Consider the following 55,091-nt stretch of genomic DNA (forward strand, 5'->3'; position numbering starts at 1 on the left):
CCGACAAAGGGAGCGGCTCAGTGCATCCCCACAGGCAGATAATGCTGGCAAAGGCGGAACACCCCACTGAGCAGAGCCTCCTGAGGTTTCCAGCACGGGACAACGGTATTCCGGAGCTCCCCTGTTCCGGCACAGGCGACCACGGACCCCTGCTGCCTACTCAGAAAAGGGGCTTTGGGATCCCCTTCCACCCGCTCCAGGGGACTCTGGGAAGCCTCTTCACGCCCCGCGGATCCCCCACGCGAGCGGGGGCCACCCCCTGTGCGCTCCTCCCGGGCCCCGGGCTTCCCTTCCCCCGCCGGGGCAGCGGGGAGGCCGGGCGAGCTGCCTCTCGGCGGCGCCGCTCCCCGGCTCTTGCTGGCAGGGCTGGGGAAACGCAGCGAACGCGAAGCGGGGGCGTTAACTCGCTTCCCTCCGGAAGGGGAAAGGCGGCAGCTGAAAACGGACCCGAGCGGGCCGCCGAGCGCCGGGGAGGGCGGCGCTGAGGGAACCCCAGGCCGCTGCGCTCCGGCTCCGGCCCCGCGCAGCTGGCACGAGGCTGGACGGAGCCCAGGCCCCGCGCGCGGCACGGCTCAGCTCCCGCCCCAGCGCGAGCCACGCTCCCGCCCCGCTGCCCGCCGCCGTGACGTCAGAGCGCAGGGGCTCAAGTCCAGGTTCGGTGCTTCCGGTCCCGCCCGTCAGCCCCAGGGCTTCCGCTAACAATTAAGAGGCCGGAAGTCCCCCGCTCCCAAGCCAGGAGGGTAACGGAGCCTCAGGAGACGCTCTCTCCAGCGGCCGAACTCTATCATTTCTATTGTCGGTCGCGCGCCCCTCACGCTCTCCTCCGGCCAATCAGCGCGGCGGGGCCTGCTCGGAAGTGAGGCCCTGGGCTCCGTCCTCTTAAAACCGGAAGTGACGGCAACGGCCCGGAAGTGCGGGGCGCGCGCGGAGGCGGCTGGGCGGGTCTGGGTAGCGTTGTCACAGCAGCGCGAGGAGGCGAACGGGCCGGGTAGGGAGGGGCTGGGATGCGCGGGGCGGGCCCGAGCTGCGGCCCTTCTCGGTCTCCGGGGCGGCGGGGGCGTGGCGGCGGCGGCGGGGGCCCTTCGTCGGGCCCGGGCCGGAGTCCCCTGGGGCCTGGCGCACGGTCCCCTCCGCCGCGCTGGTACCGCGCCTCGCGCCCTCAGGGGCCGGCGGTGGCACGTGCTCGGCCTGCCGCGCGCGGGGTGCGAGGCGCGCGGGGTGCGAGGCCCGCGGGGCCGCCTGTGCGTGCGCGCGCGGCGGGGGCCCGGCAGCGTGTCGGGCCCGCTGGCAGCAGGCCCCGGAGCCGCTCCCGTCACCGGCTCCTTCGGGATCGCGGCCACAGCCAGGCGCGGGCGGGGCGGCGAGCAGCCGCGGAAACGGCGCCTGTGCGCTGGAGGTCGGGAACAGAGGGCACTTCCTGGTCTCTGGATCTCTTCTCGCTGGCGTCCTGGCTAGCGTTCAAGGGAGCGGGAGGGGAGGGGCGCCTGGGCTTGCGCTGTCTCAAAAACACCTTCTTGGCTGTCCTGAAAAAACAGGAATCTAAAGTCGACTTGGCTGTTTTGCTGGAAATCTCTTTGACAGCCCGGAGTCATGAAGTGGGTGCATCCAAAAGCCTTCCTTGAAGGAGTTGGCTTGTTGATTAATCTCTTCTTCCAGCTGTTTCTTAGCTGTGGATTAAATACCGTTTAAGAATAAAGGGAAAACCATTTCCCTTCTTGCTTAATCAGGTTTGTTTTTAGGGCATATGTAGTTTTGCAGTCATCCAGACTATTCAGTGAGAATATCAAACAGAATTCTTAATATAAGAACTGCAGAACTTTTTTCAGGGTTTTTATGTACTGTAAACTTTGTAAAGGACACTAACTAGGTGTTCTTCCGTTATAGCTTATCTTTAGTACCTGGAGTGGAGAGAGGCTGCACAACATGAGTGTGAATTTCACCCACTTCACAGCACAGTCCTTAGAGTCCTGATGGTGGAGTCTTTTAAAAACTGGTGCAATGATGTGGGAGGAGCAAATTAAAAGTTGTTGCTAGACTTCAGTGGGAGGAAGTCTCTGGACTGCTGAGGTGTTAGACTCAGAGCATTTGTATATGGGAAACAGCTTTATGATGGCTCATTACTGCTGTGTGCTGCTGCTCTTAAGTTCAGAGTTGAATCTGAGTGGCAACCTGCTTTTCTGAGTATCGTTTAATAAGTGCAATGAATGTTCATATCCTTGTACTTCCCAACCAGCAAAGTGCTCTCCTAGCCTCTCTCAAATGGGGTATTTTCACTGCTTGCTTTTGGATTGCTCTGGTGATGGGGAATCCGGAAGTGGTTTCCCTGTGTTGCCTTCCTGCCTTGTTAGAATGGTTAAAGTAAGTCCCGCTGTTTCTTCTGCAGTTCTAGACACAGTGCATTTCAAAGTTGGTATGCATGAAGAGTATGCGGTTTGATTGTTAAGGTACCTGATGTACCTGCTTCCACTGTGTGAAAGCCCCATCAGAAGTTGGAGGTGGGGGGAAGGAGAGGGTGATCGGGGGAAGTCCCGGACGACTGGAAAAAGGCTAATGTAGTGCCCATCTTTTAAAAAAGGGAAGAAGGAGAATCCTGGGAACTACAGGCCAGTCAGCCTCACCTCAGTCCCTAGAAAAATCATGGAGCAAGTCCTCAAGGAATCAATTCTAAAGCACTTAGAGGAGAGGAAAGTGATCAGGAACAGTCAGCATGGATTCACAAAGGGCAAGGCATGCCTGACTAAACTAATTGCCTTCTATGATGAGATAACTGGCTCTGTGGATGAGGGGAAAGCAGTGGATGTGTTGTTCCCTGACTTCAGCAAGGCTTTTGACACGGTTTCCCACAGTATTCTTGCCAGCAAGTTAAAGAATTATGGGCTGGATGAATGGACTATAAGTTGGATAGAAAGTTGGCTAGATTGTCGGGCTCAACGGGTAGTGGTCAATGGCTCCATGTCTAGTTGGCAGCCAGTATCAAGTGGAGTGCCCCAAGGGTCGGTCCTGGGCCCGGTTTTGTTCAATATCTTCATACATGATCTGGAGGATGGTGTGGATTGCACCCTCTGCAAGTTTGCAGATGACACTAAACTAGGAGGAGAGGTAGATATGCTGGAGGGTAGGGATAGGATAGAGAGGGCCCTAGACAGATTTCTTTTGGCCCAATCCTCTAATCTGATGAGGTTCAATAAGGACAAGTGCAGAGTCCTGCACTTAGGACGGAAGAATTCCATGCACCACTACAGACTGGGGACGGAATGGCTAGGCAGCAGTTCTGCAGAAAAGGACCTAGGGGTGACAGTGGACGAGAAACTGGATATGAGTCAACAGTGTGCCGTTGTTGCCAAGAAGGCCAATGGCATTTTGGGATGTATAAGTAGGGGCATTGCCAGCAGATCGAGGGACGTGATCATTCCCCTCTATTCGACATTGGTGAGGCTTCATCTGGAGTACTGTGTCCAGTTTTGGGCCCCACGCTACAAGAAGGATGTGGAGAAATTGGAAAGAGTCCAGCGAAGGGCAACAATAATGATCAGGGGACTGGAACACGTGACTTATGAGGAGAGGCTGAGGGAACTGGGATTGTTTAGTCTGCGGAAAAGAAGAATGAGGGGGGATTTGATAGCTGCTTTTAACTACCTGAAAGGAGGTTCCAAAGAGGATGGCTCTAGACTGTTCTCAGTGGTAGCAGATGACAGAACGAGGAGTAATGGTCTCAAGTTGCAGTGGGGGAGGTTTAGGTTGGATATTAGGAAAAACTTTTTCACTAGGAGGGTGGTGAAACACTGGAATGTGTTACCGAGGGAGGTGGTGGAATCTCCATCCTTAGAAGTTTTTAAGGTCAGGCTTGACAAAGCCTGGCTTTGACAAAGTCAGGCTTGACAAAGCCTGGCTGGGATGATTTAATTGGGGATTGGTCCTGCTTTGAGCAGGGGGTTGGACTAGATGACCTCCTGAGGTCCCTTCCAACCCTGATATTCTATGATCTCTTCCATAGTTTCCCAGCCTCTTTCCTAACAGCTCTGAAAATGGCAGCTTCCCTTTTTTTAAACTAAGTATATGAAACTGCAGTAGTGCTGAGCTCAGCTTAGCATAGTATAGGAAGTGCAGTGTAAGCATTCCCTACACAGTTCTGTTGCTGTTTCTCAAGCTTCACCTGCAGCACACCCTACTAATACAGCCTTGTGGCTCCCACACAACCCAGCAACCTGAAGCACGTATATTCTGGCCTAAACTACAATTATAGTCCAGAATGCTCTGCTGTGTCAGTCCTATGTTTCCCAGAGTTCTTGCAGTGCACCTCAGTCCTAATATTTAGCACCCCAGTTATTCTAGCCCTGTACTAGTTGTACCACCTATGGAACAATAGGGGCATCAAAATAAGCAGTAAGCTGCCTATTGGGCAGTCGCACTTGCGACAGGTTTACATGGTTGTGAGATATTGGCAACATGTTGCTACTACCTTAGGAAACTTGATTAGTCCCATGTGTGCCGCATTTGTTCCATTTGCAGGGCCGACTGGTGTGACAAAATTCCCATTATCAAAATCCTTCATCATTTTTTGAATGTCAGGCATTCAAAGCATGCTCATTGAAACTTAGCTGCTTTGGTTTGGGAATCTCACTTGTATGGCCAACTCATGAGTATCCAAGACCATGTTTTATGGTCAAATAATGCAAGGCATCTGTTCTCATGGTGGCCAGTACAAACAGTGTAAAGACCCAATAAAGTCGGACTTGAAAGCGTATCAGGTTGACCCCATCAGTTGGGAGGCAACAGCCCATGACAGAGCAAGGCGGTAGCAGATTTGTCATGTTGCTGTTAACCATTTGATGCAAGGTGTGTTAACATTTTATGTGAAAAATGTGAACAGCGCACAGCAAATATAAAAGCGGCTGCAATGGTCATGGACAGTCTTGTCTGTTCCACGTGTAACCAGCTTTGTGGGTTTTTCATTGGTTTGACCTTGCGTAGATCATTCACTTATAGGGTTTGTAGAATCCCCTTATGTCGACATGAGACTCCATCATCATCAGTTGTACCACACTGTGGGGTGGCATTGTAATGTTTCCAGTAGGGAAATAAGCAAAGACTCTCCAAACTTTTTGCTTTTATTCTTGTCAATATGTGCAGCTGTGGCTCATGATGAAAAGCTTGTGCATTAACTGGTGTCACTAACCAGACTGCAGCATGCTCAGAATTCAGACTGTTACCTCTGCTCAGTACAGGACTACAAGAGCTCTTAACGGGGAGCACAGCTAATTGGAGTCCTCTGCCATTGAGTGCTAACGGTTTTGACGTGACTGACTGACCGCTCCCCACTTGCTGAGCATTATCGATTGTACTTACTGCAGACCCAAACTGGGTCATCTGCAAAGAGATCATAAGAATGGTCATATTGGGTCAGACCAGTGGTCCGTCTAGCTTAGTATCCTGTCTTCCAACAGTGGCTACTCCCTCTGAAGCATCTGGGACTAAAGAGAAAAAGGCAATTTGAGTGATCCAAACCCTGTCGTCCAGTCCAACTTCTGGCAGTCAGAAGCTTCTTGGACACTTGGATCCAAACTGCAGCGTGCATGAGAGGATGGAGGGCACTTGTGGAGTCCTTTCATTATTCCTGATGACTGGGCAGTGGGTGGATTCAAAGCCCCCCAGATAAGGCGGGAATCCTGACAGTTGGAATTCTGCAGTAACTTTGTGCCAGGGCATAAGAGGGGCTTTCCCTATGGGATGATCAGGCTCTAACTTTCTCTTTCTTCTGAATACTTGTGGGTATGGTCTTGGGAGCAATTCATGTGAAATGTCCTGTCAATCTACCTGCTGGTGTGATTAGTGAGTCCTTAGTTACTCTTTGCCAGGTGACGCACCCATCCATGTTGCTGCCACCATGGGTTACCATGGTGATGAGCCCAAACTCATTTCTGACCCGCAGTCTTCCTCACTGGGCATAACACATTTACCAATAACACAGGCCAACCAGAATTGTATCTCGCTTGAAGGAACCTTCTGTAAAACTCTGTTATTACTTATTTGTATTCCAGTAGTGTCTAAGGGCTTTGAGCAGGGATGGGGCCACAGAACTTCTAATGTAGAGCGTGTAGAGGTCTGCTCTGTAGAGGTCTCTGTTCTGGGAATTGTTCATGTAAAAGGCAGAAATTGTGGCATGTCTTCTCACCAGCAAAGTTCTTGGGTAGCAGGGACTGATGTCCTCCCTTGCAATACTGCTAGCTCCTTGGTTGCCACATCATTAATCAGGCTGTAACTGTAGCCAGGTTGCAGTTTCTTAGGAGCCTGGGTCTCTTTCTAGTGCTCATGTCCTGCCTGCTTAACCCTGGAGGAACTAACAGTTTGTAAGTTTTGAAACAGCAGGGCTCTTGGATAGAGGGATAAAGACAGTAAGAGTTCCCTCTGCTAGGAAGAAAAAACTAGCTGGCACCTTAGAGACTAGCACATTTATTTGGGCATAAGCTTTTGTGGACTAGAACCCCCTTCATCAGGAAAGCTTATGCCCAAATAAATGTGTTAGTCTCTGAGGTGCCACAAGGACTCCTCATTGGTTTTGCTGATACAGACTAACACGGCTACCCTCTGACATCTGCTAGAAGAGTGATTCGGCCTGCTCCAGTTTCTCACAAGCATTGGTTCATCTTTTGTGATCTCCAAAGTTCTGGTTAGCATGAGGTGCATCTGAAGTCTTCTGCAGCTGCATCATTTCTTGGAGCAAGACAGTCTAGAGCCTGACTCTTCCAGAAGTAGTAGAGTCTAGGAGTTCTCTTCCCACTCAGAAGTGGCTTTAGCCAGCAACAGGCACGTGCTACCCTGTTCTAGATAATCGGAATCTCTCAGGAGCTTGGAGGCTCTTTAGCTCTGTTACAGATCAAGTTTGGTGAGAGACCCTGGAAGGTCCTGCCAGAACTGGCTTGAGGTTCTTCAGTACTGTAGACTCTTGTTAGGTGACATCATGGTAAATGGTGATCTGTCTGTAGTTAAATATGTGCCTGGTTTGAACTTGCAGTTGAAAATTGCAACTTGGGAGAGTCCGAAGGAAGGTGATCAGAGATGAGATGCTAGGCTGGCGGGAGGGAATCCGGTGTTCAGGACAATGGCAGTGACCAGGAGTATGGAAAGGATTCTCAGACCAGGAAGAAAATGACAGTCCATGTAAGGCAACGGTCACGTTGTAGGTGCATTACAGCAGCTGTAGGACAGAAGGTTCTAATAGTGAGCATTTCCTAAGCAGCTAGGATCTGAAGGTGCCTGAGAAGGGAGTTTCCCTGCAGTAATGCCTGAGGTTTGACCTTTGATCTGTCGCACACTATCAGTTATCACATCAGGACATTAGTCATTTTATTGGTTAAATGGAGCTCTAGTCCTTAGAAGAAGGAATTGGAGGGATGGGGGAAGGGACCCGCTGCCTCTTCTGCAGGAGGTCCTATGCCTGCTGAAGATGTTAGGCCTGTGCGCCTGATGGTATGGGACTTGTGAGCACAGGCCATAGGGTGTCTCTGGGAAGTTCAGTTACAATTGATGCCTTGATTTTGGTTTGCCTAGCAATTTCACCCAGAAATGAACAGCAAAGTGCCAGTTACCCTAAGGCCCCCTCTATCCTACTAACCCTGAACTGTGGTAAATGGCTTCTCCCTGCAACCCAAAGGAAGAGGTCAAGGGCCTTGGGAAAAGCTTTGTGTGCCCGGAAGTCTCCTTCCTTTCTGGCTTGGTGCCTTTCCTGAAGAAGCAGCTGAGGAATTGTGACCTCAGGCTTGTGCTTTTTAGCATAGTCCATTTCTTCTGAGGAGAGATGAGCCCTATCCTGAGCTGCTGGGTGTAACAGCCCTGACCTCCCAGGTGACTGACGGGCGGGGGTTTGCTTTTCCCACCTGTTGTCTGTAGCAGCTTTTCATGGCCTTCAAAATTCTCTAGTTTATCAGTGTGAGAGGAAGGGAAAGGGCTGGTTCCTGTGTGGCTAATGGAGGACTGCAATGGTCCTTAAAGTATCCAGGTTCGTCCAGGCGCTCTGGTGTCCCCGTCCATCCATGCCAATGGGCCTAATGCTTGGGAAGATGGTGCTGATGGAGACTAGGTGCTGCTAGGGGAGGGGAAAACACAAGACACCCCAGCTGCTTTGTTGGGGGGTGAGCAAATGGGACACAGCCCCATGCTTGGGTGCAGACAGAGGCCTGTTGAACTGATTTCCTGCTCTGACCAATGCAAGATTGCAGCTGGTCGTGGTGATGGCAGCAGCAGCTCTTCAGTAGTGTCCGAAGCCTGTGGACACACCCGTGCAGAGCCAAGCCAGCTTCCGGAGCTGAGTGGAGGACTGGGTGGAGCTGCATTCTAGCACTGTGCTGGCCTGCTGTGTTTTGTGTTGAACTTATGACAACTTTCCAGCGTCCAGCACTGGCCTGAGTGCAGGTAGTGAATGGCCTTAGAAAGGCACTCTAACTGGCCCTCTTTAACAAGTGTCCGCAGGGGAGTTCACTTCTGGATTCAAGTTCTGCCTTTGGATAGCTTGGCTCCTTTTACTCTGACTTGAGGTTTAATTAGTGATTAATTATGACAACTCAAAGTGGAGGCTTCCCTTCCTCTGGTATGAGGGGAATATTTGGAGTTTGGGAGCAAATGGCTGCATCATCCACCAAGGAAAAACAGGAGACTCTCCCTCTGCAGTAAGAAGAAAAGGAGGACTTGTGGCACCTTAGAGACTAACCAATTTATTTGAGCATAAGCTTTCGTGAGCTACAGCTCACTTCATCGGATGCTGATAAAAACTTGTGATGGAGTGGTAAATGGGGAAAGGGTAGTCCTACAGAGTGATTTAGATCTGTGGTTCTCAACCGGGGGTACGCACAGGTCTTCCAGGGGGTACTAAACTCATCTAGACAGTTGTCTTGTTTTACAACAGGCTACATAAAAAGCCCTAGTGAAGTCAGCGCACGCTACAATTTCATACAATGAGTTGTTTATACTGCTCTATATATTATACGCTGAAATGTAAGTACAATATTTATGTTCCAACTGATTTATAATTCTATGGTAAAAATGAAGGAAGCAATTTTTCAGTAGTAGTGGGCTACGACACTTTTGTATTTTTGACTGATTTTGTAAGCAAGTAGTTTTTAAGTGAGGTGAAACTTGGGGGTACGTAAGACAAATCGGACTCGTGAAAGGGGTACAGTAGTCTGAAAGATTGAGAGCCACTGATCTGGATCACTTGATAAGCTGGGCCCCTTCAAAGAAAGCTCATTGATGCACCAAATAAAAGGTGCGACATCTAGAACAAAAAATGTAGGTCATACCTGTAAAATTCGGTACTATATCTTGGAAAGCACTGACTCTGAAAAGAATTTAGGGGTCAGAGTGGACAAGTTCCCAGGGTCATGCTGCAGCAAAGAGCTAATGTAACCCTGGGTTGTCTAAATCAGGAGTAGTGAGTCGGAATGAGGAGGTGGTTTTTACCTCAAACTGATTGTAGTGTGTACGATTCTGGAGTCAACATTTTTTGAAAACCTGGAGAGGGTGCAGAAAGAAGCCACAAAAAATATAAGGGGTGGAGAAAATGCCTTGGAGTGAGACCAGTCTGCTTAGTTTATCCAGAAAGGTGTGGTGTGTAAATATCTTGATGGAGAGAAAATACCAGCTACTAAAGGTCTCTTTAGTCTAGCAGAGAAAGGCAGAACAAGAATCGATTGCTGGAAACTGAAGCCAGACAAACTAGAAATAAGGCAGTTTTTTAACAATGAGGTTGATTAACTATTGGAAGGTTAACCAGTGGAAATGGTGGATTTCATCTCTGGTCTTCAAATCCAGATTTAGATGGATGCCTTTCTAAAAGTTGCATCAGCCAAACATATTATTGGGCTCAGTACTGGGGTAACAGGTGAAATGTGATATACCAGAGATAAGATATCTTCCCACTGAATTCATAGATTAAGGCCAGAAGGGACAGTAGGTCATCTAGTCTGAAGAGGCCCTCTACAATGGTGCAGTGGCAGCAGAAGCATCTGCCCAGCAGCTGGGTCAGTGCTGCCAGTTGTGGAATATCAAGTGCAGACTGGCCATGGAAAGTTTTCTTGTTCACCCCCAAGAGCCGCCTGCTTCCCATCCATCCCTGGGTTAGAAAACCTGTGTAAGAATAATCCTGAATGCTTTTGCTGTTCTCTCCTTGCCTTGTGATGTGATCCTGAAGCTTTTCTCAATACCAAATGCATCACAGCCACCCTGTCAAGATGCTAGAAAAGCAACTCCATCCTCAATAGAGGAAGCTGCTCCATGCTTGATTCATGCTTTCCTGTGGCTAGCCAGAGTAGGCAGAAAATCTTTACCTCAAGTCTGTATGTGTTGCGTGAGCACCCTAATGTGCTGACTGAGAGCACACTGAAACTGCCAGCCCAAAAAGCTAGTTCCTGGGAGCTTTGGCCAGCTCATCAGAAATGCACAGCTCTCTTCCCAGGTGGAGATTCTGTGCTTGTGCCATGCTTGGGTTTGTAGTCTCTTTGGTTGATTTGCAGGCTACGTGAACAGCCATACTTGGACCCAAGAGCCCTGGCAGCTAGAACTTTCTCTTGTCTATTTTGATGGTCCTGCTAGGGCTGTTTCTCTCATATATCAGAGAGTTTGTGGAGAACATCACAAAATGGAGCAGAACTGGTCCCTCAGTCTTATTCCCAAACAAGACTTGCATAAAAGTCCTGGTTGAATGTTTCACTGGAGTCCATCTAGCACCCCCACACGCTTCCATTGGTCCTGCTTTTGAGCAGGGGGTTGAACTAGATGACTTCCTGAGGTCCCTTCCAACCCTGATATTCTATGATTCCTTTACTAAAACCTCCTCCCAAAGGAGTCTGGAAATGAACGGGTCCAGCCAGGTCCCCACTCTCCATCTGACTCACTCTATACCTGACCTTGACGTATCTCTTTCTAGAATGCAATATATGCTGTTGTCACTCGCATGTATAAGATGTGTAGTAGAAGAAACTAATTGATATATAATCCCAGGGTGTGTGTCATGTCTGAGTTCTGGGAGCTTTTTCCTTAGGCTGATCTATTGGGGGAGTAGAAATGAAATAATTGATCTTTGGTTATGAAACGTGCTGATTAGAAGGTTCATAGATTTTTAAGATCTGAAGGGACCGTTATGATCTAGCCTGACATAGGCCAGAAAATCTCACCCAGTAACGTCTGCATAAAGCCCAGAATTTGTTTGAGCTATAGCATATCTTTCAAAAAATAAAATAAAATACTGATTTTAAGACTTCGAATGAGTAAGAATCCTCTTCATCTCTAGCTGAGTTTTCCCAGTGGCTAATTCCTTCACTGTTAAATTGTGCTTTGTTTCTCACCTGAATTTGTCTAGCTTCAAGCACCAACCATTGGGTATCTGTGTAGAGGTGTGGTAGGTGTATATGGTCCTTACAAGTTTGTATTTAACTGTATTGAGTATGGAGTATTTTTGTATTTTTGTAGTATACGTGATGCAGTATATTGGAATGGCTCCCTTGAATAATGAACAGGATTTTATAATTGTCTTATCTGTTTTGACCTCTGCATCTATATATGCAAAATTTTAGGAGGCAAAATGGTGAATGGGAGTAATGAAGGATTTAGGGTATGTCTACACCACCGCAGTACAGCTATGATGCTGCAGTTGTCCTGTAATATTGACAGAAGGGGTTTTTCCATTGATATATTTAACCAGCCTCTCCAAGAGGTGGTGGCTAGGCTGGCCTGGCTGAGTCTACGCTGAGGGTGAGGTTGATCTTAATCACACTGCACAGGGAACAGCATTTTTCACAGCCTGAATAGCGAGTCCGATCTAAGTGTAGACCCAGCTAAAGGCTGGGGAAATGGCTGGATCCCTTCATTGCTTGTTTGTAAAGGGTGATACTTCTGGAGTGTTTGAAGCTTCCCTGTAGTGGGCTCCCCAACTGCAAACAGTCATGGGTTTTCAAAGTCTTCACCATTGACTTTAAACTCTTCTGATATTTTTCTGAGGGAAAACCTTGCCTTGGATGATGTGGCCTGTGAGGCTTGAGACGGGGCTTGTAGGGTAGGAGTGGAGAATGGCTTTTATAATGGGAATGGAGCTTCACCCTTAACGATGGCTACTCCACACACCACTACCTATTGCCTGTTCAGAAAGTGGCTGGAGACTTGCACCACTGAGCTAAGTTAGTACAAATGCTATTAATCAGATAGCTGCTGCTTTTCATTGGCCTTGCCTTGGCTCAGACCTTTGGAAAGGACTGAGTGTGAGATCAGCCAAGGCAGGTGCCTTTTCCCAGCAATTTGGGGACAGACAGTGCCCCTTTTAAAACAGACTGATCCAGTTGCATTTTGAGCTACAGGCCTGTTGATCATTGCTGAGGCCTCTGGGACTTGGGCCAACAATGGAGCGAACATCTCTTCTTAGATAGACTTGAGTGCTGTAGGGAAGCAGACTGTAACAAAGGCCCCAGATCTACTCTTTGGGTTTCTCCACTCTGCTGTTCTTGTGTGCAAAGGGTTTATCTAATCACACTTCTCGAAAAGTTATCTTTTGTCCTGGCAATTTGACAAACAAAATGCAGAGATTGAAGTCTCCCCACCCCCTGGTGCAGTTGGGAGTCCAAGGGTTAACCAAAGATTCTGCACCTGCTTGCCAGACTCTGACTCGGGCACTTGTAAGAGGGCACACACTGTAGAGAACTAGGTAGTTGTCTCAGGGGGTAGGGTAGGACATTCCCAGAACACCAAGACCTCCCAAAGGCTTTTGGGAACAAGGGTGCATTGAACTGACCCCTCCGAAAGCTGGAGTTACTGGCCAACTATTTGTGGGGAACCCTGCTGTGGCCAAGGAAGGAATGAGGTATCTATTGAGGAGCCCTGCAGGACTTCTCAGCAGTGCGGGAAACAGCTGCATCATGCCACTGATTCCATTTCCCATTCTCCCCTCCTAGGTGTAACTCACGTGTGTAAAGATGGCAGAGCAGGAGCCGACCGCAGAGCAGCTGGCCCAGATTGCAGCAGAGAACGAGGAAGATGAACACTCTGTCAACTACAAACCACCTGCCCAGAAAAGCATCCAAGAGATCCAGGAGCTGGACAAGGATGATGAGAGCCTGCGCAAATACAAGGAGGCTCTGCTGGGTTCTGTGAACGTAGCTACTGGTGAGTCCTGGTGTCATCTCGGAGCATGTGGTTCTATCTGTGCAGACATTAAACAGCTACAATAGCCAAGACCCCTTCTCTACACCTTTAACTGCTTCAGGCAGACACTAAGAACTCTCCTACCCTCCTCCCAGATCTCTTCATACATGCTGCTGAAAGCCCAGCTTTAACTCGAGGATGCAAATGATCAGTTGGGAGTAACCCTCCAATATGAGCGCTGCTAGCTGTCTGGTCTGCCAGTCTTTACCTGGCTAGCTCAAGTCAGTCATTGGTCCTTTGAATAAAGCTTGAGAGTCGATATCTTCTGGGATGTTCCTTCTGAATGGAAGATTCTGAGACTTCTTTCTGCCCTGAGTATAAAACAAGGGGAACCCTGGATCTCTGCTCCAGGCAGGCCCATTCTTTCTAGTTCTTATGTGCTCCTTTGCGTTTCCAGGAACTGAGTGAAGGGAGAGAGCAGGATGTAGATGGGCTGGGCCTTGGGGTGGGGATGTCATTAGCACTTTTAGGACTTGTCTAACAGCCTCTTCTTCGTCTTAGACCCCAGCACTCCTAACGTGGTCGTGACCAAACTGACACTGGTCTGTGCCACTGCCCCTGGGCCTCTGGACCTGGACCTGACAGGTAAGCAGGAGATGGGCACTGCGTTCTGCCTTCTGAGGGGGACAGGCCTTGGCTAGCTCAGTGCAGACAGTCAGGAGCCCTGGTGGGGGCCAGGCTAGGGCCACTGTCCATTCTGGCCTGGAGCCCAGAGGTGGAAGTGACCTGTATTTCCAAACATAACTTGCAGGGGGCCAGGCTCCTGTGAGTTTAGGGCTTCCAGCCTGGTGGTCAGTACTGCAGCCTCTCTGCTTCCTGTACCTGAACTGCAGTGTGAAGGGCCCCAGCACAGTGCCTTTGGACTCCTGTTGGTTGTGCACTTAGATGCCAGCAGCTGGAGGAGCCCAGGAGCCACTTGGCAAGCGCTGGCTCACTGCTTTTCTAAAGATAGGAAACCCACAGACCTAATCCTGCCATAACTCCTCATTCCTCCCACCAAACTCAGCTCAGGCCATGGGGGGGCAGGACTGAGCCCTACGCCAAATGAAGTATTCCAAATGGCTCCACAAACAAGTTACTGTTGCCAGAACTTTTTTAAAAATACTGCCCCAAAATAAGCGGTTGAATGAAAGGCTTCTCTGGGTTCTAATCCATGAGGAATGTTGCACCAGCCTCCTCTAGTGGCTTGAGGCTGGAATCCTGATAATGAGCCCAGAGGTCCCACTAGGATACCTGATTTTTAGTCAAGCAAGGTCTCCAGGTACTCCATTTGAGGATCACGTTTCTTCCTGCTGATTCTGGGAAGAGGAGCTTGGTGTTGAGTCTCCTTAAGAGAGCTAGTCATTCTGAAATTGAGCCATATCCTCTGGTGTGGATAGATGGATTCCTTAGGGCTTGCATGGACTAACTTAGAAATGGTGGTAGCTTCCAGCATGGGTGGGTGCGAGGTGGCGAGGTCTCTAAACAGGGACACCCATGAGTAAATCACATTTCTCTTCCTTGTTGGGACTCTCTTCCCACACTGGGCTTTGTGCACTCTTCTGTGGAAACCAAAGGAGTTAATGCAGGAGCTGGGGCGAGGGAGGACCCGACACATAGGAAAGGACACTTCCCCTGCCTGCAGCCTCGCACTTTATATTCCAATAGCTCCAGTCTCTGGTACAGGGCCCACCCCAAATGCATCCCACAGCACAGTCCCTAGGGAGTCTGAGCAAACTTCTCCCTTCTCTGTAGGGGATCTGGAAAGCTACAAGAAGCAGTCGTTTGTGCTGAAGGAGGCTGTGGAGTATCGGATAAAAATCTCCTTCCGGGTAAGAACTTTTGAGGAGTCACTGGCCCAAGCCTGTCTGTATACTCCAGGCATACAGCAACCAGACATCCCAAAAGAGGGAGGTCACCAATCCCAAGGAATGCATTGGGAGACAGGCCCATGCCCTGCCCTGGATATGAGGAGGGCTGTGGCCGCTCTGCTGTGAGGTCTTGTTTATCTCTGCAGGTGAACAAGGAGATCGTGTCGGGGCTGAAGTACATTCAGCACACGTTCAGGAAAGGAGTGAAAAGTAAGTGCTTCCATTGTTCCAGACGTTGCTTTGCAAGGGGGGTCTCCCAGCCAGCCCAACTACAGTGAGATGCATGTGCCACTCCACTCTCCAGCTGGCTCTGGCATGGTGGGAGGAGACTCTTTACTTCAGAGCAGACGGTCTCAACCTTTTCCTTGCTGAGGCCCCCTTCAACGTGCTACAAAAACACCAGGCCCTGGTGGGGAGTGCAGGGGAGCATGGGGCTCCAGGCTTGGGGGGGGGGGGGCCCTTGGGCATAGGCATAGTTTTTATTTCTATTTGGGAGGTGAGTGCAAGGCCTGGCAGGGCTCGAGCCAGCTCTGCACAGCAGGGTCCAGGGAGGAAGTGCCACCTCCACCCCATGACTCACTCAGGAGGCCACCTAGCCTGTCTGGGCTGTTGGGGAACGCAACCAAAAAATATAACTCAAAGGAGGGGAATCAGTTCAAAAGTCTGAACACCGCTCAGGGTGCAGGGACGGGGTAGCTAGGGGCTGTGTGCAGGGGCTCAGAGCACAGAGTTTCAGCCATGGGGCTCCGCAGCCCCCCTGAAAGGGTTCGTGGGCCCCCCCTGGTTGAGAACCACTGCTCTAGAAGGCCTCCTCATGTGCACCTTTGGCTCAGCACTGGGGGTGGGAAACCTGCTTCAGGCTCTGCAGCAGTACAAGGGCCTGCCTGATGTCAGTGGCTCCGGCTGCATTTGAGCTGATCGGCCTTGAGTGAAGCAAAACTTAGTGCTGAATGAACAGCAGCTTCTTCCCCTCCTGTTGCTTGGCCTGCAGCATGGGGTGGGCAGGTGTCCGTCCCCATGTGGAAGGGGCTCAGAGCTAGCATCGAGTAGCTGAATTTCCTAGCTCTGAGCCCAGCCGTGTGCCTTCTGTGGGGAGATGGCATGGCAGTCGGGAGGGGCTAGAATCTGTTCATGCTCTTCAGCCTCAGCACCAGCTCTGGCGGCTCATTCTTTTCCACCCCACCCCTGTCTCCTTCCAGTTGACAAGACTGACTACATGGTTGGGAGCTATGGGCCCCGAGCAGAGGAGTATGAGTTCCTGACCCCCATGGAGGAAGCCCCCAAGGGTATACTGGCCCGGGGCAGCTACAACATCAAATCCAAATTCACAGATGATGATAAGACTGACCATCTGTCCTGGGAGTGGAACCTGACCATCAAGAAGGAGTGGAAGGAGTAGCCCTTCCACAGGCCAATCCCCAGAGAAAGAGTTAGCCAGGCAGTGGCTACAGTAGAAATCCCACCCTGTACCAAAGTGCTGACATTGGAACCCCACCTTCCCTTCCCATTTTTTAAGTCAACAAGAAGAGCGCTCAGCTCAGTAACCCTTCCCCTTCCCTCCCCCCAGAGAATCACTGAATGGAGCTGACCAAACCATGCTGTCTGCATCTGACCTCCAGCTGCCTGCCTCAGGGGCATCTGTCCCCAGGCCTCTCCACCATGCACAGAAGTGGGAGTGCTTCCTGCCCTCCCCAGGGCCCTGATCAGGGTCTTGTCCCATTGCTGCATCTGACCTTTCTTCATTGGAATAAACCACAGGCAGGTGCTGAAGGAGAGGGACTCTGCAAGCTGCTTCCCACACAAAGGGGGCTTTTCCTAGTGCTCCTGCCCATGGGGTGGTGCCTCATTTTGGGGGCTGAGGAATTGTGATGCCAGGCAGCTGCTGAACCCTTCTGTAGGCTAAAATCATGTCTGTGGCCTGCCCCTCCCCTCCAGCCAGTGTCTTGAACACTGGCTGGCAGCTTCATTTGTGGCTATTTCCTGTAACCATGATGCCTTAATGTGTGTAACATACATTCTCTAGGAAGGGGCCCTGATCTTGTTAGCTCCCACCCCATAGGTTTGTTAGCATGCCGCCCTCTCACCTCAGTCACTCTCATTGAATTGGCTCATTAGAAACGAGTCACAACTAGCTTTGCTGCTGGCCCATTCTCCTGAGCCTGCTGGCCTGAGAGGAGAAGAGCTTGTGGCATCCTGTGCTGCTCCCAGCCCACGCAGAGCCATCCCTGGGGATGTCCAGAGAAAGCTGTCTGGTGGAACTCTCCCACTTTCTGCTATGGAGGTGTTGGCCCTGTTAGTGTAGATCTCAACAGTCCAGTGCCTTCCTGTGTCTGCCCCAGCATCTTTACTGTGGTGGGTCCGGGAGTCATGAGTGCTGCTGTCACCTCCGAATTATTTCATTGGAGCCATTTTTGGCTGTAAAGCACTGAAATACCAGGGCAGCTCCTGCCCCTTCTCTTGGTTTGGTTTTCGACTGGGGGATAAATCTGTTCAGTTCTGCAGCTGCTTTCACAACTTGGTCAGAACAAAGAGCTTGCAATGGACAAATATTCAAGAGCAATTAATGCCTTATGTATCAGTTCTGCCTTTGAAATCTCGTGCCTGGCCTGTCAGTATTTATTGCCTTGACAAGTAGACTCCATGTCCCCAGAGCAGTCCCTCTTTCCCTTGCATCCTCACAGCACTGCAGCCTGGCATCCCTAACACCCACACTGGCCTGGTAGTTGGGGGGCAGGAACTCTCTAGGACCCTCCAGCTACTGGACAAGCATGTTCCAGCTCTGCAGCCATCTTCTCTGGTTGCTTTGATAACACTGATGTTGTACCAGAACTGGGACCAAATGTGTGTGGTTTTCCTGTAGCTACGTCTCCTGCCCCAACTCTTCCTCTCCCTCTCCTCCTCCCCCTCCCCCTGCCCTTTAGAGAGATTTTTGTTAATTTGATTTGGTGCATTTTGTCTGTAAATCTTAGACCCAGATTAACAGATTTGGAATCATCATCTGCTTCCCCTTTTATGACCGTTAAATAAAATCTTCAAACTGACCATGCGCTGTCCCTTTGAATCCTCTTACTCTTCTTCCAGGTCTCCAGAAGGTAAGTGGCCTGTAAGAGGGGGACATCACTAGGACCCCAAATTCACTAATTCCTTGTACACCAGCAGGTGCTGGGAAGGGCTTTTCCCCAGTGATCTTGGGAGGTGGTGGGAACAAAGATTGGGAAGGTGCTTCCCTAGGACTGTTTTCAGAGTAGTAGCCGTGTTAGTCTGTATTCACAAAAAGAAAAGGAGTACTTGTGGCACCTTAGAGACTAACCAATTTATGTGAGCATAAGCTTTCGTGAGCTACAGCTCACTTCATCAGATGCAGCTTCTCCCTTAACACTGTCCCCTTCACTGCTATTGCAAAGGTTTGTATGTAAAGAAAACCTGCCCCTTGCAATCAGCTCCTGCCTTTCCTGTGGCCTCCACTAAGAGGCAGCAGTGGGAGGGGGGAGAATGTGTTAAAATGGGACTATGTTCATACATGGTGCTTTCCAGGCAACCAAGGGGAGGAAGCCTGTGCCCTGAGGAATTAGATATCGAAGAGCCAGATGCAAGTGTCAGAGCAAAGTGCATCGCAGCAAAGGATAGTGAAGAAGGGAGCTAGTGGGAGGCATTAAGGAATCTGGTTGTGGGTGTATCTGGGAGGCTGGAGGAAACGTACCGACTATAGGCAGAGTTAAGTGCACAGCACCTTGAAGGTGAGGACCAGGAGCTTGGAACGATGCGATGGGAGTGGGTTGGGGTTCGTGGAGCAGCACAGCAATCTTAGTCAAAAGATTTTTTGCAGAGAAGCAGATTGTGATGGGGGGAAGCTGCAGGGAAATTAACTTACTTGTGACAGAGCCACCCCGTTTTCTGCCCTTCATCTTAAGTGCTGCCCTAGGACATGTCTACATGAGCTCTTACTGTGTGGCAAGCTGGGGTGCAGGTCCATCTCTATTGCTCTGGCTGTCCTAATTTCCCCTGCTCACCCAGGCTGCTTCCTGGTCTTGCTGGATGAGGTGCCTTCCCTATTGGGTGGTGAGCCCTGACTTAATCTGTCACTAGTGCAGAGGGTTACTGCAGAACTGAAATTGGCCTGGAGAGGCGGATGCCCAGTATCCAGTCAGTTACAGTGGCCGGCACCAGTGCAATAAACTGACCCATAGCTGGTCCTTAAAGAACTAACTACCTGGAGGCAGTTGGTGGTAGGGTGAAATCCTGTCTGATTCAATCTTAGTGTCCTGCTGCTCACTAGACAGCCACCAGGTGGTGCTAGAAAGCAAGGTTCTTCCTCCCCTGGCTCAGGACTGCTGCTGGCCCGAGGAGCGAGTGGCCTAAGTCTTCCCTGACCATTTTGAACCTGAGTAAGTGGGTCCCTCAGTCTGCTGCTGGATCTTGGTCTGAGCCCACGTGGGCATGTGATTTCTATGCAGAGAAGATCCCAGTCTCCCAGGAGCCTGGCTTTTCAAACTGCGGCTGAATGTGTATACCAGTGTAATAGGGTGTCTGCTGATTAGGCTGTTTGCATCACAATGAGCCATGGTGCAGCTGAACAATTGCTCAGTCCCTCTGAAGGAACAGTTGCGGGCCTGAAGAAGAGATCTGTGTAAGCTCAAATGCTTCTCTCTCTAACAGGAATTGGTCCACTAAAAGATACGACCTCACCCCCCTGTGTGCTCAGCCGCCAGAAAGCAAAACTGCAGCCCCTGCCACAAGCTAGGGGTGAGCGGGTATCTGCTGGAGTGGCAGCCTTGGCAGGGCAGTAGCTGGAGGTGTGGGATGGGGGTTAGAACGCTCCGGGGGAGAGAACCAGCTCCTGGGAGCAGGGTAGGTCTGTTGAGGTGCTGGGTTGTAGAAGCCGGTCGGCATTGTGAAGTGCCTGTGCCACTGAGTTGGCATTCAGGAGCCCTGCATTCTAGTCCCAGCTCTGCCACTGACTTCCTCCGTTGATGAAGGTGAGCTGCTAGGTGCCCTTTTCTCTGAACAGAAGATTGGCCACAGTGGGTCAGAACAAAGGTCCATCCAGCCCAGTATCCTGTCTGTTGTCAGTGGCCAATGCCAGGTACTTCAGAGGGAATGAACAGAACAGGCAATCATCAAGTGATCCGTCCCCTATCGTCCACTCCTAGCTTCTGGCAAACGAGGCTAGGGACAGCATCCCTGCCCATCCTGGCTAATAGCCATTGATGGACCTTCCCCCATGAATTTATCTAGTTCTTTTTTGAACCCTGTTATAATCTTGGCCTTCACAACATCCTCTGGCAAAGAGTTCCACAGGTTGACTGCGTTGTGTGAAGAAATACTTCCTTCTGTTTGTTTTAAACCCTGTTGCTTGTTAGTTTAATTTGGTGACCCCTAGTTCTTGTGTTATGAGTAAATAACACTTCCTTCTTTACTTTCTCCATATCCATCATGATTTTATAGACCTCAATCATATCCCCCCTTAGTCTCCTCTTTTCCAAGCTGAAAAGTCCCACTCTTTTTAATCTTTCCTCCTATAGACGCTGTTCCATACCCCATATCATTTTTGTTGCCCTTTTCTGTATCTTTTCCAATTCCAACATACCTTTTTTGAGATGGGGCAACCAGATCTGAATACAGTATTCAGGATGTACCATGGATTTATATAGAGCAATATATTTTCTGTCTTATTTATCCCTTTCTTAATGATTCCCAACATTGTTAGCTTTTTTGACTGCCACTGCACATTGAGTGGATATTTTCAGAGAACTATCCACAGTGACTCCAAGATCTTGAGTGTTAACAGCTAATTTAGACCCCATCATTTTATATGTGCATTACTTTGCATTTATCAACATTGAATTTCATTTGCCAGTTTGTTGCCCAGTCACCCAGTTTTGTGAGATCTCTTTGTAGCTCTTCACAGTCTGCTTTGGACTTAACTGTCTTGAGTAGTTTTGTATGATCTGAAAATTTTGCCACCTCACTGTTTATCCCTTTTTCCAGATCATTTATGAATATATTGAATACTACTGGGCCAAGTACAGATTCCTGGAGGAAACCACTATTTACCTCTCTCCATTCTGAAAACTGACCATTTATTTCTACCCTTTGTTTCCTATCTTTTATCCAGTTACTGATCCATGAGAGGACCTTCCCTCTTATCCCGTGACTGCTTACTTTGCTTAAGAGCCTTTGGTGAGGGACCTTGTCAAAGACTTTCTGAAAATCCTAAGTACACTATAAACACTATCGCCTTGTCCACATGCTTGTTGACCACCCCTCAAAGAATTCTGGTAGATCAGTGAGGCATGATTTCCCTTTACAAAAACCTTGTTGACTCTTCCCCCAACAAATCATGTTCATCTATATTTCTCATAATTCTGTTTCAACCAGTTTGCCTGGTACTGAAGTTAGGCTTACCGGCCTGTAATTGCTAGGATCGCCTCTGGAACCTTTTTAAAAAAATTGGCATCACATTAGCTATCCTCCAGAATCATGTGGTATGATTTAAATGATAGGTTATATACCACAGTTAGAAAAGGAGTACTTGTGGCACCTTAGAGACTAACCAATTTATTAGAGCATAAGCTTTCGTGAGCTACAGCTCACTTCCTCAGATGCATATCGTGGAAACTGCATATCGTGGCAGTTTCCACGATATGCATCTGAGGAAGTGAGCTGTAGCTCACGAAAGCTTATGCTCTAATAAATTGGTTAGTCTCTAAGGTGCCACAAGTACTCCTTTTCTTTTTGCGAATACAGACTAACACGGCTGTTACTCTGATACCACAGTTAGTAGTTCTGCAACTTCACATTTGAGTTCCTTCAGAACTCTTGGGTGAATCCCATCTGGTCCTGGTGACTTATTGCTGTTTAATTTATCAATTTGTTCCAAAACCTCTTAATGCCACCTCAATCTGGGACAGTTCCTCAGATCTGTCACCAAAAAAGAATGGCTCAGGTTTGGGAATCTCCCTCACATCCTCAGCCCATGAAGACCAATACAAAGAATTCATTTCGTTTCTCTGCAATGGCCTTATCCTCCTTGAGTGCTCCTTTAGCATCCCGTTTGTCCAGTGACTCCATTAGTTGTTTAACAGTCTTCCCGCTTCTGATGGACTTAAAATTTGTTTTGCTGTTTGAGTCTTTGGCTATCTGTTTTTCAAACTCTTTTTTTGGCCTTCCTAATTATATTTTTACATTTCACCTGCCAGAGTTTATGCTCCTATTTTCCTCACTAGGATTTAACTTCCACTTTAAAGGATGCCTTTTTGCCTCTCCCTGCTTCTTTTACTTTGTCATTTAGCCACGGTGGCATTTTTTTGGTTCTTTACTATGTTTTGTAATTTGAGGTATACATTTAAGTTGAGCCTCTGTTATGGTGTCTTTAAAAAGTTTCCATGCTGCTTGCAGGGATTTCACTTTTGGCGCTGTATCTTTTAATTTCTGTTTAACTCACTTCCTCATTTTTGTGTAGTTCCCCTTTCTGAAATTAAATCTTACTGTGGTGGGCTGCTGTGGTGTTTTCCCCACCACAGGGATGTTAAATTTAATTATATTGTGCTCACTATTACCAAGTGGTTCAGCTATATTCACCTCTTGGACCAGATCTTTTGTGCCACTTAAGACTAAATTAAGACTTGCCTTTCCTCTTGTGGCTTGTTCTAGTCAGTCACTTGGTTTCACAGCTGGCTGAAAATGGATGGAGAGCTGATACCAGAGGTCTTGAGTGGGAGCACCACAGTTCCCCACAGCACATGCAACATCTTGAGCAGCAGATCTGTTCCCTCTAGCACAGTGGTTCTCAGCCAGGGGTACTCAGAGGTCTTCCAGGGGGTACATCAACTCATCTAGATATTTGCCTAGTTTTACAGCAGGCTACGTAAAAAACACTAGTGAAGTCAGTACAAACTAACATTTCATACAATGACTTGTTTGTGCTGTGCTATATACTATGCACTGAAATGTAAGTACAATATTTATATAGATTTATAATTATATTGTAAAAAGGAAAAAGCAAGCAAATTTTCAGTAATAGTGCGCTGTGGCACTTTTGTCTGATTTTGTAAGCAAATAGTTCTGAAGTGAGGTGAAACTTTGGAGTACACAAGACAAATCAGACTTCTGAAAGGGGTACAGTAGTCTGGAAAGATTGAGAGCCACTACTGTAGTGGACAGTCTGCTTAGGGTGGGATGGTTCCCTTCCAGACTGGAAAGTTCTTGTGGCTTGTTTCTCTCCCCCTCCCCAAGTGAAAATACTCAGATTCAAACTGACCAGTCTGTGTTCAGTGCGGCAGAGCACAGACAGAAGCTAAGTCTCCTTTTTGTGTTTAGGCTGGTGGTGGAAGAACCCTGGTTTGCAACCAGTGCTTGAGATCACTGTCCTTCGTGCTTAGTGGGAAAAGCACCAGGTCCTTTGGAGAGCAACCATGTCTCTCATAAGGAGGGCAGCACGTTCGTGGTCTTTGCTTAGCTATTGACACTGACCTGTCCTCCGTCTTCTATTCTGGATATGGCTGGGGTGAGAGAAATCTGGAGTGTCCTTAAACGGCCGTGATGAATCCTAGAGGGACTAACCTAAGCTAGGTATATGGGCCACATGAAGGGAGATGAAATTCTATGTTGGCAAATGTAAGGTGATGCTCTTTGGACAAATAGTGTGAATTACTCCAACCCATTGCTGAATTCTAAATTAACTCTAGAAACTTCAGCTCACCATGCAGCATAGTCAAAGATAGCAAACAAAGCATGAGGATGGATAAGGCATGGGATGGAAAAATACTGCAAATGCTGCCCAATAAATTTGATGACATACCCTCCCTGAGGATATTGCATTAGAGGGTGGTTGCAACTTTAGCGGTGGAGGCCAGAGATGGCTGACTCTACTGATTAGCAGCCTGGAGCCACTGGAAAGATTGGGACTGACTAGAGCATGTGTGATACTGAATGGCACAGAGGTGGGAAACTTGCCCTTTTTCAGAAGCCTGAGGAGGTGAGTGAGAAGAGGATGCCAACAGGACCAGGGAAAGGCACAATCTATGGATGGTTCAGCAAAGCACCTACAAATCAGCCGGGAAGCATTATGCTCCCTTCGTAATTGGTCTTCCTGTGGCTGGGCTAGTTGTGAAAGGCTGGTGCCTGGCTCCTCAGTCTCTAGCTCAGAGACCTGCCTCTGTTGAACCGGTCCTAGTAAATGCACTCCAGTTTTGGTGTATAAAGCAAGAGGGGTTTCTCTGCTCCTAGTGTTGCTGTTTTGATCTCGTGTGGACTGAGTCAGAGCCAGTGGCTGAGTCAGATGGAGAGGGCAGCTCATAGATGCACGATCTGAATGGACTCTGCTGTCCATGGGTGAAGAGAGGACTTTGTCCTGTGAGAGCTTCCTTGGCTGTGCTTAGCCCCATGTGCACCCTAACTGGTGGTGAGGATGCTCTTCAAGGGCCTAATTTATCCTCAGCTGTTTCTTTATGAGGTGCCTTAGGGTTCTGCTGCCCCCCGTGTAGTGAGAGAGGTGGTTGCTCCTAGCTGGGTCATGGAGCCTCTCAACCTCTCTCTCTCCAGCTGTACCATTCTCACCGGTTTCTGCCACTACCCTTCCTGTGCTGGGCACAGCACAAACCCTCAGCTCTGCTCTATCCTGTTCACATGCTTTTTATTGAAGTCCTAAACCCGTTAGCTGTGGTAAACTAAGCTCCTGGGGTGGGCCACGAGTGTGCCCTTACAGTAGGGCCTTCCCCACCTGCTCTACGCTGTTTCCAGCCTGCAGAACCAGTAATGCTTGCTTGTAGATTTCCTCTTCGCCTGCTCAAAAGAAGCTCATTTGGCTGACTAAGCTAAAGCAGTAGCAGCCGCGCTTGGTTTTCAAGAGTGAGGATGACACATTGCCCCACAACTCAGCAGTCCTTTGGCAGCAGGAAAATCCACATACCTTTTGCTTCTGCCTGAGCCCGCCTGACTTTCACAAGAGGCTTCAACCTATTCTTGTGCCCAGTGAGGATTTTTCCATTGGGCATAATGCTGGTTCAGTCAGTGTCTGTCCCTGTCTGCACTAAGTGCAGCTTCCTGAGGTCTAGCAGGACCCAAGGAAGAGCCACTACTCTCTCTGGGAAAAGCGAGTTTTTCTCAGGGCCTGGCCCATAGCTCCAAACCACTGTTCTGCATCTTGGAGCCCAGACAGGTTTGGATGTACAAAGGTATTAATTAATCTCCTCACAGCTGCTTTAAACATTACCCTGGGCCTGAGCAGACACACACTGTGTTAGCCAGGGAGTGGTGGCAGGGTGCTGGGTGCTTTGCTGATGAGGATAAAGATAAGGGTGGAAATCTGGCAAAACTCCCCTTAAAGTCAGTGGAGGCTGGATTCCACCAAAGCTCCCTACCCCAAGAAGCTTATCACACTGCTCCATTTGCCTGACTCTCTCTCTGCATTTAAAGACTCTACAGGGCCCTTTCCCTGATGCCAGGCAGGTCAGAATGAGGAGTGCTGAGCTCACACCTGATTCCAAGCTTCCTAATGCACAGCAGCTCCCCAAGCTACCTGTGGAAGTAATTTAATTATCCATAGAGTAACAGCCTAATCATCTGTGAAAGTCTTTGAATCAGGGCTGGTGGGACAGGGCCTCAGCAAGGAAGAAGTGGGAGGAAAGTTAGATAGTAAGAAAGTGGTTTAGTCGCTTAGCAGCCACTCAGCAGGGCTTGGCCCTGGAGCTGTTGCAATAGCTGCTCCAGTGACCCTGTGTGGACTGGCCATATTCTCTGGATCTAGCCAGTGCAATGGAAGGGAGATATCACACTCACTCAAGCAGAGGCTCCTCTCATCACACAGTGGGACTTAGGCTTGAATAGAGACTGGAAATGGATGTGTCATTACACAAAGTAAAACTATTTCCCCATGTTTATTCTCCTCTCTTCTCCCCTCCTCTTTATCACTACAAAAGGTTTTCTTCCCCCCTGCTGGTAATAGCTCATCTTAAGTGATCACTCTCCTTACAGTGTGTATGATAACACTAATTTTTTCATGTTCTGTGTGTATATAAATCTCCACACTATAATTTCATAAAATCATAGAATATCAGGGTTGGAAAGGACCTCAGGAGGTCATCTAGTCCAACCCCTTGCTCAAATCAGGACCAATGCATTTTCCACTGAATGCATCTGATGAAGTGAGCTGTAGCTTACAAAAGCTTATGCTCAAATAAATTGGTTAGTCTCTAAGGTGCCACAAGTACTCCTTTTCTTTTTGCGAATACAGACTAACATGGCTGTTACTCTGAAAACTGTGGGACTGGGGTGTTAATATAATCTCAAAACCTCAAACTCTCCACCAGCTGGGCCCCTGAATGCATGACCCGAGTATGAAGCTGCAGTGAGGACACCTGAAGAAACTGAACCAGGAAGGGATGGGGGTGCAGACTAGGAACTGCCCCTCCATTACCTCTCCTGGGGTCCATGTGTGCAGAGTTGGCAGCTCTGCCTTGTAGCTAGTTGTCATAGAGGGGTTTCCAGGTGGGATGTAGGTTCTTCCGCAGATTGGCTCAGTGTATAACACACTACTCTGAACTGTAAGCCATGTGTGCAGACTTCCTGTTGAGTACCTGACATAGCAATAGGCAGGCAGGGAGTGCAGTGGGGCTTGTGTGCATGTTGCTTTGCACTGTGGTTTTGCATGATTGATTCTGGTCTATAATTAAAAGCACCTTCTCTGACTCCTGTGAGATTTGCTGCAAGGGAGTGCCAGGGGGTTTCATAGCTGCACTAACTTCATTTGGGTTCTGTAATGTTTGCTGGGATTAAGGAATTTTGTACAATTTAATTCCTGGCTCTGTCTGTACTCCCCTGATGATTTCCAAAGTGCTGTAATGTACCAGGGCCTTTAAACAAATAAGGCAATGGCCTTGTCAGATGCATCATGCTTTGAGATGCGAGAAGGGTCTGTGGCTGGAGTGAAGGCATGGGCAAGGCACACAGGAGTGCAGAGCTCCTAGGCCTAAGAACATGCAGTTGCTGAAGAGGTTGATGCTTGGCACCATAAGTGTTGATTTGTTTTTGTGACTTGACTTCCCTTCCCCTTTAAGTGTGCTGGGCCTGGGGGGTGGCAGGGAGTCGTCTCGCCCTCAGGCCCAAGACTGCCAATTGACCCAGGTCGTGCCTGTCTCCAGCTGAAGAACAGGGACGGTAGCAAGTCTGCAACTACGTGCACTAAAGCAATTGGAAGCTCGAAACAATCAAGGCTAGCTGTTAGGGCTCACTCTGGTATGAAACCAAGGGGCTGTTTGTAAATCAGCTGTGCCTTAATTAAATAAAAGAGAACACAAAGCAAACCAAGGAAGATCAATTCCTGCTCTTGCTGAACAATGGTGGCAGTGTTCGCTGGCAGCATCTTCTGCATAGGTTGCACAGATAAGTGGTGCTTATCTGTGCTCCCGTTCTCCTGCTGCTCCTGTGAGCAAGGTGGGAATAAAACCCCTCTTGTTCTGTTCCATTACAGCAGTGGCAAAGCAGAGGCCTGGCTAGTTCCACCAATTGCAGCCAGCCAGCTCATGAGCTCTGGCTGGTATCACGGACTCTGAGCTTTGAGGCTGCTAACCGCTAGGGCCACGTCCACCCAGAACAAAGGAAGCAGTCCCATGTTGAAATGGTTCAGGTTTGCACAATCAGGAAACAAACTGCTGATGCTTCCACCCTCCCAGAAACTGGTTTTTCCCAAAGTGAATGTGGTAATTGCAGGGGCTGGGTGCTGGGCTTGCTAGGCTCTGCAGGGACCTGTGCCCACCCTAGTCTCCATTGCTAGAGGGTGATAGCCGTGTCATGGGGCTTCCTAGAGGGGGTGTGAAGGAGGTGTTGGGCTCTGCCTGGTTTGTTTGAGTTACACAGGATTGTATCAGTAAAGATGTTGTTGTAGCAGGGCTGCTCCTCAGTGACTGCCGGGGCCGGCCCACCTATCAAGGCTGCCAGTACAGGCATTGACCCCTCCAGGAAGCAGCTACTACTCCTGCCAAGTGCAAGGGGCTTGGCTTCTGAATAGAGTGAAACTATTAAGGGGCTGTGGTCCTGCTGTGGTGGTTAGTTCAGTCCCCCACCTCTCCCTCCATGTTGTATTTTTTTGGCTGAGGAACAAGAGGTCCGATCTTCAACTTGTTGGCATTTGTCTGTAACTTGATAGCTTTTGGATGCTGCAGCAGATCCCTTCAGAAACTCCACAAAATGTTCTAGGCATCAGTACATAAAACTCTGGCCTTTGGTGACAGCTGGAAGGGGAAATGGGAGACGCAAACTTGGCACCTTCAACCACCTCTCTGAGGGCAGTAGATTAAAGAACAGGTTGATGATAGCCCCTGACACCTTCCAGCATCACAACCCCCCCAGACTCAGTTTAAAATGTTGATTCCTTGAATGACTTACCTCACCCCCTAGTCTGGGAGATAATAGCTTTTATTGGACCAACTTCTCCCAGACAGAAAAAAGAAATAATCATAGAACTGGAAGAGACCTCGAGGGGTCATTTAGTTTAGTCCCCTGCACTCAAGGCAGGACTAAGTATTATCTAGACTATCCCTGACAGGTGTTTGTCCAACCTGCTCTTAAAAATCCCCAATGATGGAGATTCCACAACCTTCCTTGGCAATTTATTTCAGTGCTTAACCACCCTGCCAGGAAGTTTTTCCTAATGTCCAAGCTAAACTGCCCTGGCTGCAATTTAAGCCCATTGCTTCTTGTCCTGTCCTCCGAGGTTAAGGTGGAGGAGGCATGAAGGGAGAATGGAGAACCCTGACCTGGAGCATGCCCACAACCCCTGGCAAGGACAAAGAATGGAGTACCTGGTGTCAGAGGAAGAGGGAGTGCATGGTGCCCCTGGCAGCAGGGTGAAGTTGCAGGAAGTCCTTGAAATAGAGGGGGCTGGGAAGACACACAGGAGCTTGTGGGGAAAATGGAGGGCTAGAAGGAGCCTGTGTTTGAAAGAGCTCGGCCAACAGAAGCTACACTGAGTGTTCTTCTGACAGGATGCATTAATCACTATCAAAATATTTTGTTCCCCTCCACATCTTCTTGGAGCTTTCCTCTCCCTGCTGATTTACTTCTTGCCAACTGGGGGAGGGGCCCTTTCGATGGGCGCCTGAGGAGTGTCTGTTTCTGTGGCGTTGCGGGCTGGGACAGCCTGACCATTCTGTTCCACTGGGGAATTAATTACTGTCACAACTCTTCCCCCTCAGCTCCCAAACAATGAGTCTGCCCTCTAGAACCCTCCTCATGTGTCCTTAAACCTGACAACCCCTGTACACTTAGGCCAAAGGGTGCATGTTAGTCAACCTTATGTGAGAATCCTGGGTGCCACCACAGGTTTAAAAGAAAACAACAATGAAAAAGCTAAATTTTAAAATGCCCAAGCTCATAGATGGGCCTAGGTCCCCTTGCTCCCCAAGGCTGGACCTGTCTCCTCTTAGAATGGTGGTGGTAGGTCTGGCAGTGCTGGCTCACTGCCCCTCAACAGCTGGGCAGGACTTTGACCTGAACTTTTCTTCAGCCGGTGTTTAGAATGAGGTGGCACTGGGTGAGTGTCTGGGATGTGTCCCAATGGTACCAAGTCTAACCCACGCCTCCTCCCCCACAAACACACCCTGCATCTAAAGAGAAACCTGTTCGCGCAGCTAGATGGGCCAGCTTTGTGAATGCCACAGGCACAACCAACACCCTAAATAAGCATTCAGAAGGAAGGTGTAGCTGAGCCTTGGAGAAATACTGAGCTTTGTGCCCAAACCAGGCTATGTTGCCCCCTCTCCTCCTCCACTCTTCCCTTGCCCCATCCTGCCTTCTTGGGGATAGAACAGACCTGTTCTATTCATTCCTGTCCTTCCTCCTTGAATGTTCATTCCATTAAGTACACCACTTAAAAGGATAGTGTCTTGTCTATATGGCAACCCCCTTGTATGAAAGTTCTGAGCATAGGCTGGTTACTAGCAACTCCTTGGGACACTTGACCTGAGAGATGCTGGGCAAAAAAGAATCCCTTTGCTCTGTTTGTTTTTTTTGTGTGTCTCATGGCTCCTCAGGGAGAGTCAGCTCAGTCACGTCCCCTGAACCACTGGACTCAATCCTAGAGATCATCAACCCCACCAGCAGGGAGCAAAGACAAATGATTCCCAGCTACACGAGTAAAGGAGTAGGGGCTCTGTGGCTCTCAGAAACTGGAATTTTTGAAAACTGGTCAATTTAAAATTTACAGGTTGCCTTTAAGAGGCCTGGGGCTGTCACAGAAGAACTTGTTGTGGCCTGCAGAGGTCCACTGCAGTTCTTCTGAGGTAAAGCTCCTGCTTATGCCATTCCCTCAGCATTGCCAAGCCATTGGGAGTCTGCATTTGATCCATCAGCCCAGGGCACAGTTCAGCTCCACTTAGCAGCACTACAGGGGGTAACTCACCATTTCACTGCATGGCATTAAGCATCTCAGTTAGCAGTAAGCATGACACAGCGCAAGGCAGCGTGGGGACGAGGAGCAGCATTGCTGTGCACGCAAACGCCTTCCCTCCTCACCCTTATGGGACTCGTATTTACACCTCACCAATGTTGCATGAACATGGTCCCATCAAGGTAGCCTGTATTGCTACAGAAAACCCTTCCTGTTCTGGCCCAGAGGTTCAACTGAATTTCTGTTATTGCACTCAACGGTGTCATATGGAGAAATTCACTTCTTAGAAGTGGTCTAGCTGCTACTTAAGAAAACAATAATCTCAGAGAGCAGCATGCTGCTGAACAAAAAGGGAAGCAGGAAGGCAAGAAGTCAGACAGCCTGGTGAAGGGCAAGGTTCAAAAGGTTACTTGAGCCAAACAGAGATCCTTACACATTTGGAAATCTGACCCCAGTGAAACCAAAAACAGGAGGATAAATTACAGCATGGGCTGTATGAGAGGGAAATTTGGAGGGTGACAATGGAATTCCAAGAGCAAACAGCTGAAAGTATCAAAACTAACCACAATATATTCTTGATGTATCTCAGAAGTAGGAAGGCTGTAAAAGAATTGGCGGGTCCGCTGGATCCACAGGGATTAAAGGAGTAAGAACTTTGCTGAGAAGCTACATTATTTCTTTGCAGCAATCTTCCTTGCGGCAGCTGGTAGGGAAATACCATGCTGTTTTCTGTTACTGAAAATGAGGGGGTTTCAGTCTGATGTGCTCAAAGAGATGCTGGAACAAAGTGATAATTTAAAAAAATAAATCCCCAGGACCAGATGTACATCCCAGAGTTCTCAGAGAGCTGCAGTATGCAGTAGATGAACTGCCAGCAAAAATATGCAATATCTCATTAAAAACATCTACTGTACCAGAGAATTGGAGGGTAGCAAATGTTGTACCTCTATTTAAACAAAGTCTCTAGAGGTGATCTAGGGAATGACAGGCCAGGAAAGCCTTACATTCATATCTAGTAAATGGGTTGAAATGATTAAAAATAGAACACACCTGGAATATGGGTGCAATTATACAGAAAGTCAGGATAGATGACCTAATGGTCCCTTTCAGTCTTAATATCTATGAATCATATGATGGGGTCTAGCCAGCATGGTTTCTGCAGCAGAAAACCAGGTCTGGCTAATTAGAATTCTTTGAATGTGTCCAGAGTAGCAAGTAAAGGTTGACAACATTTATTTAGACTTTCAAAAGCCTTTGACAAGGTCCATCACAAGTGGCTATTAAAGAAACTAAGTCATCAAGGTGAGAGAGGCAAAGTAGCATCATAGATCAAAAACTAAGAGGAAACAAAGAGCATTAAATGGTCAATTTTAATCTTAGCAAAAAGTTAATAGCAGGATCTCAAGAATCTTTACTAGGTCCAGTGTTGTTGACTGTATTTATGTATGATCTGGAATGGGGGTGAGCCGTGAGGTAGGAAAAATTTCAACCCAGGTAAATGGGCAACATTCTGTTCAATTATGGTAAATGCGAAGTAATGCACACTGGAGGGAAAAACATTCACTACTCCAACACATTGCAGGGGTGTAAACTCAGAGCATCAGTTTACAAAAGGGACCTGGGCAGCACTGTAGGCTAAGTTAAGGCCTCTGTTCAATGTGCAGTTGCAGTCAAAATAGAAAAGGTGTTAGGCTGCAGAAGGAATGGAATAGAGATTAATATGGAAAATATTATAGTGTCATTATGTAAATCAGTGCTATGTTCTCATCTGGAATGTGTGCAGCACTGGCCATCCCATCTTAAAAAGGCTATTACAGAATTAGCTGGTTCAGAGAAAAGTGGCGCAATTCCCTTTGGTTGAAGGTATACATCCACAGTTACTCCATTAGATCCATAGCTTAGGAGTATTCTTGGATTCCTTGCTGATGCTGAGATCTCACAGTAACAGCCATGAGTAATGCCTTCTGCCATCTTGGGTTGGCAAGGAGGCTCTGTCCCATCCTAGCGGACAATGACCTGGCTTCAGTTATTCACGTCTTTGTGACCTCTTGGCTGAATTACAGTGATGTGATATACCAGAACATGAAGCCTTCAGCATTTAGGAAATTCCAACCTGTACAGAAACTACTGCGTATCTCCTCAGCACCACAGACTATACAGCAAACACACCAGACCTGTCCTCGGCTTTCTACACTGGCTTCCCAGAGAATTTCAAATCAAATTCAAGGTCTTGGTCCTGATCTCCAAGGTATGCAGTAGTATTCAGGATATCTCAAAGATTTCCTGAGCTCTGGAACAAAGACCAGAGTCAACAACTCTGTTCCTTAGGCACAGTGGGACTCCCTACAATAAGCATAAAGTTTGCCTGTGGAGGAGCACGCACTTTCTTGGAGGCCAGTCCCAGACTATCGAATTAACTCCTCCAGGAACTAAGACCATCACAAAACTTGCCACCTTCTGCTCCAAGTGCAAGGCTCATTTCTTTGACCTTGTCTTCTCTAACACAAACACATAGCAACAGGTATATTTAAATAAATAATTTAAAAAAAACCCCTAAAACCCAGCCAAAACAAGACATTCTACTGCACATACTTTCTCTCCCTAGGGAGGGGCTGAGAGAACCAACATCACATGACAGATGCGTAGTCACATTGTTTAATGCACTACTGGAAGGCGCTCAGATACTGCAGTGATGAACATGATAGAAGATCCTCTATAGAACAGAGAATGACTAGAGCATGGAAAAAACTCATATGAAGAGAGACCAAAAAGACTCGGCTCATTTACCTTAGGAAAGGAGATGAATAAGAAAGGACATGACAACGTGTATGAAATAATGAATGCTCTGGGAAAGGGAGATTCGGAGCTGGTTTTCCATCTCATAACACAAGAACAAAGGACAGCCCATAAAACTGAAAAATGGCAAATTCAAAACTGGGGAAAGGATTAGAATTGGATTAGAACTCTCTGCCACTGGATGTTGTTGGGGCTTAGAATTTAACAAGATTCCAAAAGGGATCAGATGCTTATGTGGATAAAACAACTCTCCAACTAATAACTAATAACTAAGCAATAACTAATGCTAAACAATATTTGGAGGACTATAAAACTTAATCTTTCAGGGTTTAAATGATCTCTAATTATTAGAGATCTGAATGAGAATTTCATGGGGAGGAGGGTGGATTATCTCACATCTTCCTATTCTAGGATTTCTTGCACCTTGCTCTGAAGGCTCTGGCACTGGCCACAGCAGGGAACAGGGTACTGGACTAGATGGACCACAGGTACGATCCATTAGGGCAGTTCCTATATCCCTGATAGGACATTGCTCTGAAGAAACTCCCACAGGCTAGAATTTGAGCTAGCAGTGTTCTGCAGAGTTCATATGACTAGGAATTTAGCGGATATTAGCAGAGCACTAAGTTGGAAAGCTCATCTGAATAGCTCATTAGCCATTTCAAACATAACTAAGTCCATTCTGGAACAGGGTAGCAGGCCCCATGGTATCTATCCATGGGGCTGGGTGAAAGGGATCTTCTTTCACCACGGATATGGGTGTTGCTTTTTATCCCTGCCCTGATTCGGGACATGACACTATGGGGCATTTTCAGCATCACAGAAGGTCAGGGCTGGAAGGGACCTCAGGAGATCATTTAGTCCGACCCCCTGCTTGAAGCAGGGCCAATCCCCAATTTTTGCCCCAGATCCCTAAATGGCCCCTCAGGGACTGAGCTCACAACCCCGGGTTTAGCCGGCCACTGCTCGGACCACTGCGCTCTCCCTCCCGCCAATGGCGTTGCGAAGGCCAAGCCTGTACCAGGGCCCAAAAAGGAAACAGCAACGCTGACGGCTGCAGAGGCCGGCGGGCCGATCCGGCCGGCGGGCCGACCGGGGATAAGGACAAGAGCAGGCTCTGGGCCAGGGCGGGGACGGGCAGCGAGGGGCGGCGGCCGCCGGGGAAGGGAAGCCAGCGGGGTCCGGAACGGGCTGCGGCAGAGCCGGCTACCGGGGCAGGGAGATGGAAACACCAGGCCCCAAAGAAAACCTGCAGCCGCCACGGGCGCGGCCCTTCCCGGGACACTAGCTCGGGCTGCCCCGGACTGGGGCCCCCGCGCGCCCAAGGCGGGGAGTCGGCGGGGCCGGGCCCAGCCTCCCGCCCTAAGTCCGGACAGCGGGGAAACCTCGGCCGCGGGCGCCACGCGCAGCAGCCACTTCCGGGAGCTCCGCTCCCTGCCCGGAAGAGATTCCTCGCCCTTCCGGGTCAGAGGGCGGCGGGGGCAGACGCGGCCCAGTCAGAATCCAACACGAACGAGTTCCGCTGTCCCTCACAGCGCATGCACAGCAACCGCCCTTTGCGTGGGGGGGCTGCCCGAGTGCCACGTTCAAGAGGCGCCGGCGAGGGGCGGGTCTGGTCCAGTCACCAATCAGAATCGGCCGCTGAGAGCCTGAGGCGGTAGCGTTGACCAATCGCAGGTGACAGAGCGGGCGAAACGACCAATTACAGGACGCTATGAGAAAGCGAGGCAGGAGGCGGTCAGGAAGGGGCGTGGCATCCGGATCAGCAAATAGAAAACGAAGAGAGTCCCGGGCGCTCGGCCAAGCCAATGGGAGAGGAAGGCGAGGGCGACGGGCTCAGCCAATAAGGAGCGCCGCGGCGGGGAGGGGGCGGGTTTATAAGAGGGAGGCGGGTGCGGGGTACTTTCTTCCGCCGCGGTTCCGCCTCGTCGCTGCCGCAGCCTGTGCCCGGCCCGCCTCTGACGCCGCCATGAAGCTGCTGAGCGCCCTGGTGCCGCCGCTGCTGGGCCTGGCGCTGCTGGGCCTGGCCCGGCCGGGCCGCGCGGAGGCCGCCGCGGAGGAGGACGAGGAGGAGGACGGGGTGCTGGTGCTGCGCGCGGCCTCCTTCGAGCGCGCGCTGGCGGCCCACAAGCACCTGCTGGTGGAGTTCTGTGCGTGCGCGCGCGGGGCCCGGCCCCTGGGGGGGTGGAGGGAGCTGCGCGCGCGGGTGGAGGGAGCTGCGCGCGCGGGGCCCGGCTCCCGGGGGGGGGTGGGGGGAGCTGCGCGCGCGGGGCCCGGCTCCCGGGGGGGGGTGGGGGGTCCGCTCGGGGGGGGGCCCGGCCCCGGGGGGAGCTGCGCGCGCGGGCCCCGGCTCCGGGGGGGTGGGGGGGAGCTGCGCGCGCGGGCCCCGGCTCCGGGGGGCTCCCGGGGGGGGTGGGGGGGAGCTGCGCGCGCGGGCCCCGGCTCCCGGGGGGGTGGGGGGCTCCCGGGGGGGTGGAGGGGAGCTGCGCGCGCGGGCCCCGGCTCCCGGGGGGGTGGGGGGAGCTGCGCGCGCGGGCCCCGGCTCCCGGGGGGGTGGGGGGGCTCCCGGGGGGTGGAGGGAGCTGCGCGCGCGCGGGGCCCCCAGGCGGCTCGGTTGGCCGCAGACGCCCCTGGACGCGGCGCCTCCGCCCGGGGGCTAGTGGGTGGCGCGCGGCAGCGGCCTGAGCCCCCCCGTCCCTTCCCTTCCAGATGCCCCGTGGTGCGGCCACTGCAAGGCGCTGGCCCCCGAGTACGCCAAGGCCGCGGCCCAGCTGCAGGCTGATGGCTCCGGGATCAGGCTGGCGAAGGTGGATGCTACAGAAGAGTCCGAGCTGGCCCAGCAGTTCGGGGTTCGAGGCTACCCCACTATTAAATTCTTCAAAAATGGAGACAAATCTTCCCCCCGAGAGTACACGGGTGAGCGAAGGGGCCTGCCCCCGGCGCCTCACCTGTTTAGTCTTGGGCGGTGTCGCTGAGCGGTCCTGAGATGCGTCGGGTTGGACTCCATTGTGTTGTAACGCCTCTGCATCGAAACCAAAGCCCCCACAGTGATCCGCCCCAACACCGGGTGGGCAGGTCGGGCTGAGCATGAGTTCTTGTGGGACAGACTTAGATCTGTTTTGTGCACCGATTCTGCAGTACAGAGATGTGGATTGTATCCGAATGGAATGGGCTGATGTGCTTCTGTGTCTTGGGTATTAGTTGTGGTGTGCCTCTCCATGGTCAGGAGGAATGAGAATGTAACTAGACTGTTAAGTGTGTCCAGAACATGCTCGGTAGAGGAGGAGGAGATCTCTTCCAAAAGAGAAGTAGTTTACCAAACTTGTGAATGGGGGCAGGGTGTATTGCTGCTGGTGGAATAAGTAGGCAGTGTCAGCATCTGATAGCAGAGCAGGGCTGAGGTGAGAGGTTTGCTGAAAACAGAACTGTAGGCTTTGTCTATTCATTCAGTTTTTCTTCCATATACTCAGGTGAGATCTGTGGCATTGCTCTGGGGGGAAATGTTAGAGGAATAAGTTTGGAGACACCCTATAGCAAGTTCCCTAAAACTTTAAATAAAAGATAAAGAAGCCATAAATTCTACAGTGTTAGAGAGTAGAAGTCCCAGTGTAGGTTTTGTCACTTAAGGGTGTGCATCTCTCATCCCTGACCAGCGGAAAATGCTGAGTCCGTACATGAGCAGTGCATCCAAGCCAGGGTGTATGATCATGTATGGACTCCTAGGGTTTAGTGATAGGAAAGCAGCATGATTAAAGCTCAGTTTGTAATGATTATGTAGTGATGTACAAGGCTGGAATCAAACTACTTGAGGCAGCAGCTGTGAATGATAAATGTAAAAGTCTTGGTGAGGGAATGTTTGATCAACCTGATTAAAATAAAAAACTCTCAAAGGCTGTAGTAAGTTCTAAAACATTTAGATTCTTTTGCAGGCAAAAACATCTCAGGTTGCTAAAACATAAGATGAAAAATACTGATTTTTTTCTGTATGAAAATCCCAGAATCCTTCAGGAGGTCTACAGTGCTGATAACACTGGTCAAAGTCTAAATGTGCTTAGGCCAGCCTGGTGACTGAAACAGTATGTGAAAGGAGTGGATTCCAGAGAATCCTTGTACCTTGGTTCAGGGTGGTATGGGTGGGTATTAGTTGCTACAGAGAATGCCTTGGACTTCATAGGTGGGTGCAGGGCTTTGCTTGCTCCAGGAATCGACTCTGATGGAAGGTGAAATGAAAAGTAGAGAAGATTTGGGCTGGGGGTGTGCATGTGAATGTCCTAGATCAGGTGCTCTGAAATGTCCTTAAAGTTAGGACACATACTCATGCCTTCATCTGTAAAAGTAAAGATGACAACTGAACTTTCTCTCTTTCTAGCTGGCAGAGAAGCTGATGATATTGTAAACTGGCTGAAGAAACGCACTGGTCCAGCTGCCACTACCCTGGCAGATGCTGCTGCAGCTGAGGCACTAGTGGATTCCAGTGAAGTCACTGTGATTGGGCTCTTCAAGGTAGTGTTTGGGTTTAGATCTCAGAAGGGCATATTGCATGTCTGCTGCAGATTTTCTGCCTGTGGCAACTCTGGCAGCTTACTAAATCAAGCACAGCTGTTACCTAACATTCCCTGTCCTGCTGTGCTGAATATTCACTGGACACCTCAAACTGACATACAATGTAAAACACCTTTTTTTCCCCTTCTCTCCCAGGATGTGGAGTCAGAGGCTGCCAAGCAATTCTTGCTGGCAGCCCAGTCCATTGATGACATTCCTTTTGGGATCTCTTCCAGCAGTGATGTCTTCTCCAAATACCAGCTCAGCAAAGACGGTGTTGTCCTTTTTAAGAAGGTAAGGAGTGGTTCAAAGAACACATGCCACGCTTAATCTGAATTTCTCTACCTATTAATGTTCCAGGTAACCATTTAAGATGAGTGTCTGAACTCTGAGCATTTAACAGTACTCTCTGTAGGGTAACTTTCACTCTTTCCCCTGTATAGTTAATATCCCTGTTCATGGATCTTTCACAGCAGTTGGGAGGAAAACCTTTTTCTGAATTAAAAAAAAAAAAATTGTAAAACTGCAGACTCTCCAGAGGACACAGTATGGGTGTAGAACCTGAAACTAATGATAAACTGCCTAGATTTCAGATTTGAAATTGTGGTTCCCCTGTTCAGCAGGGGGCAGCATTGTCAATCATCTGGACAGGGTGTGGTGTCTTGTGCATGTTCCTGGAACTCACTGGACATGAGTCCTGAGTTACCTTTAGTTTCTGCCTTTTTCTTGTCTCAGGTTTCTGGCTGCTGCGAAGTTTAATATTCACTCTGAACTCGGGTTTCAAAGTAGCAGCTGTGTTAGTCTGTATTCGCAAAAAGAAAAGGAGTACTTGTGGCACCTTAGAGACCAACACATTTATTTGAGCTACAGCTCACTTCATTGGATGCATTCAGTGGAAAATACAGTGGGGAGACTTATATAGATAGAGAACATGAAACCATGGGTATTACCATACACACTGTAACGAGAGTGATCACTTAAGGTGAGATATTATCAGCATCGCAAAAAGAAAAGGAGTACTTGTGGCACCTTAGAGACTAACAAACTTATTTGAGCATTTATGGAGTTCACTACTGTTGCCTCCTTCTGCCTCTAAGAGCTGTTGTACAACAGCATCCAGGGCCCTGCTGCCATGCCTCACTTCCCATGCCATGCCATTCTCAGCTTGCTCTTCTTTTAGCTGAAGCATCCTTAATGTGCGCATCCTTGTCCTCCTAGTGGGCTCAGCTGTCTGACATGTTCGACATGCCCACTAGGTGGATGCAGGTTTAGCCACCTTGGGGTTACAGCAGGGTGGGTTAGGAGGAGGGTTTGCATATTCTTGTGGCAGAGTTAAGGTGCACTACAGAGTCATGGTTTTGGCAAGATCTGCAGAATTGCAAGATGTGAACTGGCGAATGCCTCCAGCCAATTAAATTAGCTTGTTACCCTTCAGCCTCATGGGGAACAGAGCTGAGGAGTAGGGTTGGGGAGCTGAAGCTCCCTGGGAGAAGAGCTGGTGGTGCTAATGCATTGACATGCGGTGAGAGGCAGGGCAGAAAGCTGCTTTGGGTTAATTCTGTTTAACCAGGCTGTACTCTCCTCCACTGTTCTTCCTGTAAATTAAAAGGCTCCAAAGTTGTCACAGTAATTGGACTGCAGCTCCTAAAGCTGTTATACTTAAACCAGATCCCTGAGTCTAGGGGCTCAGATTAGAATGGTTTGAAGATGCAGCACCTGTCTGTGGAAAGCAAATAGCTATTCCAGTGGCTTTCTTTTAAAGCTTGTAGGATCCCCCTCTGGTTTTCTCTGAGGCTATTCCAGCTGTACCCTGCCCTTAGGGGATGCTGCTTTCACTGCATGCCAGAGGGTGTCTGATGGCTGGCTGTTTATATGGAGTCTTCACACCATTTATTTCGGCTGCTGCTAACTGGCTGAAATATCTTTGTAGAGGGTTTTACAGCTTCTCTGACAAGGGTGTTAGGAGCAAAGACCTGCGTTCAAGTGAGCAAGTCCCTTTGAGTGAAGGACTTGTTCTTTTCACCACAGTCACTATTGACCCTGGTTTATAAACTCCAGCGTTGTCTGTGTAGGAAGTGCTCTTGCTTCCAAGGCTGGTGGAACAGAAAAGCATTTATGTTTGATTTGTTCCTTATGCTAACTCTTAATGAGCTGACCAGCGTAGAGGAAAGTGACGATATCCTTAAGCCTCCAAACATGCCCTGTCTCTGTCAAACCAAGCTTGAAAATAAGCAGTGACAGTAAGCAAGAAAGGGTTAAATAAGAATCATGCCACTCTCCATTTAACCAGGAACTATACACATCTGTGGAATTCAGCTCTGATTCCAGGTCCCTGCAGTTAGTCTGGTCTAGGTTGGGAAAAGGGCTTACCAGCTGGTGTGGCTTGTCTGGGTTTGAATGTTGCATTTTAAACAAGCCTTTTGAGGATATTAAGGAGCTGACCTAGTTACCCTGAGAGAAGTCATCCAGGTTGCTTCTAATTTTAAACACCAGCATTCTCTTGTTCAGCTTCACCTGAAGTCTGTTCAGCACTGCCATTTTGGGTTACTTCATTCCACCATCTTGCTGCTGCACCCCTCATGCATCTTGAATATTGCATGCAGATGTGGTCACCCCATTTCAAAAAAATATATGTGAATTGGAAAAGGTTCAGAAAAGGGCAACAAAAATGACTAGGGGTATGGAATTGCTTCCATATGAGGAGAGATTAATAAAACTGGGACTTTTCAGCTTGTGGAAGAGACAACTAAGGGAGGAATATGATAGAAGTCTAAAAATCGTGACTGGTATGGAGAAAGTAAATAAGGAAGTGTTTATTACGTCTCATAACACAACTGGGGGTTACCAAATGAAATTAATAGGCGGCAAGTTTAAAGAAAAAAAAGAACGGCAAAGAGTCCTGTGGCACCTTCTAGACTAACAGACATATTCGAGCATAAGCTTTTGTGGGTGAATGCCCAGTTCAAAAGGAAGTATTTCTGAACTCAGTGCAGTCAACCTGTGGAATTCTTTGCCAGAAGCTGTTGTGAAGGCCAAGACTGTAACAGCGTTTAAAAAGAACTAGATAAATTCATGGAGGATAGGTCCATCAATGGCTATTAGCCAGGATGGGCAGGGATGGTGTCCCTAGCCTCTGTTTGCCAGAAGATGGGAATGGGCGATGGGGTGGATCACTTGATGATTGCCTGGTCTGTTCATTCCCTCTGGGACACCTGGCATTGGCCACTGTCTGAAGACCAAATACTGGATTAGATGAACCTTTGGTCTGACCTGTATAGCCATTCTTACTTGCGCATCCTGTTTTAACCTTGATGCTCCTCTGTTGTTCCCCTCTTCAGGCTGCCTGGGAAGGTTCTGAGAATCGAGGGCAATAATAGGTGGTGGTCTAATAGAAAATGGGACTTGGCACCTGTTCTGCAGCTTCTCCTCCAATATCTGTTCTTGTGTCACTAACAATAGAGGGTGACACATCCTCAGTACGTTGAGTAAACTGCTGTTTATTAGCAGCTGTGTTGTGGGCTTTGCTGCTTGACACCAGCTCCTTTCTAATAGCTGTTTGTTGGCTTATGTATGTGCTTCAACTCAGACCTGCATGCTGACTTCTGTTGTGCAGAGTGCTGCCCTTGCCCAGTCATTGACTCTAGGATTTGCAGCAGCTTCTCACTAGTTTGTCTAGCACTGCCTAGAATGCTGCGAAGCAGCTGTTAAATTAGAAGTCCCCCTCCAAAGCATGTCTTCTGAATCCTTTTGTATTCTTGCAGAATAGTGCCAAGAGCTAGGTGCCATGTCCTCTCCATTGCATCTCAGCTTACTGTCTAGGGAACTTCATGTCTCCCTTCTCAGTAGAATCAGAGCTTTGGTTTAGATTACATCAGGGATTAAATCTTGAGTATTTTGTTTCTTGCAGTGTTAGCTGGAAATCCGCTTCCTTGTCAGTAGGTGGCAGAACCATGAAGTTGGGCTGGCCCCTCCCAGGCCTTGGTTCTTTACTGAGATATTTCTGTATGTAGTTTACTTGGAATGTGCTGTACTTGCTGATCTCTCTGAATGCCAAGGTAGTAAGTGTTTCTGCATGTAGGGATTAACTTTAACCCTTAAGAAAATAACCCCTTTGTCTCCCCAGTTTGATGAAGGTCGCAACAACTTTGAAGGTGACATTACAAAAGAGAACTTGCTGAACTTCATCAAGTCTAATCAGCTGCCTCTGGTCATTGAGTTCACTGAACAGGTATGGCCTTCCAGTACATAATCAGCTCTTCAGTCTCTCTCATGTTCTGAGCCCATAAGACTATGGATGGGAAGCTCTTTCCTTCTGGCCTGGAGCCTACTGTGCCTAGATTAAGCAGGAGACCCAAGAGGGAGCCCAGGATAAGTGCTCCTCAGAGTGGCACTTATATTCTTGGTGACTCCCTTGGCACCATCCGGGCAGAAAAGCCCATTGGCTCTGGCCCTGGGATTATTTGTCCTCCTAATATGGAGTTTGTTGTATTTCTCCCAGACTGCTCCAAAGATCTTTGGAGGAGAGATCAAGACTCACATCCTGCTGTTCCTGCCAAAGAGTGTTGATGACTATCAAGAGAAACTAGACAACTTCAAGACAGCAGCTGGAAACTTCAAAGGGAAGGTGAGAAGGGCAGTCACTCTTAGCCCATGCAGAGCATTAAGTAGCACTGATTTCTAACATCTCCCTCAGTCTCCTTCTTTCTGTATTTGGATCTCCCAATAGCCAGGCGCCTTAGTCACTTGCTGCTATATATAGATCCCATTGAGGAGGGTGTATTAGGTTAGAGTGGCAGCTTGACTCTTGATTTTTTTTCCTTCTGACTGGTGTGAAATAGCCCTCTAATGTAACTTGTGGCACACAAAGGTGTTTGTATTCATGCACATTGCTTTGGCCACTACAGCCCCAGAGTTGTACTGGAATAAAGTGGCCCACATTCTGCCATGAGCTCAAGGGGGTAGGGAAGTGACTTTATAGCAGAGTTGCTACCATAGAAATTCATTCATGTCTTTAATATCTACATTTGACTTTCCTCCAAAGATCCTGTTCATCTTCATAGACAGTGACCATAGCGACAACCAGAGGATCCTGGAGTTCTTTGGCCTAAAGAAGGAGGAGTGCCCAGCTGTGCGCCTCATCACTCTGGAGGAAGAAATGACTAAATACAAACCTGACTCAGATGAACTGACAGCAGAGAAGATCAAGGAGTTCTGTGACCAGTTCCTGGAGGGCAAAGTCAAGGTAAGGGGCCGAATGCTGTTCTTTGGACCCTGACATAAGCGGAGATGTGGGAGTGATCCCTGCTCTAAGAATTTGTGTGAAACCTTTTACAGGTCACATGGGGAGATTCCTTTCAAATTAGCTTTGTAGTATGTTTAATGGCATAGTATCTAGTGAGCCACATGCTGACATCCAAAGGGCAGAGCCAGTGGGGCATGGTGCCAGCACAGAAATAACTATTTTTTCAGCATATGAAGGCAACCACAATAAAGCGTGGTTCCTGTCTCTGCACTTCATATGCCCTGGTGTTGCATGCTGCAGCTGCTACTCCTGTTTTCTCAGCCAGCTGAGAACTTTGTAGCCTCTTGCTCATGGTGGGAATCCTCAGTCTTAATCTGAAGATTGAGGTAGCTATGCATAGCCTAGCACAGTAGCGATTTCAAATGGGGCTCTGTTCCAATGTCACACTGGGAATGACTTTCTCAGTAATTCACACTTAGTGAACAAACTTCCCATCTGAAGAACTCAGCTGCAGCCTTTCCCATGCAGGGGCACCAGCAGTTCAGACATGTCAAGGTTAGGGGGTGGGGGATTCTCTATGAGAGGAGGAAATGACTGACTCAGCTGACTGCTTATAGCCCATGGCTGATCTGTTCCATGTCTGGGAGAAGTCAGGTTTTCCTGGGAGCATGATTTTGTCTGCACATTCCACATTGCTATATGCATGCAGGTTCAGTCCCTGTTCTCCAATTCCAGCCCCACCTGATGAGCCAAGATTTGCCTGATGACTGGGACAAACAGCCTGTCAGAGTTCTGGTTGGAAAGAACTTTGAAGACGTTGCTTTTGATGAGACCAAGAATGTGTTTGTGGAGTTCTGTGAGTATTTTGAACATGCTGAATAACAAATTGCAGGAAAGCAGCCCAGTTGGGGATGGTATATGGGGAGGAACCACCTTCCCCCAGGAGCTGGATGACCTGGAAGAGGAACATGTTAACTGGAAGGGGAGATTCTCCTTTACTGCAGGGCTAAGACTAGGCTGGCAAGCATCAGAGTGGAGGGCCCAGCCCTTCCCCTTGTCTGGGTGGCCTCCAAGCTTCATGTTGCCTTTTAATTTACAGATGCTCCCTGGTGTGGTCACTGCAAACAACTGGCTCCTATCTGGGACAAACTGGGAGAGACTTACAAGGACCATGAGAACATTGTCATTGCCAAGATGGACTCAACAGCTAACGAAGTGGAGACGGTGAAAGTCCACAGTTTTCCCACACTCAAGTTCTTCCCTGCAGGCCCTGGCAAAAATGTAAGCAGGCTGCTGAATTCCAGGGACTTGTGGGTGGATCATCTCGAGCAAGGGAGAGCTAGAAACTTAGAGCCTCGTTCTGCTCTCGAGTGCCTGGGGCTCTAGCACCCATTTGGGAGATGTGCTTTCAGATTTGAAAAGGTTGGTTTGGCACATTCCAAATGGCTTTGGTGGCCCTTTGGGGGATGGGCTGAGTTGTAGGAGGGTGAGGGAGACAGCCAGGGCAGACATGGGTGCAGCAGTAGATGAGGCTGGGGGAAGTGCAGCAGAGGACAGTGTGCTCATCTGCAGGCTGTCTTCTCGCAGCAATCTGAGATCTAGTGGCTGAGCTGCTTCGTCTCATGTGGGTGAAGGTGAATTTTACATTTCCTCTTGCTTGGCATTTTTGAAAACTGCTGTTCAGAAAGAATATTGTTTCCCCCCCCAAGGGCTTGATTCTGTTTGGGTTAAGCAGCGTCTCTCCTGGCTTTTCCCCTACAGGTCATACACTACAATGGGGAGAGGACGCTAGAAGGCTTCCAGAAGTTCCTGGAAAGTGGAGGCCAGGATGGTGCTGGGGATGAAGAGGTGAGTAGCCCATTCATTGGGGAGCCTTGGTTTGCAGTGCTTGCAAAGTGTGTGGAGTTGGTAGCAGCATTAGGACTTAAACCCCTACAATAGGTCCTGGCTTTGAGAGCCACTTCTGGTTCTTCCCAGCAGGGTAAATGCTGTGTGGGCAGTGGCAACACTGAACACATGAATGTGAACTGAGGGATCATTAATCTGTTAAATCCATGTAGCCCTGCCTTTCCCATCTCAGGTCACCACAGTGAGGTGCTCGAAGGCTCAAAGCCCGTACTTGGTTCAGGATCTTCCTCTCCATATAAATCCCTCTGCCTTGGCCAGCTGTGTCTGTGGTTCTAGACCCATGTGAGATTGCTGCCTCTGCTGTTAGGCCCACCATGATGGCAGGACAGCCCATCAGCAGGTGGTAGTCCCCTTTCTGCTTCTGGAGTAAGGCTGCTCCCCTTCCTGCCAGCCTGTGCACTAGTATTCCTAAATTCAGTTTCTCTTTGTTCATTTTAACAGGCTCAAGTTCTGAAGGGAGAGATGCTGGTCTCTTGTAATTATCTGTGGCCAATGCATTCAGATTCTCCTATCCAATCCCTAGTAACATGAGCAGTCTGTACTGCATATACAGTGTCATGATTCACCACTTCCTTCTGCCTTTAGGGCCCCTGTCCATTGTTCTCTAACTACTGGCTTTTATGTGACTCTGGGATTTTTTTTAACACTGATCTCAAATGCGTTTGAGTTCCCTGAATGGCCAGTGTAATGATTGTTGCCATTAACATGCCAGGTGGAGCAGAGCATGGATTGGACTGGAGTGCGTAGGGTAGGAGATGGTGCTTCAGCAGCCTGACTGCTGTGCCTAAATCTGGGGCTCCAGGGTCCTGTCTGCATTGTGCCAGGTCAGAACCAGCAGCTGTTGACAAATGTTGTATTTAAACAGGATCTGGAGGACCTGGAGGCTGATGAGGCTGATGAGACTGATCTTGAGGAAGGTGAGGAGGACCAGAAGATCCACAAAGATGAACTGTAAAGAGGAGACTCTAATCTGCATATCCCAAAGAGCAGACACTACACTGGCTGCCCTGTCACAGGGCCTAGCGAGTCCAGAAACCCATTCAGATTTAAACTAGAAGGTGTTGGCTGGAAATGCAGGGATTGGTTTAAAGTAACACTTCATCCTAACTTGTCTGTACACTTGACTGTCTCCTCTTACTTTTCAGTTCTGAGAAGGGGTCTGTCGCTAGGTAGCTGCCCAGGCACCTGGGCCTCTTACTTTTTTTATTGTGATGTACTTTTTTGTACATGGATTTGTTCCAAGTGTTCTGTTCTTCTGGGTAGAAGTGGGCTGTGAAGTGGCAGCATGAGACTCACTGCCTGACATTTCAGAGCCTCACCAGTAATGCCTCCTAGACAAGCTTAGTTTTTTTCTCTTCTAGAGCTAAAGGCCATAACTACTCTCCACCTGGCAGAGCCCTAACTATTGTCTCAGCTCTTCTTCCCTGGAATTGCCATCCTTCTGTGGGAGGAAAACCACTAACCTGACTTCAGGGGTCCCAGGGGCAGGGGAGTGGGCAGATGTTCCCCTTTAACACATCATTGCATGGCTAAAGGTCTTATTTGCCTTTCCCTTGGAAAGACGAATGGAGATGACTGTTCCAAAGATCAGGAAGGGTGGAGCATTCTGCCAGCATTGGCTGTGGCAGGCTCTGGGGAGGGAAGACCCAACTGCTGGCTCACCTGCATAGACAGGACCTAATGGCATTGCCACCATCTCCCTGGTCAAACAAGACTCTGTTCCTCAGTCATTTTCTGTGCATTTTTTTGTGTGGGAGAGAGGGTTTCTGGGCAGACAGGGTGGTACTGGGGTGGGGGCCTGATAGAATGCAGCAAACAGGACACTTCTGATTACTGGGTTGTAGGGAGTGGGGACTTGGGAACAGGGGAGTGCTGTGAAAGTCTGAGTGAAATCAGGCTTGTTCTAAGCATTCCACCACAATGTTGGAGCTGAACTTGTTGGCCAAATAAAGTTGAGATTTTAATACTATCCTGTCTTTAACTCTAAATGTCAAACCCAGAGCTCATTTTATAATCAGCCAGTTTCCTGATCCCCCAGCTGGAATTCTGCAAGAGACTCAGAGGTCTGAATGTGGGGGAAGGAGTCCTGCAGCTGACTTGGTGATCGGGATAAAATCCCTAAACCTCCTTTTCCCTGTCCTTACAAGAGTGATATTGACCCTCCACTTGAAACATGCAGTGCTGTACAGGAGCCAAATCATTGCCATGATGTGCAATGCAAGAAGTTGGTGAGAGTAGCATTGAGTCAATCACTTATTAAAGGGATCCATAAAATAAACTTCTGCAATACCACACCAGCTTGCCTTCAACTGTCCAGCCAGACATTGTGATGGTCTTAGACCCAAACATGCTTGGCCCAAAGGCTCAAGCCTTGTCCCCTTGCAGACCAGTGTTGGGCCAATACCATATACTTGGAAGCCAGAGTCCACTTTGTTCACCTGCCCCACAGCAGTTGATGCCACCTGGCTGTTGGAAATGAAATGTCTGGACTGCCATAGGTCTGAATGGGAGCAACTAGGGAAAATCTCCCTTGCTCTTGAGAGCAGCCTCTGGGTGCGGTTGGAATACAAATAGTATTCCAGCCATTTTATGCCAGGATCTCTAATACCCTGTCTAAACCTGCCTGCACTTGTGTGGTAGCTGCCTACTAAGACACAACCTGTGTTGCCAGCAGGTGAGCATGGATGTGGATGCTTGAGGTACTGATCAATCCCAAATGCCCCTGGCTGAAAGCACTAGTGGAAATGATGGGACATCATTATCCTCAGAGTTAATCCCAGGAACCTGCATTCAGAGAACTTGGTGTTTGTTGCTATGCTGCTAAGGGTCACATGATCCTACTGAGTCTCCCTGCTATTACCAAGCTAGCTACTGACCACCAGAAATATTCTTGTAAACAAATATTCTGGGTCACAGGAGGGAGGAAGGTCATGCCACATCCTCCTGCTGCCTTCCCTTTCATGTAGGTGTAGAGAACTGGTGCCTCCAGCAACTAGGGGATGGAGACAGAGCCTCACCCTGAGTTGTGATCATAACTTAACTCCCTAGTTTCTCAGTCACTCCATGTGCACAGGCATTCACCAAGCAAAAGCCACCACACTCAGTAGTAAGGAGGCCACCGGATTAGTCTGTAAGGAGGGTCCTTCTACCTGAGCCACAAGGCCTGCGTGGGGTGCTTTGCTTTGCTGGTTGAGCTGTTAGGTGGAGGACTTCGGTCTCCAAGGCTATTTTCTTTAAGCATGTAACGTGGGAAAGTGCTACAACTTCCAAAGTAGGTGTGTGCTGGGGTGTTCCCCAAGCTTTCCCCATCTGCTGGCTCTGCTGCTTGGGCTCCATCCTGCACAGGGAACCATAGGAAGTCCTATTACCACTTGGCTACCCCACTATTTACCAGGCAGCACCTGTGCCCAGCGGGAAGCTGGCCACTGATACCTGTTCCCTTTGTGGAAGCAGCTGCTTTGCACATTCTGGTGGGAGGGGAGAAAGAGTCTTAAGATGGTTACTTTGCAAAGGCTTTTTGGCTGGTTACCTCACCCACCCACAAAATGGGATTTTCTGGAGGGGTATGTAGCCTGAGCCCTTTACACCTGGGTTTGTCTGACACAAACAAGGCTGAGCTCTTTAGTGGTTGCCCTCTGAACACAGACATGAGCCTGGACAACTGATCCAGTGGTATGAGCTGTCCCCCAAATCTGTGATCCGAGGGGATGGCTCCTAAGCCTGAGTCTCTGCCCTAAAGAGCCTAGAGTCTGTCTAACAAATGGGGGTGGGTCTGGGGGAAGCAAGGAAATAAACAGTGTGAGTGATTCTCAGCTGAGCACTAGCAGTGATGACCATTTGCTGCCTGCCCAGCTGTTTAGTTCACAGGAGTTGCTGCATGGCTGACTTTGTGCTGAACCTCTGCTGGCAGCTCCCAAAGGAACATCATGTTTTTGTTGGCCCTTGCCCTCTTGCAACGCTCTCCAGCCAGTACAGGGCATGGATAACCCCTGGGCATTGAGGTTAACAGAACTAAACAGTTTCAGCATAGCTGAAGCAATCGCCCTTGCAATGGGAGGGGACTGGGAGAGGAGATGTTGCTGGAACCCCTCTGCTGCTCTAGTCACCGTAACTAGGGCTGTGTCTGTTGTGGATTGTGATTTTCCCATGACCTCAGGGACTTCTGCAGCAGCCAGTGTGGCTGATCCCAGGGCCACCCAAGCAGCTGGCTTTAGGGACAGCCACACCAGCTGCTGCTCAGATGGCCCCTGACAGCAGGCCCAGGGTGGCGTGAGCAGCCATGGTCTGTGGCACCAGGTGGCTGGCCAGAGCAGTCACTGGTGCTGCTGGGCCCCTGAGCAGCATGCCCTCCCCACTCCCCCGATTTAGTCACAGGTATAAGTCATGGACAGTAATTTTTGTTTATTGCCAGTGACCTGTTCTTGACTTTTACTAAAAATACCCATGAGTAAATCATAGCCTTTGACATAATTGATCTGTGAGATCCTCACCCAGCAGATGGTCCAGTTCAGCCCTTTGACCGGTGCTGGGGGAGCAGAGAACGCAGCAGGTGCCTGCGGTAGGTGTTCCTGGAGTCTCTGAAGCTCTGCTCTGGGTGCTATTCTCTTGCCTGGCCCTGCGAGCAGCCTGGGCCAGCAGTTCCTGGGGCGAGCTGACCTCCAAGAGGTGCTGCTCTGCTGCTGGGCTTCTGCTTCCAGGACCAGCGCTCATGCCCACTGTATGGGATCTACAGCTCTGACGCTCAAGCCCAAGCACAGCCATGAACCGCAGCAGTGCAGCTCCAGCCTTGAGGAGCGGAGATCGACCACAGGCATCGGCAAGGGAATGACCTCAGCACTAACTTGGCTTCTGTGGCTTTGACACATCACTGTTTCACGCCTCTGCAGGCTGCTGCATGCATCAGTCTCTGGTTTCCCAGGCCTGTTCCTAATGGACTCTTGCCTTTTCTTTTGGTAGTCCTGGTTTCAATGCCACAGGGAGCCTGCAGCGGGGCCAGGTACCGGGGCTGCACGTGCATAGGCAGCAGACAGCTTGACCCTTTAGATGGGCTCGTCAACAAGTAGGCTGTAAGATGAGACGCTAACTTGTGCCAAAAGTGGGAGGCTGGAGGGCAGGGCAGCTCTATTACAGCACCTCATGGCAAATAGCATGAGCTGGATGTCCCCAAAATAGCCAGCAGGAGGCTATATAAGGGGGGCTGCTGGGGGAGCCCTTCAGCCCTGAGCAGGGGGTCTGGCACCGAGCTCAGCGGGGACTGGGAGCACCCAGCTTCCTTGCTGCTCTAGAGGGTGGCTGCTTGCGGCTGCCAGGAGAGGCCCCAGCAGAACTAGTGGCTCCAGCTCACTTTGGTCGGAGGAGGAAGCGACCAGAACAGGGGCGAAGAGTGTGCAGTGCTCTGACACAGAGCCGGGGCTCCGTGCTGCCTCCCACACCTGCTCACCCAGGCTGTCACAGTCTCACTGTGTCTCTGCCCTTGTGCCGTCTCACCGGCTTCACAGGGTGCCCACCAGTATGAAATACTATGAGCCGGCCTCACTGCCCCAGGACCGCGGGTGCTCCCAGCGCCCCAAGCCTGCACGGACGGTGCGCTTCCCCAGCGACATTGTCTTCCAGGACAGCATCAGACTGGGGGACCTGGAGCAGGTGGGCAGGTTTATCCGAGCTAGGAAGGTCACCTTGAGCACCCTCTACCCCTCCGGTGAGTAACACCTGCAGTGCTGGCAGAGCTAATGGGTGGGCGGCAGCAGGGGGTTCCCAGGTGGGGAAGCCTGCCCCTGCAGGGGATGTGCCAGGCACAGCCTTACCCCATGCAGAGCAGGGCGTTAGACTTTCACCCCATTGTAATTAAGTCACAGGGGCTGGTGATGGTGGAGGAGGTCTTGCTCCCATTCCCTGTCTAGCATCAATAGGAGCCAAGTGTTTCAATCCCTCTGGGAGGAGCTAGCCCAGTACCAGATGCCAGGCTGATGGGCACCCAGTAGTGTGGGAATGCATCACCCCAGCAGACATGGACAGAGCCAGCCCTTCAGTGCAGAACGGTTAAAGCCCAGGACCTTGCCTCTTGATGTGCACAGCACCATATACGGTGACTACAAAGTGCGAATGGCCAGAGTCAGGGAGGGGAACGGCAATGGAGAGGCCCAAAGAAGTAGCATGAGCTGGTGGCTAGAGCACTGGACTAGGAGCCAGGACTCCTGGGTTCCCAACTCTGGGAAGGGAATGGGGCCTTATGGTTAGAGGAGGTGCAGGAGGAGCCAGGATTCCTCGGTTTGGTTACCAGCTCTGCTGCTGACTCACTGAGTGACTTTCCCCGTACTCTGCTGCCTGCATGTAGGGCTGGGGCTAGTCCGAGGAATAGTTGGTGCGGGCGGGGACGGTGTGACGGCCTGTGTCATTATTACCTGGTTGCCGCTTGTGGATCTGCCTCAGCCTCTGTCAGAAAAGGCCCTGGAGACCCTCTCTAAAATAGCCTGGCTTGGGTGCCAGGCTCCCAGCCAGCCACACAGATTACTTCAGCCCTGGTTCTGAACTGGGACTCAGGGCCGAGGCCTGGAGGAGACATGCAGGCTATTAGTGGCAGAGCTCGGGGGTGGGTTGGCACGTCACTGACCAACCCTTCCCCCCCCAGCTCTCCCTGCCTGGCTCAGTGGAGCGGGGGGCTACAGAGCCTGAGCCATTCAAGGAGCCATTTACCACAGTAAGGGGAAAATATGACCTGATGCCAGCTCCTTTCTGGGGTGGGGGGAAGGGAGCTGGGCATTTCCAAGCTGGGGCCCTTTCCCCTCCCTGCCCTCCACTGTCTCCTCCCAAAGCTCCTGCCGCCTCATGTCCCAGAACCCAAGGGGCAGCGCCCTGGCTCAGTGTGGGCAGGTCCCTCTGCTCCCCATGGCCAGGCAGGTCAGGCCCTGCAGCTGATGAGTCCCCTCTCTAGGCATGGCAGCCCTCCATGAAGCCGTGCTCTCCGGGAACCTCGACTGTGTCAAACTGCTGGTGCGATATGGCGCGGATATACACCAGAAGGATGAGAATGGCTGGACCCCCCTGCATGTGGCCTGCAGCGATGGCCACACCCACATAGCCAGGTCAGCACCCGCCAGTCACCATGTGCTTGGCTTAGCCCTGCTGACAGTTACCTGGCCAGCCTGGGCTCCTGGAGAGGGGAGGCAGGGTGTGCTGGCTTGGGGCTCTGGGAGTTGGGGGACAGGTGCGCTGGCCTGGGTCTCCAGGAGGAGAGGGGGCAGGGTGTGCTGGCCTGGGTCTCCAGGAGGAGAGGGGAGGCAGGGTGTGCTGACTTGGGGCTCTGGGAGGAGGGGGGCAGGGTGTGTTGACTTGGGTCTCTGGGAGTAGGGGGACAGGTGCGCTGGCCTGGGTCTCCAGGAGGAGAGGGGAGGCAGGGTGTGCTGGCCTGGGTCTCCAGGAGGAGAGGGGAGGCAAGGTGCGCTGGCCTGGGTCTCCAAGAGGAGAGGGGAGGCAGGGTGTGCTGGCCTGGGTCTCCAGGAGGAGAGGGGAGGCAGGGTGTGCTGACTTAAGGCTCTGGGGAGGCAGGATGCTGGTCTGGGTCTCCGGGAGATGGCGGGCAGGGTGTTGGCATGGGGCGGTGGAGGAGGAGCCTGCCCTACACCCTGTTTATCTAGGGTTGCCAACTCTGACTGAAGCTATTCTGGGAGATTTTTTTCCCAACATGACGTAATGTTATTTTCTTAAAATCTCCTGGGTTACTCTCAATAATCACTGGGAGATCGATGCCCATTCCAGGAGACTCCAGGCCAGTCCTGAAGGGTTGGCAACCCTATGTGTACCTGGTAGTTGCCAAGGCCGAGTGTTTCCTGCTGAGGCCTGGAGCCCCATGTCCTGCAGGAGCTGGGGCTGTCTACAGGAAGTGGTGTTGGAAGCTCGTCTGCTCTCCCCCGCTGGGCTGCCTTGCCCACCCGCCAGCATAGGTGCTGGAATTGGATGCTGCCGTGTCCCCTGGCTTGCAGTGGATTCCATTATACACAGGGTTTGCAGTTTGGGTCAGAGGCCCTCAGGCTCCCCCTGTACACATTGTACCAGCACCCCTGCCCGCCAGTGCAGCCCCTTCCCTCTGTCTCCTGCAGGTACCTCATCTCTTTAGGGGCCAGGCTTGATGCCACCAATGATGAAGGGGAGAAGCCATCTGACCTCATTGACGCTGACTCCAAGGACCTTGTGGAGCTCTTTAAAGCTGCCAGGATGGACTGAGGAGTCTCTTCCTGGCGTGGGGCCCCTCTCGCTCAGACTCTCCAGCAGCGGAGGAGGGGCAGTGTGGTCGTCAGTCCTGGGGGCTGCTGATCAGGGCAGCTGGGACGTCTAGGGAAAGCCGAGAGTCTTGCTGTAACGTGTGCGTAGGAGAGCCTAGAGACAGAGAGAGTTCACCCAATAACTGTACTGCAGGACCCCTGGATCGCCAGGTGCACCATGGGGAGAAACTGACCCTTCTCCACTGCTCTCAGCTCCACCGCAGAGCCAGTGTCCATCTTCAGCTAAAACTGGATTGGCCAAAAGGGCAGTGGCTGGACGCACTGGTTCTGGCTGGCGCTGGTGTGTGGTCACTGAAGCAGGGGGTGAGCTGGCGTGGGGTGGGCTCTGCTGTGTGGAAGGGGTGTGCTGTAGGGCCCAGGTGGCACTGTCTCACTGGAAGCATTACAGCTGTTTCTTTGAGCTGCAGCTCCTCAGAATAACCCTTGTCCGTCCAGGGGCAGAGAGAGAGAAGGTTAGCCCAGCTCTCAAGGGGGCATGTGATGCTGTACAGATTAGATATCTTGTCATAATGTCAGTGTTAAAAGACCTATTTTGGATTGAGCTTATAGCTTTGCTTTTCTGCCATAGCGTCCAATGGGTTGACCTGGTGGCCAGGTTCTTTTTGTTACTTTGAAAATACTTTTTACTTTTTCAATAAACTGATTTCCGGACAGCCTGGTGCTGCCACCATTGTTTTGTTTCTGAGATGTAGGGGGTAACTCTTCTTGCCCAACAGCACAGTTGTCCCAAAATCACCTCTCCCAACCTGCTTCAGGATCCCTATGAGGCAGAAGCAACCATGACACGGGAGCCACATGCTCAATTAAAAGAAAGAACCAAGAATCAACAAACTCATTGCACCTGTCAAGGAAAAATAGTGTGTCTGACATCTGACGGCAGAGCTTGGACTCAAGCCCCAGTCGTTTCCAGGTTCTCCTGCCTAGGCTGATCCCCATCATGGGCACTCATGGTCCACCTAGCCAGGGCTTGCTGGAGGGGGGTTCCTCTAATGGCTGCTCTGGGGAGAGGGAGTGGGTATAACACAGCAGCACTTGGGCATGTCACCACACCCGGAACCCTTGCATTGGGCCCTGTGCACCAGTACAAATCAAGCAGATCCACTTGCAGACCAAACGGCAAACCCTGGGAACACCCACCACTCAGCAAAGGGCTTGCAGAGCAGCCCCGCTCACTCAGCTCTGGCATGGGCACTGCTGGGTGGCTCCACTATTATTCCTTCCCTCTGGGCATCAGAGAACGACAGGGCTGAGAGCTGGGGGCTGAACGAGGAGAGAGTGGCTTGGTATGGACCTGAGCAGCTGGTGAACGGAGCCGGGTTAGTAGGTGGGGGCCTTTGAGGGAGGGGCCTTTGACAAGGGGCAGGGCTAAATCAGGTTGAACGGGGAGGTTAAAAAAAACAGCTCCCAGGTGAGCAGAGGAGCAGCAAAGGGAGGGAGTTTAGAGCAGCATTTCTGCCAGGTCCTGCACCAAGCAGAGAGCCTTGACAGTGAGAGAGCACCCGGCAGAGTGAGCTGCCCAGGTAAGGAGTTTGGCTGGAGTAAGAGTTCAGCAGCAGGGCAGGGGACTGATGCACTATAACCTGCCACAAAAAGCTCCCTATAAAAGAAATATACTGGGGGGAGGAGAGAGGATACATCTCACAAACACCCTCTAAGCTTAGCCCAATAACTCTCAATAAATAACACCCCAAACCTGCCAGCGTGAAACTAACTCCATGGTTGAAGAGTGGGAGTATAGCAGTGGGAATACACTACTGACCGCCTGACGAGGATGAGGACAGCGATTGTGAAATGCTCGGGGAGATGAGGGAAACTACAAAGGAAGAAACCTCAGTAATAATGTGGGATTACAACTAGTCTAATATTGACTTGGTATGTGCCACCTCAGGAAAGGATGCAGAGATAAC

General features: G+C 50.0%; 3 protein-coding genes across 3 annotated transcripts; all 3 read left to right on the forward strand.

The window, feature by feature from the left end:
• Positions 1 to 843: 843 nt before the first annotated feature.
• Positions 844 to 18,074, forward strand: ARHGDIA (Rho GDP dissociation inhibitor alpha). Its single transcript, XM_084647475.1, has 6 exons — positions 844 to 988; positions 12,933 to 13,143; positions 13,684 to 13,767; positions 14,917 to 14,993; positions 15,179 to 15,242; positions 16,232 to 18,074. The coding sequence occupies exons 2-6, from the start codon at positions 12,954 to 12,956 to the stop codon at positions 16,429 to 16,431; spliced, it is 615 nt and encodes a 204-aa protein (XP_084503601.1). The 5' UTR covers positions 844 to 988; positions 12,933 to 12,953; the 3' UTR covers positions 16,432 to 18,074.
• Positions 18,075 to 35,099: 17,025 nt separating this feature from the next.
• Positions 35,100 to 46,874, forward strand: P4HB (prolyl 4-hydroxylase subunit beta). The gene is made up of 11 exons (XM_084647190.1): positions 35,100 to 35,363; positions 35,923 to 36,129; positions 37,583 to 37,716; positions 37,912 to 38,049; positions 41,879 to 41,983; positions 42,254 to 42,379; positions 42,797 to 42,997; positions 43,733 to 43,853; positions 44,097 to 44,278; positions 44,759 to 44,845; positions 45,771 to 46,874. Exons 1-11 carry the CDS (start codon positions 35,183 to 35,185, stop codon positions 45,858 to 45,860), a joined length of 1,572 nt encoding a protein of 523 aa, XP_084503316.1. The 5' UTR covers positions 35,100 to 35,182; the 3' UTR covers positions 45,861 to 46,874.
• Positions 46,875 to 50,416: 3,542 nt separating this feature from the next.
• PPP1R27 (protein phosphatase 1 regulatory subunit 27) lies at positions 50,417 to 53,747 on the forward strand (the record flags this gene model as incomplete). Its single annotated transcript, XM_084646694.1, has 3 exons — positions 50,417 to 50,603; positions 51,837 to 51,987; positions 53,002 to 53,747. The coding sequence occupies 3 exons, from the start codon at positions 50,417 to 50,419 to the stop codon at positions 53,123 to 53,125; spliced, it is 462 nt and encodes a 153-aa protein (XP_084502820.1). The 3' UTR covers positions 53,126 to 53,747.
• Positions 53,748 to 55,091: the final 1,344 nt, after the last annotated feature.

Source organism: Lepidochelys olivacea (assembly GCF_965140295.1).
Source record: "Lepidochelys olivacea isolate rLepOli2 genome assembly, chromosome: 14".
NCBI classification, from domain to species: domain Eukaryota; kingdom Metazoa; phylum Chordata; order Testudines; family Cheloniidae; genus Lepidochelys; species Lepidochelys olivacea.

Coding starts and splice junctions, on each gene's coding strand:
- ARHGDIA (XM_084647475.1), top strand. CDS start 12,954: ATGGCAGAGCAGGAGCCGACCGCAGAGCAGCTGGCCCAGATTGCAGCA. Junction 13,144..13,683: donor TTCTGTGAACGTAGCTACTG/GTGAGTCCTGGT, acceptor TCTTCGTCTTAG/ACCCCAGCACTCCTAACGTG. Junction 13,768..14,916: donor TCTGGACCTGGACCTGACAG/GTAAGCAGGAGA, acceptor CCTTCTCTGTAG/GGGATCTGGAAAGCTACAAG.
- P4HB (XM_084647190.1), top strand. CDS start 35,183: ATGAAGCTGCTGAGCGCCCTGGTGCCGCCGCTGCTGGGCCTGGCGCTG. Junction 41,984..42,253: donor TCATTGAGTTCACTGAACAG/GTATGGCCTTCC, acceptor TATTTCTCCCAG/ACTGCTCCAAAGATCTTTGG. Junction 42,380..42,796: donor CTGGAAACTTCAAAGGGAAG/GTGAGAAGGGCA, acceptor TTTCCTCCAAAG/ATCCTGTTCATCTTCATAGA.